Source organism: Pinus tabuliformis, chromosome 7 (genome assembly GCF_031772625.1).
Source record: "Pinus tabuliformis cultivar Carrire ecotype Pingquan chromosome 7, CPIR1, whole genome shotgun sequence".
Lineage (NCBI taxonomy): Eukaryota > Viridiplantae > Streptophyta > Pinopsida > Pinales > Pinaceae > Pinus > Pinus tabuliformis.
Window position 1 is genome coordinate 1,073,542,242 of NC_142293.1, and position 72,089 is coordinate 1,073,614,330.

Genomic DNA, 72,089 nt, shown 5'->3' on the forward strand with positions numbered 1-72,089 from the left:
TGGTATTCGTCAATTGGAATTTCTATAAGAAGAATTGTGTGAGTTTTCCTCTCCAAGAGGGAGAGGTTTTGGCCTTCGCAGAAAGCCAAATATCTTGTGTTCTTGTCTCTTTGTTTTTTTATAGTAGTTTGATGAAGCAAACACACATACCAATAATAATAAGAAGATCAAGCTAAGATAAAATTGCAAAAGAACTTCACAAATTGTTATCAAGTTAAGAAGAATATCACTAATTCTTCATGCCCTAGATCTTCAACATGGTATCAGAGTGAAGGTTCAAAAGTCAAAGAAAGGGCAGAAAAGAGAAATCAAGTTTCAAGCAAATCATCAAAGCAAGTCGAAAGGAATCAAGATCTACACTGGAGAATCAGTCTACAACAAAAATCTGCAACTACCCATAGTCTCGGTCTATGTCATACCGCAGTGATCTCAACATACCCAGTGATAGTCACAACCTCGGATTGAATCCTTTCTATAAACAGAACAGTCTTGACATCTTGGATTCCCAAAAGCTTGATGATTCATACTCAAGGGCATATAGAAGCAGATCATCTACAGCATAGCACTCAGTGATGGCACTCACTTCACCTCAGTCACAATTTGTATGGACAGTACTCGATGTAGAATGAAGGTGTTCGTTGACACAACCATAATAACTCTAACTGATGGGTCTCTATACATCATGGCAAGCAACCTCAAGTCGATGCTTCATACTACAAGGTTCCTTATGTAGCCCAATTATATCAGTAGTTTGTTGGATATATAAATCAAGATAGCTCGAAGGCAAAGAAGGCAATCTTCCTATCAAGGATCTCAGTGGGAGGAAGCATCAATACATCTACTCCAACTACTACCAACATGATCAAGGTGAAGATTTCATCTTCACATCTCAAGTAAGTATTTTCATTAATCATTTTTTTTGGTGAAATGACTTCATGACTGCAAGGAAATCTATAGATAGATGGGTCATCGAAGGTCCTTGCATATAATAAGAATGATTGACATAATCCTTATGGAAAAGAGAACTCAGTGAACAGGTCTCCTTTGAATTCATGAGAGGGAACTCTTAAAAGTCCTCTCATCTCTATGTAGCAAGAAAGGAGACAGAAAAGAAATATATGAAATGCTAGAAGACATACTCTCTGAAATGCAGTAAAGAAGGTCATCTTCATGAGATCTCAATCGAGAGATCTGAGCATTAGAGAAATTTTGATGTCTAAAATGGGCCTCCTAAGAAAAATGTACAACCAAAATAAACTTTATAAGAACCAATAAGATTCAATATGATGATGTCAACCATGGGGGGTGATTCACCACTTTTGGAGTAAAAAAATAAAATAATAAAACTACTTTTTCAACATGAATTTTCAACTTTACACAAATTTCGAGCGAGAGTACTCATTGGATTCAAATTTATTTCCTCATCCAAGGAGTACCCATGTTGCATATTTTTTATGAACCTTGATACATGAAAAATGATAAATACATGAAAAACATTATTACAATCACGTTTTTCATGTATTTCTCATTTTTCGTGTAGTAGGGTCCATCGAAAGTACGCAACATTGAGTACTCTTTGGATGAGGAATCAAATTTTGCATCCAACAAGTGTTGTCGCTCGAAATTTGAGTAAACCCGTAAGGAGATAAGTTGAAAATATGAGTTGAAAAAAAAATTCATTTTTTCCCTCTAAAAATTGATGATGTAATCTAATCTTATTTTATTATTTCCACTATTATTTTATAATTTCCTTGGGAGGCCCATTTTAGAACTCAAAATTCCCCTAATGAAAGATGATAAGAAGATAATCATCTATGTTCTTAATAAGCAAGATGACAAATGTCCTTGGGACAAGGAAGTCTCCTCATTTAACAACTTGCGGTATCTATGCAAGATAGAAAAAGGACAAGATGTGGACAAAAGTGTTGAAGGCTAAAGGACTTAAACATCTGCAGAAAGGAAAGGGAAGTTTGGTCCTCAAACAAGACATAATAGTATAGCTAAGATTCAATGTTATGAAAAGATTATGGAAGGAAGTTCATATCGCCGGAAGAATGGAGGAAGCTGAAGAAAAAGGCCTAGGAAAAAGAGAGTAGCAGACCTCTACTATGAGTGAGATGGTGTCCCTCACAAAAGGGTCCTATCACAAGCTCCAAATCTTCTGCATATATGATCATGATGATAAGATGCATCATGGCATCATGGAAACAATAGCTCGTAATATCACCATGGGAATCATGAAGGACAAAATCCATGGCAGTGGAACATGAAGGACATAGCTCTTGGGAATTGGATATCAAAGGAAAGGACAAGAAGTCACAAGGGAAAACATTTGCCAGATGGAGACATGCAATATCCTCAAGATTCTCCAATAGAAACCTTACCGGAGGATCCACTAATCTAGGAAGGCAGCGAGTGTTCCATCAGGAAATCCAACTTATGAGATGAAGGTCTGATGACATGAGAAATGAAGCATATCAAGGGATTGAAGATCTTTTCAATCAAGGAAGCTGTTGGAAGGAGCCTAGATGAACTAAAGGTAAAATGAGGTATGTTCTTGTGTTTAATATTGTAATGTCATGTCATATGGTTGCAGGGAACATGTATCAAGCATGATCAAGAGAAAAGGGATCTCCTCCTCTGAAAGGATGCAAAAAGACATAAGTCTCTCTAAATGAAATCAACATAATATGTCCTATGAGGTGGTTGACTACAATTAAAGAAACTCTAATTGAAAGCTCCTAGGAATGGAAGGTGTGAGGATGGAAGAGATCGTGAAATATGCAACCATGATGAAGGCAATCAACATCCAAAGGATCAGGAAGATTTGACTATGAAATCTCCCGAAAAGATATGAAGACTCTGATGGAAGTCTGAAAAGATGAAGACCCTTGACAACAAATATCTTTGGGAGATGTGTCAACATGAATGCAGGGTGTTGATACCTACAAGAAGATGTCACTGGAAAAGGTCATCACCAAAAAGGTAATATGTGATTTGTTTTTGGTTTCTGACCTCTTGGAGAAAGTTTGGGTATGTGTGCAGGGCCAAGGTAAGGAGAGTTGTGAAGGATGTCACAACTATGTACCTTGTGATCTAGAGCAATCATCGTTGAAGGAAAAGTGAAGATAGATGGCCCTATGAAGGAAGCCCCGGATGTAAAGCCAAGGAGGATACTTTCTGAGAAAGAAGGAATGACATGATGAAGGAAAGTGATGGATGGTTGAACCCTATATATGAAGAAATTGATGACATCGAGGTCTTGGATCATCAGTCAACTAAAGACCTTATAAAGCACTGTTGATAGAGTCCCTGTTTAAGAGGGAGCTCTAGGAGGTTCCCATGAGTAAAGGAAAGCAGTTGTTCACGGTTTCGGATGGAGAGATATTACTATGTTATTCAGATGGGCATAGGCTCTAAGGTCTGCATAAAAAGACGGCAGAACAATGGTGACTACAGTGAGTAATAACAATATCAAATCCTCGCAGATCCCTAAGATCTCTACTTTTTCGAATGGTATCACAGAAGTATAGTCTCAGCATGATTGTGATAAGAAAGATCTCAAGAAATCACAGTATTCTCCTCAGTGGTAGTTTGATGATATTGATCTCGGTGAAGGTTGAAATCACAGTCATAATTTTGGTGATGAAGATGAACCCAGGAATCCCATTGTAACACAAACAGTCTCAGCATTCTAGATACAGTCAAGATCTCGGTACAAGTATGAGAAGGAGTCCAGTATGCACTTTGTCAGATGAACACAGTCATGACCTCGGCATAATGAGGATGTAAGGTCATGATCCTAATCAATGTCTCGGTGATGATGCAACTATGATCTCAGTACAGCGAAGTGGATCTATAGAGAAACAGTCATGCCTTTCAGTGGATCTAAGTGCAGTTCTCAATCATGCATATGAAGATCTCATTGTCATGATGAAGACCTCGGTGAAAGGTACAACAATGATGTTGTAGCAATGATAAAGATCAGGATGGTGCAACAATGATGACCTCAGTGGTGCAGCGAAGATAATGATCTCAAGCAGTGACAAGGAAGGGGATTGGTGTCTTGGTCTTGGAGTGGCTGAAGAGGTCAAGGGTCATGGTCTTGGTATTCGTCAATTGGAATTTCTATAAGAAGAATTTTGTGCGGGTTTTCCTCTCCAAGAGGGAGAGGTTTTGGCCCTAGTAGAAAGCCAAATATCTTGTGTTCTTGTCTCTTTGTTTTTTATAGAAATTTTGATGAAGCAAACACACATACCAATAATAATAAGAAGATCAAGCTAAGATAAAATTGCAAAAGAACTTCACAATTTGTTATCAAGTCAAGAAGAATCTCACTATTTCTCCATGCTCTAGATTCTTCAACACTTCACCAGGTACAAGGAGGCTCTCTAAAATTTGGTTGAAAAGAAGACTAATTTAAATATCATACTTGGAGATAATGCCACCTATCCCGTGAAAGGAATAGGAACCGTCTGTCTTCACTTAAATCAAGGTCAAACCATTCATCTACAATAAGTATTGTATCTACCCGATTTGAAGAAAAAAATGGTGTCCTTTTCTACGATGGAAGATAAAGGCTTCAAGGTAGCATCCATTGATAGAAAGGTATGTATTTCGCAAAGAAACCCTAAAAATGCATTTACACTTGGATTTAGGGTTGAAAGTCTCTATCAAGTTGGAGGAAGTCCTTTAGGAGCCTTGACTTGTGATGCTTCACTTCAATCTGAGCTATGGCACCGAAGGTTCGCCCACTTATATTGCAAAGCCTTACCTGGGAAGGAAGATAGTCACGGGTATGTCTGATTTCAAACAAGAATCATGAAGGAGTTTATAAGGGTTGTACACTTGGGGAACTCACAAGGGGACCATTCCCTTCAAATGAAAGCCAAACTACCGATATTCTTCAATTGGTCCATACTAACCTATCTGGTATGTTGTCTGTAGCACCATTGGGAGGATACTTATACTATGCAATTTTTGTGGATAAATTCTCTCGTAAAACATGGATCTATTTCTTGAAGAAGAAGGATGAAGTGTTCAAATGGTTCTGTTCTTTCAAATCCTAGGGGGAGAATCAAACAGGGAAGAAGATCAAGATATTGAGAACCGACAATGGAACCGAATATGAAGCAAATGAATTCAATGACTTCCACAGAGAAGTTGGCATTAAGAGGGAGACAATCATTCCATTCACTCCCAACCAAAATGGAGTTGAAAGGAAGAATCAAACAATCATGGAAGCCACCCATGCCATGGTCCATGATCAAGGTCTACCAAAGTTCTTATGCGGAGAAGCTATCAACGTCGTCATGTATGTTCAAAATAGGAGCCCGCATCAAGCACTAGATTTCAAGAACTCCGAAGAAGTTTGCACTAGTACGAAACCGATGTTTCTCATTTTAGAATATTTGGTTGTCCCGTGTATTTTCATGTGCCTAAGCATCTAGAGAGCAAGGTATATTTGTGGGCTACAGTGAAAATTCAAAGGCATATAGAATCTATGTGTCTGGTCAAAGAGACGTGAAAATAAGCCATGATGTCACCTTCGATGAAAACACTGCACTTGGGAAGGCCAAAGATCTTCCCATTCCAAGAAAGGATAATGATGATGTTGTAGAAAAGTTGGATGAACCTCCTATTGATGAGCTTATGCCCGATGTTGAAGGCCCAATGGATCCCATTGATCCACCTCCTGGTGATCCCTCTACCTCAAGGAAAAGACCTTTGTGGCTCAAAAATACTCTCAAAGATGTTGAAAGACATATTGCTCCAGGAGGGACATTCCATAAAAGCAAGAAGTCGAACAGGTATCAAAGGTACTTAGTTGCTATGAGTACTATTGTTCAATCTAAGCTATGTACGTTCGAATCAGTAATGAAGCCCCAAGTCTGGAAGGATGCGATGAATGAGGAATATGAATCCATCATGAAATATGACATATGGGATGTGGTGACTAGACCGAAGGACAAGTTTGTCGTCGCCTCAAAATGGCTATACAAAATTAAACATGGAGCTGATGGGAGTGTTAAGGAATACAAGGCCAGGTTCGTTGCTCGAGGCTTCTCTAAAAAGGAAGGAGTGGACTATGAAGAGATATTTGCACCAATTTCCCGATATACCACTATCCGATCGATTATTGCTCTCACTGCCCCTCAAGGATGGAAACTACATCAAATGGGTGTTAAGACTGATTTCTTGCATGGCTCGCTTAAGGAGAAAGTCTACTTGGAACAACCTCAGGGGTTCAAAGTACAAGATCGAAAGACACACTTATGCAGGTTGAAGAAAGCCCTCTATGGGTTGAAGCAAGCCCCTAGGACTTGGTATGAGAGGATTGATAGTTATCTTAAGCTGGGATTTACGAGGAGCAATGTTGATCCTAATATATACTTCAAGGTTCAAAAGGAAATGCTTCTCATCTTGGTCCTTTATGTAGATGATCTCTTTATGACAGGTGTAGACCCTCTCATTTATCAATGCAAGAGGGAGTTGGCTTCTGAGTTCAAGATGAAGGACCTAGGACTGATGCACTACTCCCTAGGCTTGGAGGTTTGGCAAAATCCAGGGGAGATTTTCCTTTCTCAAGGAAAATACATTGTGAAGTTGCTCAAGAGATGTGGGATGGTGGATTGCAAGTCTGTGTCTACTCTAATGGAACTCAACTTCAAGAAGCTATGTGAAAGTGTTGTTGGGCCCGAATAGGAAAACCCTTCTGAATATAGATAACTTGTGGGGTCCCTGATGTTCTTGGTAAACTCTCATCCGGACATATGCTTCGTTGAGAATACATTGAGTCAATTTATGGTTGAGCCTCATCACACACAATGGATTGTTGCTATGAATCTCTTGAAATATCATTGTGGCACAATCAACTATGGACTGAGATACATTGTCGGGAATTTGAGGCTACATGGATATATTGATTTCACTGGGCTGGTAGTGTGGTGGATCGAAATAGCACATTAGGATGTTGTTTCACATTAGGGTTTGCTTCGATTTCATGGATGAGCAAGAAGCAAAAATCGGATGCTTTAAGCACCGTCAAGGCCGAATATATAGCAACTAGTATGGCATGTTGTAAAGTTGTTTGGTTGAGGAAGCTCTTCAATGAGCTATTTGAGCACGTGTTCGATACCACCGTGATATTCTGTGACAACCGGAGTGGGATTCGCCTTTCAGAGAATCTTGTGTTCCACGGCGCTCCAAGCACATTGATATCAGGTACCATTTTATCTAGGATATGGTACAGCAAGGAGCACTAAGGCTCCAACACATCAGGATTGATGAGCAAGTCGTAGAAATCCTCACGAATCCCTTAGGGAAGGTCGAATTCTTAACCTTTCGAGAAAGACTTGGAGTCATGGAAAGACACTCCCATGAGGTTCTCGCTTGAGTTGGACATTGAGCTCTGGGAGCTCCTAGGAATTGGGTTACTTCTTGCTATGAGCGACCATAGGGTGAGTGGTTCACCTTCCCTTATTGGTGCATTATGTACAATGTGAGTCGTTGACCTTCCCTTATGATGCCCCATGACAATTGACATGTGTGTAGGGTGAGTGGTTCACCTTCCCCTACGATTGACATATGCCTAGGATGAGTAGTTCACCTTCTCCTATGGCATATGAGCAAGATGAGTGTTTCACCTTCTCCTGTTGATGCCATAGTATACATCCTACCCATGTAGCTTAGGACTCATGGGAAGTACCTCTCATCTGGCTAATGAATTGGTAAAGTGACTAGTGACCATAGCACTATCGATGGACGCATCGTGTACTGTTGTACTCCCTATGACTAGGCTGCATGGTGTTCAACAACTTGATATGGGAAAGTCTGATTGAGGTTCTACCTATATACTGACTTTTGTCAATGGAGAGTGGTAAGGTCTTGTGACGATTCTTCTTCGTTATTCATATCAGTGTTCAGCAGAGCAGAGATGAGATAAGATTTAGCGATGGTACATGATGACAAGGTGGCATGATGATCGATGATGATGGATGGATTAGCAAGTGGAATTCTAAAAGAGAGTGTTAAAATTGGCAACTAGGGCCAAATTCCTTGGGACAATTCATTTGATAGAGGTGATGATTGCATTAAATTCCTCTTTTCAAGAGGACCAAAATGGATATAAAGATCATCTAATTTGGACAAGCACAAGTGTGTTTTTGAATTTATGCCTGAACATGTGCAAATTATTCAGTTCGGCCACATCATCAAGTAGGTTCATGAAGCCCAATGGACGTAACTCTTCACCCTCAACGACTTGTATAAATACAAGTGCCCTCTCAAATCATTTAGCATCATCATCGCACACATTTCTTCTCTCCTCCTCTCATTGGTTCGTACAGTTATTGTGCAGATATTCTCTCTCTCACACGTGTGGAAAAAGGACAAATTTGGGCAAATTGCAGGGTTGAATTTCAAGATTGTTGTAGGAGTTTGACCAACGTTAACCGAGCACTTTGACTTATCCTTTGACTGCAATTTTTTTGGGAAATTTTCATTTTTGGCAACCCATACAATCTAGAACAGGCAAGGTTGACCAAGTTTGACTACAGTTTTCAGAACTGTTTTGGGTTGAATTTGACCACCTTATCATGCCAAATTTGATTGGGTTTGACCGAGCTTCAAGAGCATTGTTTGATTGCTACATTAATCATATTTGACTTTCTGGTTAGGGTTGAGTTTGAGTACAGTTCACTACAAATTTGACAAGGTTGTTTTGACTTTGATTTGACAAGTCAATTTTGACTTTTGTACTCTCTTTACTAAACATTTGATATAATAATAAGAAGAACTGATCAAAGGGGTTTCCCGGCATTGGGGTTTTTCCTTAGCATCAACCAAATACGGTGTCCTCTCGTCTTGGCTTGAATTCTGCATTTTATTTTATGTTCTATCTACAATTATTCTCAATGTGATTTATGGTTAATGTGATTGCTATTGGAAAACTAAACTGAAATTGTCATTGCACTGCTAAAGGAACATTGAAGTAATTGTGCTAAGCATAGAACATATCATTGTTAACTAAAATTAATAATAAAGCTTTCTCAAAATAGACAAAGTGCTTTGTAATAGATTCAAATGCTCCAAGGATAATAAAAAACATAGCCACATCAAGCAAGCATGCTTTCCCTGTTGGGTTTCCTAAGAAAAAAGTGTCATTTTGTGCTTGTGTTTTTATCTCTAAGTTTTTATTCTGCTGTATATAAATTGTTAAGAGATTATGTATCTTGGTGAAAGTAAACTAGTTTCAATTTTCAGTTATTCATCTAAGTAGTTGCAAAGCTTCATGGAAATTTAACACAACTAGGTTCCTAACACAATAAACTTCAACGAAAACAAATATATTGATCTCAATCACAATGACACAAACCCAATCAAAGAAATTCATCATTAACAATGATGGATAACCTACTTGGGCTCTCGTCCTAGGATAATGGCCCAACTGAGAAAATACATAATTCAAAATAAACTTGGACCCGATCCAACAGATCAACCCTAGATCAATGCTTAATCTTCACTACAGATCTAGATCTCTAGCCTCTCTACTCCTTCAAACCTAGCACTCTAGAGTATCACACTCTTCTTCCTAAGGCTTAGTGTCATTGTATGGTGCGTCTTAACCCCCCCCCCCCTCTAGCCTTGCATTTATCAATTTACATTGAGCTAAATCCCTAACCCTAATCTCAAAGTGATTAACAACTTTGCCTCAATTGAGATCAACAACTAAGATTAAAACAAAATCACTAAAGTAAATTACATTATTTTTCCCAAGTTTCTTTTAGCTCAATAAGCCAACATACTAATATGTGTTTTTTCCTAAATTAGCCTAATAGTTACATAAGCAATTGGCTCATACTAGAGCAATAAGGAGAAATGTGGGCAACTTTTGCACACCTATACACGACCTAAGCGGAAGTACCTGCCCAAGCTACAAAAATAAATCAATAAAATCTAGAAAGCCCAAGGGTTTAGCTCAACCAATTGTTCCTCTCTGCCATAGGACCCCACTTTGAATACTCGTAGATCAAGCGCAATTGTCTATGCCCACAAGTTTACTAGAGATGCCAACCATGAATGGGGTGAAGCATCGCTTCAACTTCACAATAATGAAAGAAAAGAATCTAAAGACGATGGTTTAAAAACCAAAGAACCCTGGAAGACCATCATTCATTAGCTAAGAAATAGCTCCTATCATACCACTAATATGTTGAATTAAAGCTAACATGGCTTACATGAGAGAACATGTTTATTAAGTAATATAATCTATATATTTATTAAGTGAATATTGTATATTTAAATGAGTGCATTGTCCTAAAAATGATGCCTACATTGAGATCTAATCTATATATTTATTAAGTGAATATTGTATATTTAAATGAGTGCATTGTCCTAAAGATGATGCCTGCATTGAGATCAAAAAGTCGGGAGACAAAACAATCAGTAAGTAGTTTACCTATCATTGAATAATCTCGTGCTGCATGAATATGAACAGATTACCGTTCATCTCATAACTGCTGCTTAACCACAATAACAATCCTCAAACTAAAGAAGTCAATCTACGTTCCCTGTCACAATCTATCATAATATCTTCCTTTCACCTCTAATCGCTGAAGAACAACAATAACAGCCCCAAATATTTAATTAAAACATTAAAAAATTAACCCAAAAGAAATGCCAATCTGACTGCAAAGGGAAACCTTAAGCTCTAGAATTCCCAAGTTTGACAAGATAAAGAAACCACTAATATGAATGACATTACTTTCTTATAGAAGCAGACCAGTGGGGTTTCCTTTAAACCAATATTTGCAAACCTTATATTCTCTCTTAAGGCTCAAACAGTTAAGTTTGATTGGATATGCAAAAGATATAACTATCCATGGTTGGATACACTTCAGATTTAAAACAGTTAAATATGATTGAATATTCTTCGAAGTCAACTATGCATGATTGGATATACTTCCAATTTAATTTATCCAGATAAGCCATTTTAAAAATTACTTGAATTACAGAAATGAAACGGTAAGCTACATCAGAAGCAGCTTATTGTGAGTCCACAAGACAGACTGATCTCAGGTGTGTGCCAACAAGTTTGTAACGATGGTAATATGCCAGGCATGACTGACTATCAAATGAATGACAGTAAGAAGGAAATATCTCTTAAGATCCAACCATACAGAAATGGAGAATCTAGTACACTAGTCCTACATACAATATCTAATGAATTGCAGAGATCTAAGATGAGAAGTGTTACCCTCAAGAATCTCGGAATCTCTATGTATAGAATCAAGGTTGTGAGATTTCCCACCGCAGCTCTTGTCTAGCATAAGTTATTAAGGCGGACCTTGGGTGTTTCTACCTGTCAAAGAAATCATTTGAGCAGGCATTTATACATCTGTTCATGAACAGTGAAATTTCTCCCCTTGTATTCTTGATCTAACAATAAACTGGGAAACCAAAAGTGAAATACACAAATTTCTCTCTTATCTTACAATCCACTGGACAATAAAAATAATATGTTACACAATTACTATAACAGAACATACAGTTTGTAAATAAACTATTGAATAGGTATGGAATGACCTGCACTGGACCTAAGTTAATCTATGCAGCAATGGCAGGCAAAACCAAAACTGTGGACAAAATGCCATTCTTTTCGCAGAATCAATAGCAAAATCAGTTTGCTTTGCATTAAGGTATGTTTAATTCTATGTTCAAAGCACAACTGAGTGTGAATGGAATTGAAGGGTATTACTCAAATGTCCTTCCTGAAATCCAAAACCAATCCCAGCCAAGGAGTCATATAGCAGCCACGCTAGAATACCATGAACTGAAAGTGGGGTTTGTGGGTGCTGCTTCAATTTTGATGGATTTGAGTAAATATGACCTACAATGGCCATAGACAAAGCAGGAAGAGTTTCTGTACCTGTTGATGATATGATCACCGGATCATCCTTGTTGAGAAGCCACTGAATTGTTTGTTCATCTGACTTGTGACCCAACTCACGGGTTATGTTAAAGATCTTCACTGCATTGGCTATAAAGTATAAATATTCTGATCCTCCTGCCTTGGCCTGTCACCTTGGTGCGTCCATCTTTAGTAGAGGGTATCATGGCCACCAATGTCTTCTTTCTTGGATCACTGCTTCCAATAAAAGCCTCTGCTCATACTGGTTTTACACCTCTTTCAGAACCCATTTCCAATCAAAACATATACAATCTTAGTGCATCTGAAGATAGGTATCCCAGTATTGAGATAGAAAAGATTTCTCTAAAAAGTGCAAAACCAGCATCGATAATCTCTATTACACATGCAATCTTTAAGAAGAAAACAAACACCCACATGCTCAGAAAGTGCACCCATAAACTGCCAACTTCAATAACTCCAACTGAATTTGGAGCCCATAAAACCCTGTTTCAAAGCATTATAGGAAAAAAGCACTGCCATAAAACCTCATTCCAAGATTCCGAGGCAAACCTCTGCCCATAAAACATTGATTCTGAGAATTTTGGGAAGCAATGTTTTTAACCTGTGGTTACAGTGGTTTAGTCTAAAGTCCAAATAGAGCACAGCTCGGGAGAAAACAATGGAAATCCTGCAGTCTTTAAGAAGAAAACAAACACCCACTTGCTGAGAAAGTGTGCCTATAAGCACTTATTTTGAGAACTCCAACTGAATTCGGAGAAAGGATTGCAGGCAAAATCAAGCCCATAAGACCCTGTTTCTAACCATTCTAGGGCAAAAACATGCCCATACAAACCTCATTTCCAAGTATTTCAAGGTGAAATTGTGCCCATAAAACCTTGATTTTAAGAATTCCAAAGAAAAACCGTACCCATAAAACTCTGTTTCCAATAAATCCAAGGCAAAAAACATTCCCATAAAAACCTTAATCCAAGAATTCCAAGCAAATTTTGGGAGAGATTATATATATTTCTTGTGGGCTATCTTCAAAATCATATAGATTCACCTTTTAAAATTTGAAAATGTCATTATTTTTCCCATGGGCTAAATTTTGCCCCTAAAATTTTCATTGTACAAGAGCTGGTGACAATTGTAACAGTGTGGCTCGCTCTATTAACAAGTGACACTACTGCAAAATACAAAACACTAGAACCACAAGTGTTCTTGATTTTTTTGGAGAAAGAATCATAATCAAACCAAATGTGTATTTTTAAGGAAGAACATAATAGTTATGATCCCTGCAGACAGATAATCAAAAAGTGGCAAAAGGAAAAGAAAACTGGTTGTGAAGTAACACATTGATTTCACCACTACATGGCAATTAGGTCCACGGGCCCTCAACAATAAGATCTTAAGAATGTCTTAGAGTCGGAAAGACTTATGCCATTAGGGAAAGATAATCAAAGAATAGCAATAGAAAACAAAATTGGTTGGGAAAGTGAACAAACTGATTTCGCTGCTGCATAGCAATTAGTCCCAAGAACCCTCAATGATAAGAACTGAAGGATGCTGAATGAGGGGCTTATGCAAGACAATTCAACCAAAGCTAAATCAAAATTTTATTAACCTATCTACCAAAGAGTCATTCAGGGGCTTAAAAGTTGAGAACCACAAGAACAAACAAAATGCAAATTCTAGAATCTATGCACACATGTTAAAACAATGAAACCCTCTACATTCTATGTACAGTTCCTAAATTCCATTGCTGAACATTACTCTGATAACGTTCAAGACCTCAAACTATTCATCTCCTTGAGCCCATGCTTTCTCATGCTATTTGTTTCTCAAGTTAACTCTTAGTCATATCACTGTGGTTATAATATTATATAAAAGGGCTCTTCATACACTCAATATTCTTTGAGTGAAATCAAAATGTAACAGAAATAAGGAACATTGATCCTACACACGAGAAAAATGAAAGCTGAGTATATGGTTATGATCGAGGGCAATGGAGAGCAACACTATCGACACATCTTTCAATGAGAAATAACCGAAGACTAGTCAACACAGGGAAACGAGGAGCATAATGCCTTCACCACGAAAAGAAGAACATAAAAATAGAACACAAATTTGTTTAAAGCACAACACCTCAATTTACAAATGAAAAACAGAGACCACGAAAAGAAGAATATAAAAATAGAACACAAATTTGTTTAAAGCACAACACCTCAATTTACAAATGAAAACCAGAGACCCAAATGATCATACTCACTAACAAGTGAGAACAATGATATCAACAAGGTAAAAACATAAAGCATATAAGATGGATGTCATGCAACATGGACATCATGCATGTGGCAGAATGTAACACAGATATTATGATCTCATCTGGGCAATTCCTTGTGCTGTGATCTCACAGAATATATATGAAGGTGGTCAAATACTTAATAAAAGATAATCTCACCAGGCCAAACAATTCACATGTGTATATTCTTATATGCAATATAAGATTCAAGTCACATTCTAGGGGGGTAAAACCACTCGACAAATCATATGGCATGGACAACTGGCATTTCATTTGCTAAATAGGGTCAGGTGTTTTTGCATTGTTGTCAATGTTCAATTAAAAGGGTGTCCACACTTTTTTTGAAATTAATAAAACAGTCAAATTACAAATTATTTTTAGTTGTATTCAAAGTGCTAAAAGAAATGCCTTCCTTTTCACAAAACCTGTTCGATTCAGGTTTAAGAAACATGGACTAACAAAAATGTTTGCCTCTCTTGTATGCAAGCAAACATTGATTCCCCATATCGTGTTTCGTTAATCAATCTCAAAAAGGTAATCAATTTCAAAAAGGGTGCCAGCAATTAACACTTGACAACTGAAATAATTGGCATGAACCAAAATTTTTAAATAGAAGAAACAGATAATCATCTTCTGCTTGCCGCTAAAAAATAATATGCCTTATTCTTGATCTCCGCAATTTTTTTGTATCCTTCAAGAAAAAACTAATCAGGAGTCGGGCTTCCTTGATTGAGCTCAGCAAACCTCATACTCACACGCATGGAATGCTTTAAAAATTTCTCTGCGCAGCGTTGAACACACGTCTCTTCCTGCTTGTCCAGGGACTTGCGGCGAAAACTATCGACACAATGGTCAAAGCACCTTTCCACCAATGAATTATACATCCTCAGACTGCAGAGAAGAAGAAAGAGCTGAAAAAAGTTAGCAAGAAAAAAATCCAATATAGGACAAATTACAGGAACCTGACTGTTTGCTCACAGAGTTATAAACTGGATAACAGTAGCCAGCAATAAGCCAATGGTGCATGATAACATTTTCCTCCTACTACTGCAGGGGCAAGATACCCACAAAAAATCTTTCTGGACACTTTTTGGTGGAAAAAAAAAGTCCAAGCATAGATGCCAATCAATCGCAACAATATTTCTGGCTTGAACTTGCACCCTTTTATCTTTACCCATATCAACAGGAAGAAAGAATTTGCATTGCTTATTTTTATCATGGCTAGTTGGAACCAGAAATTATCTTTTATATGCATGTCAAATAGATAATAACTTATCTCAGGTTTTTTTAATTCAAACAGTCTGAACACTCAGTAAATAGTCAGGGAGAGAAGTGCATAAAAGAGAACAAACAACACCTTAAATGTAAGACATAGAGGTGATTTAAAGACCTTATCTTCTATCTTTGAATAGTCTCCGAATACAGAGTATGGCTTTCCAGTTTCTTTATTCTTACTTCCTTTGCCACAAACTCAACACCTTAAATGTAAGACATAGAGGTGATTTAAAGACCTTATCTTCTATCTTTGAATAGTCTCCGAATACAGAGTATGGCTTTCCAGTTTCTTTATTCTTACTTCCTTTGCCACAAACTCATATGATTCCACTAGGCAGAGAGATAAGAAACTCTCTAGGGACAAAACACTGTAAATGTACTGACTTGTATCCCAGTCACAAGGGAAAGGACAAAGAGCCCAAGTAAAGAATAGTGCTCCATAGCTGGCTCTATATCATGAACAAAGAAAGAGTGTTTGATATAATAATTACAAGCAGTCATTATGCAAATTAAATGGAACCATTTTATCTCAAATGGAAAACTAGTCAAGGAAACAGGGAATACAAACAGAAATAAGTCTATATCAAATAATTAATATTATGCCAAAAGAATGGCACCTAAAAGCAAGTCAACTTAATCATGGGGGCTCAACTTGAAAGAGAGGAAAAACTTAATTGAGAACAGATGCACGTAACCTATCAGAATATTTCACAGGAAGGAGCTGGTCTGAGCAAGGAAGAGATAATGCAACAGGTGATGTCGGCAACATATAAGCCAATACCACAGAAGAAAGTTCTGTAAAACAAGGAAGGAGCTGGTCTGAGCAAGGAAGAGATCATGCAACAAGTGATGTGGGCAACATATGAACCAATACCACAGGAGATAGTTGTGTGGAACAAGGAATATAACATTCCAGACAACTGGAATCTATTTCCATAACATGGAAGTAACTGTTAAGCCAGCCAAAAACACACAGGTTCGGGTAACCTAACACTATTTATGCTACTTGATATTTTTTCCACGTCATTCTAATCTTCAAGCCACCTTAGTATAAAGTATGTATTTTGACAATGAATTCCCATTATATGGTCATATCTTGCAAAACGTTCTGTTCACTATTTTCTTAATTCAGCCTCCAAAGTCCACATACTTTCTTCATGAGACTGGTTCTTCCATTTCACAAAATATCATTTCTTGTTAGAACTTAGAGGATATAACATTTACAATCTTAACATCCAATACTTCACCAGTTGATCCGGGCTGGATCATTATATTATTTTTCATCTATCTTGATGCTTTCAAAGTGGAAAAAGTGGAGGAATCAGCTCACATAACCAATTTTACTGGTGGGTGTAATGTTCCCGAGAAATTAATAGTCCAAGAGACGAAGTAGCCTATCGCTCCCCATAGGCTATAGTCTTGATAAAGGGAAAAACCCCAAAATACCCAACCTCTGGGCATGTTTTGGGGCAGCTGGGCAGAGAAACCCAAAGTTTGGGTTTGGAGTGTATTTTACTCTATCAATTAAGAGGAGAAACCCCTCTAGGAAATCTATAAATACAAGAGGGATGAACTCATTTGGAGCACCATTGGATTGGATCAATTATCTCTGATTTTCTTTGAGCCTGAGTCTCTGAGGGTTTAAGACCCATTTTCTGCTATCAATTTCGGTGGTGAAAGATTCCACCCTAGTTGATAAAATTATCTTTTTATCTTTTATCTTGTTCTGGCACAGGATTGTTGAGGGAATTGTCTGGTCTAAGAAGGTTCATCAAGACAGGCAGATTCGTTCTAAGGCAAATCCATCCATCCGAAGTCACTTCTGGGCCATGCAAGTCGAACTGGAGAATAACGGAATTCTAGACAAACTAACATTGAAGTAGATGCATTATTTATTCTGTGTTATATACCTAGGGGGGATAATATGGGGTACCAAGGGAGGTACCCAAGGTAATAATGTAATAATGGGATGGGCCATAGTAATAAATAAGGTGGTTAACCCATATCATATAAGAGACCACAAGTAGTTAATAATAATGTAATGGGCCCATGGTATTAGTTGATGGTATGAGGGAACCATGGTAATGACCCATGGTATTGTATGTATGAGGCCTATATAGAGGCTAGAGACTCCATGTCAAGGAATAGTCAAGGGATTATTGTATGAACATGCATATGGCTTGTGGAGTGCTCTCCTTAAGGAATGAATGTATGGTGTTGCCCTACCTTAAGGGTTTGATCAATAAACAATCATTTTATATTATTTCTGGGTTTATTTGCATTATCTTATATTTTCTTATCAGATCTATATTATTTTTGGGTCTGATCTATAACAAGTGGTATCAGAGCACTTTCTTGGGCACAAAAGTGGAGAAATTTTTTTATTTTTGCAGGATTTCAGGGGCGGCAAGTTTGCAGATCAAATCTGTACATTTTGGTGCAAGATCTGCTAAATCTAATTGCAGATCTGGATTATTTATGAAAAAATAGCCGATTTCAAAAAAAAATCAGTTGAATCGGAGTCCGGATGAAGGAGATATCGCTGATTTTAAAATCAGTGGGGTTGTAGACAATTTTTCGGGGCAGCGAATTTGCGGCACAGATCTGGACGTCTTGGTGCAAGATTTGCAAAATCTAATTGTAGATCTAGATTTTGTGTGAAAAAACACTCAATTTCAAAAAAAAATCAGTCGAATCGGAGTCCGAATGAGGGAGATATCGCTGATTTAAAATCAGCTCTTTTTGCAGAAATTTTGGTGACGGCGAGAGAGTTGCAGCGCAAATCTGAAATTCCAAGTGCATGGATCAAGATTTCTACCACATGGGCAGATGCAGAATGATTGTTCAATTTCCAAAAACAGGTTATAATAGGGATTCTGAGTAATATTGACGGAATTGTGACCATTTCAAATTTTCGCCTTTTTTTGTGATGGCGGCCCTAGGTCAGAATTTTCAGGACTTGTATAAATTTGATGGCTCTCATCCAGCCAAATGGCTAGCACAAATGGAGAAATATTTTAAATTGAATTATATCATGGATGATTAGACTCAGTTGAGTGTGGGAATACTGTACTTGGACAATGAAAGACGGCAATGGTGGCAATGGCATCGACGTTGCTATCGAAGGCCCTTGACTTGGGACACATTCACAAAAGATCTTATGGACCACTTTGACCGTAAAACCAATCTTGTGGATAAGCTCACACAGACAAACACACAACCTAGCAAAGATTTTATTTTTACAGAAAAGAAGGAAACCAAGGAACCTAAAGGGTTATTTTCTACTGGTATCTCTTTATTGCAGGTTCATGGATTGATTCAGAAGGAGAAATCATTGTGTCTATAAATCCGAGTTGCAAACAAAATCTCATAAATGTCAACTTACAAAAAAATTACAAATTCCAGCAAAACACATTCAAAACGCACAAGTGGATGATAAGGATGTTCAAGTGTACAAGGATTTGAAGATTTCTATGGATAAGTATGTGTTCCATGGTGATTTTTATGCTTCAGATATGGATAACATGGATGTTGTTTTGGGATACCCTTGGATGGAATCAGTGGGTACTATCAATATTAATGTACAGAAGAAATTCCTGAAGCTCTGGTATAAAAAGAAGAAAATTACATTACAGGATATTTCCATTAATAAACAGGTAGAGTCCAAGGAGGCGGAAGCAGAAGATGTTCCAGAGTCTGACATATTAGATGATGAGCTAGTGATGATAGATAATCAAACACAAACAGAAGCTGAAGCAGAAAAGGTTACAGGTGTTGATACATCAGAGGAGGGCTCAGTGGTTGAAGTCATATTGGAAAAGAAGACACGACAACAGACACCACAGCAGGGTGAATTAAAGAAAAAGACACCGTGGGTTAAAACTTCAACATATCATCACCCACATCACCCCGCAAGAAAACAACCAACAAGATGGCAACCAACTAGCCACAAGGACAACAACCCCTGTATGATGGATAGCAAGGAGCCTAGATCCACCTACTACACATCAACACAGAAGAGCTGCCACGGTCAACTTCCATCTCAAGCGAGCGAGGCACCAGCGAGATCGAGGGTTCACCTCTCTCTTGGATGGCTAGATGCACGTGCATGGTACCAGTGGACTACCCTTTTGAGTAGATCTTATTATTTGTGTTCTTCCCATGTTTCGGGGACGAAACATGCTAAGGGGGGTGGAGTGTTATATACCTAGGGGGGATAATACGGGGTACCAAGGGAGGTACCCAAGGTAATAATGTAATAATGGGATGGGCCATGGTAATAAATAAGGTGGTTAACCCATATCATGTAAGGGACCACAAGTAGTTAATAATAATGTAATGGGCCCATGGTATTAGTTGATGGTATGAGGAAACCATGGTAATGACCCATGGTATTGTATGTATGAGGCCTATATAGAGGCTAGAGACTCCATGTCAAGGAATAGTCAAGGGATTATTGTATGAACATGCATATGGCTTGTGGAGTGCTCTCCTTCCTTAAGGAGTGAATGTACGGTGTTGCCCTACCTTAAGGGTTTGATCAATAAACAATCATTTCATATTATTTCTAAGTTTATTTGCATTATCTTATATTTTCTTATCAGATCTATATTATTTCTGGGTCTGATCTATAACATTCTGGCACAGGGAGAAATTCATCACCGCGGGGTATCTCAAGTAAAGTCTAAAGGCTGAAAGAACTCCTTGGAAACTAATTTTTGGATAGATCACTGGTCGTCAAACCCCAGTGGAAATTCGTCCAAGACGATCGAAATCTCTGTGACTTAAAGAGCGAATAACTCTAAGCAAGGCGGATCCCATGAGGACAAATTGTAATACTGGACAATTACAGTGTGAAGTCCAGCCGAACCACTTGGAATCTGAAGCACCCAATGGTTTATTATCTGAGGTAGGGCTCAAATTATTTAAGCTGAAGCAGAGCGGAATCCTTGGAATATTCAAACGCATATCAATATCCAGAAATATACGTGTATAAACATCCAAACACGTAACATCCAAATGCATACGCATACCAGACGCATATCCAGGCGAGTTGACTGAATATCCAGACGCATATAAATATTCTTACACCTACGTTAATCCACAGATTCGAAGCCAGGAAATTAAGTGAGTTATGTACAAGAAGTGAGAGCCTATAATGAGATTGAAGAAGGCCCTAAGGAAGTACAAGGACCCTGATCTGAACAAAATTGAATTGTTGTAGTGATTTGGACAGAGAGAGGAGGCACGATACTGAGGTATTAGAATTTGGTACTAGCGTCTCCTTTGGTTAGAACAAAATAATATAACCCAGCTAGTTGATAGAAATCAGTATCGGGTTGTCGAATCTGGAACTAACTATTTGTAATTGCCCTAGAGCTGGCTCAGTTTTACCAAACAACTGGATTTTGATTGCTGTGCATTATTGATTTCAAGCATTGTTCTGTATGATTGTTGTACTGTCTACTGGGAGCTGGAATGATTAATAATTTGAACAGAGAGGAAATTTTAATGTAAACCATAGTTACCTTCAGGAAACCTAGGGCAAAATTCACTTGGTACTTTACAGTAGGTCACAGTTTTGCAAAATGGGGTCTGAAATCTTCCGAAACCAGTTTCACGCATCAAACAACGTTTTTTTGGAGTAAAACTTTCTCGCTTAGGCACCACACTCTCTAGCACTATTCTACACACACATATCTTTCCAACAGCACAAGAATAGCCTCAATTGCACAAGAATAACCTCAATTGAAGTCCACATGCAAAATCTATGCCACCTAGAACTTAACTACTAATATGCTATCCAGCTGTGTTATAACTGGGCCACTGGAAGGAAAAGGGGTTTCATTCTATTTGAGTGCCATTGGCTCCATAGATGTGCAGAGTGGCTGGGAGCGGATAGAGAGAGCAAATACAGAGAGTTTATATATTGTAGCAGCCCAGGGGCCACAGGTCTCACTCCTCTATACTTGCATCCATCTCCATTCAGAGAAAGAGAGAGCGGAGCAGCCTCACCTTCCAGCGGGGTTTTCTCCCAAAAGGGTTTCCCAGCTCATATCTTGTGTTATTGTGGTTGGTGCAAGGTTGTTCTAATTGTTCTCTATTTTCTGCATCATTAGAATTCGGATGCATATGCATTAAACAGTAATTAACAAATCAGAATAAGAAGAAATTAACCCTCATAGTGTAGATTTCGGATTTTCGTATATGTTTTAGTAGATCTGTTGTGATTAACTGTCTAGTGGAATATCTACACCAGTTTACGGATCACCTATCCCATCTACTGTTCTCCCTATAAATTTGTTTCCCTACTGGAACATTTCTTCTTCAACCTCAATTGTTGTCACCCTTCATGGTATTGATACGAATCTATAATATTGAAGATTGGAGACATGTCATGATTCATACTATGTCAGTAGCTCCACTTGACATGCATTGTCATTAATTTCCTTGGAAAATCTCTCTTTTCTGAAGCACACAATCACCAAATAACTTTCTTCAAATTCTTCTGTGGGGTTGACTTGTCACCAACATCCTTGTGCTTCTCGTTTCTTTTTCTTAATTACAGTTTGATTTATCATTTGCATATTTGTTGCATTCGCTCAGCAGAAGCATCAACATCACCACTACACCTCTCCCCTATTGGCCAATTTACTAAACCTGTAACATCTTTTAGGGTGCTACAATACAACATTCGGAATGGTGCATAACAAATAACCATTTGCTTTGTTTGTCAAGTTATTCCACTATTTGGGTTCGTTTCCAGCTTAGAGAAATCATAAATCAAAAGGATGCCCAACATTCAATTTAAAACCTTGGTCTGCCCCCATCAGTTTGCTTGTGATAGGATGGCATATACTACACTTTTGTGTTCAGATTCCTCCAAAGAGTCCTAACAATGACCTAAAATATAGGTGTCTCAACCAGAGGTCCAGATTCTTCCAGAGAATCCTAAAATGACTCAAAATATAGGTGTCACAATCAGAGGTAATGATCATAGCCTTTAGGCAATCCCTGTAATCTTAACACATCCTTGAAAAATAAACCAGCATAGATCCATCCTAACCCTAGATCTATTAAGTGCTGAGAGTGATCAAAAGTCAAGCAAAGCGCAAACTTCTCACTGCTTAAAAGATCGGAATTAAGACGGATCTATGCAAGCTTATTTTATTATTATATTATTTTCTATTATTGCAGCCAGCTTTTCTAATATTCCTTCTTAATTATTATGATCAGATTTTGGTTTTTCATTCATTTTAACCTCAACTCCTCTTCTTCATTGGCCTGTTCACAGTGCAAGCCACCATATTGCTTGCATCATTTGTTTTTAACTAGGCATGAAATACACCATATTAAAAAACTATCTTTGACTACGAATATGGAATCATATTCTTATTTTGTACAAAGTAAACCAAGTACAACATACAAGGTAGTTGTTAGTGGCTATTTCCAGCAAGGCTCATCTATCATTGGCAATCTACCGGTGCACTTGGGATAGCTTTCTCTTGGAATAATTCCTCTCCTTCTTCATTCTATTATACACAGGAAGAGGGCACCCTCAATATATTCTTATCTCCTGCACTCAATAATTCTAAGAGATGTTCTATGTGCACTCCCATACTCATTCTGTTAGATGGAAAGAGTATTAAGACTGGTCGGTGAATAATTCTAAAGTATTTGCATTCTTCATTTCCATCTCCATTCTTCTTACTGAGTCTTTTCATGACAGGTTATTGAAGCAAGTTTGTATCTAAGCATTGGAGGTCATTCTCATGGTGTTCATGTGACTTTGCCCCTGTAGCTTGTGTGAGTACAGCACATGAGAAGCAACAGTTCATCTTCTCAAATCCTTATGGTGTGAATCTGACTTCAGACTATATAGTTACGACTGTGGAATAAAGATAAAACACTTTTGGCAATCGACCTCTTTTTTAGTTTCTTTTATAATTTGACTTGTAATTTTCTAGATTGATTGGGGCCTTGGCTATCCATCAATTTTCTCTTTTTCTTCCACACCACACCCATAGGATTAAAGAAACCAGTCCACAAAACATGTAAAAAAGATCACAGCAACTGGCAAAACCGTAAGATTTGTTTTGAAATGTACATGGTGCAGATATCAAAGTGAGCCGCAATGGCAAAACAATATTTCCTAGTGATCCGAAATTGATCAATAGATGATCAAGGACCTTTGAAATGCTCAGAATTTTACAGTCTCAGATGCTCGCAAAACCAGCACCAAGTTGAAGAGCTTGTCGTGCTGATTCCAGTGGTATATTCGGTTTCGAAAATAGCCTCCGTATGAAGGAGAAAACAAATTCTGAAGTTTATGGCAAACAAGTAAAAAAATGGGCCTTTGCAGGCCAAGTGGCAACCTTACATCATGACACGTGGCAAGTCAAAGTCAACGTAGGTACAGGTCAAAGGTCGGATGGGCAGCATCGGGGTCAAACCGGCAACCTCTACCAACATATTACAAAACTTTACCACTCCACCACCGTATTGCCTTCGTATTACATAGGACGCATTATTATATTTAAGTTGATGAAATATGGCAAGTGGGGGTAGGGTTGGCGGAGCCCGCCACATCCAGCAGCCCCACCAACCCAAAACTATGGTTATCAGCGCTAACAACAGTTCACATATAGTGTAGGTCTCATTAAATACCATGGCACGGAGTATTGATAAAGGGAGTTATTAAATGCCATGTCATATGCCACGGGTTGTAGACTGATACCACCATCGATATGGTTACGACTTATACCATATTCATAAAGCGCCAACCCATAGTATTAATACCATCAGCCATAAATATATATGAAATGCGCCATATTTAAAGTCTCTTATAACGTATTGCAAAATTATCATATGGTTTTTAACCATAAAGAGCCAAGACTTATATCTGTTAAAACGATTTGCCAAGTAAAGCCCAGGAGCTCCACGGGTTTGACCTTGGGACCTGCCCGTGGCCCTATAAAAACTTGCCAATGCGCCCAGGCCATAGGAGTGGTATTTTTGGTGCAGCATAAAAGCTTTTGAGCAGGTACAGGCAGCGAGACTGAAAACTTTGAAGGCACTTTCTAGGAGATCCAAGAAGCCTCTTCCAAAACCGAGAGTTGCTACAGGATCCTGAGACAGAGCAGATTGCAGCAGGATTGTTCAGGATTGTATCTGAAGCAATTTTCTTTATGTATTTATGGTTTTGAAGATTTAATATAAAGGCCTCCCCACTGAAGACCAAGGCCCGGAGATGTAGGCTTGAAGATAGCCGAACTCCGTTAACAAACTTTTGGTGTCATTGTGTTAATGTGCTTGCTGTTATATTCTCTGAATTGCTGCAATTTCTATTTTCAAGTTCTTATTCTCAATTACAAGTTTTAAAGCAATTTAAATGCTGTTTTTCAAAATTCATGCTATAACACTCTCTAAAGGATAATAATCACATCTCAATAAAAGATCAGATCTGGGATCACCTAGGCAACTATGTTGCAGGAAACGCCAATCAACCCAAAGTGTGCTGGTACCAAAAATGCCCTGAAACACCGAAACATGGCCAAAACCTAAGTCACTGGTTCAGCGAACTTGAAGCTACAAGTTCAAAGCTTACCAAACTTTAAGTGGTGTTTCCTTCCATTAATCCAAAGATGTTACAATGTTCAGCCCAGCTCTAACATCAATATTTTGTGGTAGATGGTCTCAAACTGCCCAGGGAAACCAGGTATTCTGACCATCTGTTAGAAGAATAACAAGTCCAAAACTGTAATAATATCAAAAATTGCATCTTCACAAAGGAGTCTACAGTGACATCAAACCATAACAAAAATGCCACAACAGGAAACTAAGAGTCAGAAGAATTCAAAGGTGCCCAATCTCTTGCACTCGATCCCGGAGGGGCTAATGAAGTAACAATACAGGGAAGATGCTGCTCAATTTGAGCCAGCCAGTTGTCCATCTACTCCATGTAGAATCTCATATTCCGCTGCTCTCTTTTAACATCCACGAGATTGGCAAAGATGTTATATTGATATGCTTGCCTCTCCATAAGGTTTTTGCCCATCAACGCCTTCATTTTCCAGTAGAGGAAGAGAGCTTGGAGGTACTGCCTTTTCATCCCCTGGTGTGACCAAGGTCCGAGACCAATTACCCAAACTCTTCAAAGAATTCTGAGTCTGACATAGAGTGTCTATCTCTGACAGCCAGGTTCTCCATATTTTGCAGTTCACTGCACACATCTGCGGGGGTGGACTCATGAAAGGCTAAAGCAGCCTCTCGCGCTTCCATGTGGTCCCAATTACGCCCCTTTGGGCCTCGGCCTCCTCCCCCACCTCTTCAACTTCTCATCCAGAGCTAACCCGAATTGCACCAGAACACAGAAGACAGATAGCAGCGCCCTGTTTATCAAAATCCTGCAATGCCCTGAATATCAATAGCCCACAGACAAAAGCACAGTTTGTAGCAATCTAGGGTAATTTTTCCCTAGAATTTCTTATGAACACTAGGGTTTTACCAAAAATGTTGTTTTACAAAATGAAGGAAATGGACAATTCCATTCAATAGCACAATGCAACAATATCACTGGTTACTCACAAGCAATTCACTTTCCGTTCAACAACAACGCTAATGTTCATAACTCAACCAACTGTACTAAAATTGAATGATCTGATGTCTAGTCCAAATTCAACAAAATACTACTGAACTGTATACAGACTAAACATCACACATCTAGTATCCCTTGAATTCTCTGACCTGAACCTCTACAAACAGACTACAAAGGACTCTTACAGGAATAACATCTACTCTGTTCAGAACCGCATATTTCTTCAGAAGATGAGGAACAGTTCCATCATGGAAGATTTTTGCCCGAGTATAAGGATTTTGACCCTGTCTTCAACTCTACTGACTTCAGATGGTCAAAAACCCTCGCACTGGATCAGCCTCAAATGATTTGACCCCTTGTCACAGAATTGATCCTGTCTTAGCCTGAAAAATTCATCTACATCCAAAAACTCATCGCCTTTACCTCAGATCAGACTTCAATCAAGTGTGGACTACTTCAGGAGGATTTCACACCAGTTCCAACTTCAAATTGATCATGAATTGTCTCAGGAAATTCAACTGATTTACCTCAGTGGCCTCAAGAATTTGGTCCGCAACCTTCAGGAGACCTTTTGGCTGCCAAGAATATTGTTCTCTACTCAGAAGGACTTCGACCTACTTCAAAACATAACCTTCAGCTGCCTCCAGAGTAATACTTCTATTTGCTACAGAGCAGCTCGTATGACCTCAAACTAGGTCTACCCAGAACTTCGTTATTTTGTCCTTGAACAGACTCACTTGGCCACCAGAACTACAATCTGTCCATGTAATAAGGTCCCGAGGAATTCGACCAGCCTCACAGATTTGTTTTGAGATACCTCATTGTTCCTTGTATGAAGAAACCCTGTGCCAGAACAAGAAACCAATAGAAAAAATAAAAAAGAGACTGACTAGGTAGGGTGGGATCACCTCCACTGAAACTAGTCCAAGAGTGAAAGGGATCTTAAACTCTCAGAGCCTCAGGCTCAAAGGACAGAGATAAAATAATCCAATCCAATGATGCCTCAAATGCTCCTGCGCTTCTTGTATTTATAGATTTTCATGATGGGGTTTTCTCTTTAATTAATTGAGTGATGCTCACACCAAGCCCCAACTTTTCGCTTTTTACCCCTGCTGCCCCAAAACTCTATTGCCTACACCCATGTCTTCATTAGTTACTCAAATGGTGACCCTTGTATGCTTCAACTTCTATACTTGCATGAGGCACGAACTTCATAGGTTCCAATATATTGAGTTTATGCTGCCAATATACAATCCATTTAATTCCTCTATTAGAGCTTTTAGCAATGCTCAGGCTGCACCATTCTCCCTGTTTTGTAGCAGTCAATTAACCCATTAGACTTCCACCTTGCTCCCCAATTTTTCAAGAATGTCCTCCAACGGAATTTCCCTGAAATTTTCGCCTAATCATCCCCCAAAGTGGTTCAGGGACAACAAAAATTTGTTCAGAATATAGACAGCAGCCACTATTTTCAGCCTCCTGCAGTATATTCTACATGTGCCCTCAAGTCTGCTAATCATGCCTGATAAAGATGTTGCAGTCTTGTTTGACCTTACCTGTTCAACAGCAAGCCAGTCCACATATGCAACATTGGTGTCAGATGGATAATATGTCTTCATGCCAGCTTGACCTGTGTGCCTCTCTTCCCCTGCTACTGTACTTAATTTCTCAGCAACTTTAGTTGGTTTGCTATGTGTAGTTATGACAAGCTTTTTCTTGAGCTTAGATACAGGGACAAAATATATCTCATCTTTGTATAAGATGATTTCATCTTACACCTTATTCCTGTCATCATACATGAATCCATCCAATATTTCGCAAGAAAAATTATACTTAGAGTACTCTACTAAGATATGAGCTCTCCAATCTCTCAAGAATGTGTCGTGTTCCGCTTGCTGACATCATTGGATTGTAAGTTGCTACAAGCTGACATGCAAGTGACCTCTCCTTGTTTGGGTATAACCTCATTTGTTGAGTTGTGACAAAGTGGGGACCACCACTGGTCATGCCTATTAGAACTACCTTGCTGCCCTTTGGGTCTCGGAATTCCATTTCCATCGTTTGGTAGTTCATTACAATTCTTCCTAGCAAGTACAACCATTCAACTCCCAGTACCTTGTTTGTATTTTCCAATTCTATCACATAAAAATCATTGGAAAGCGTATACTTACCAAGAGTGACACCCAACTGTGGAACTACCTAGGTGCATGTCATATGATATTCATCGGCTCTCCTCACTTCGAAGCCCTCAAATTCTTGGACAAGGATGCCTCTCCTTACCACCACAGGCTACATCAATAAAGTTGTATGTTGTTCCACCATCTATCAATTCTATGACATCTTGCCCTTGTATTGTGCCCTTGATTTTGAATGTGTGATATTTTGGTATTCCTGAGAGAGTGGCGAAAGTACATCCTTCAATTCTCAGGAGTGGCTTCCTCACTACTTTTGGGGGTGGTGCTTCTTCATGGATGTTGAGCTGCTTGCTCGGTAGCTGCGATGTATCGCTCTCACTATCACTATCGAGCAGTACTTCAACGTAGTGAATCTTACCTTTTTTGGAACATCGATGACCTAGTTCCTATGGCTCTTTGCAAGTGAAACGGGGTCTCTTTCTTCTAAGCTCACTTCAAGTCTCTTCATCTAGCCGATCTTTCTCGGTTTCATTGTCCAAAGATATCTTCTTGCCCTTGTCCTTTGGAATGACTGGTGGCATGGGTGGAGCCTTCACTTTTGGTGTTGCATTTCCCATATCTCAAGTCTTCTTGATGGCATCCAAAAGGGTTGCAGGATTGAATGCCTTGACCCAGCCTTGTAGAGGTTCAGCTCATGCCTGCGTGAAAGCATGACTAAACATTCTTCAGATATGTTTGTCACCATGATTGCAATTTGTTCGAATTTTTGCAATAAACTCTATGTGATCCGGTTTGCACGAGTTGTGCCAGCTATCTAAAGTGTAAACCCAGATTCTTCCAATCAAATCTATCTATCAACCTTTGTGTAAAATCTACATAAGAGGTGATGTTTGCATGTCCCAACATAGCCAATCCATGATACCACCAATCATGTGCTTCTCCTTCTAAGTGTAGTATGGCAAATTGAATAGCATCTCTTTCCTGCATGGGATTGAGTTGGAGATAGGTGTCCAACTTTTGCACCCAAGCCTTGGCTGAGCATTTTAATGACCCATCAAATGAGGGGAAGGAAAGTATACTCACTTTGTGCATTAGGTCAGAATTTTGTTGTTCCATGGGTCTATTTTGGAATCTGATATTGTTGCTTTCTCAAAAATTTAGGGTTGCTAGAGTGTTTTCTTCCAGTGTTGCATACTCCTAGAAGTAGTCATCAGAGTTTGTTCAACTCTATTACTTTCTTGGGCTATCAATGCTTGATTATTTATAAACTGAGGAAGTAGCAATTTGTAACTAGCAGTGGATGCCATGGTGTTAGTATGTACAGTAGGACCAGGATTATGGTTACTGCTACCTTCAGTGGTGGCCCTGTTGTTGCCAGCAGCGTTTGGGTTTCATAGCAGTCGAGCCATTATCTAATTGAATTGTTGTTGTCCTTGAGCTAATATTCGGGCTATATCCTGTTGTCCTTGAATCAATTGTTGCCCTTGTTGTTGTCCCTGCAGGTATCTGTCGATAATTTGCTATTGTCCCTGGATCCTATTCTCCTCGCCCTGCTCTATCCCTCATGGCTGAACGATGGGTGTTTCTCTTTTTCCTTATTGTGACGTTGTCGGTATCTGTTGGAAGAATATAAGGCTCATGTACTCACAAGCTGGTAGGATGCTTGTGCTATGATACCCCTATAGTGATCTAGCGTAATTTTTCTCTAGAATTTCTTATGAACACTAGGGTTTTACCAACAATGTTCTTTTACAAAATGAAGGAAATGGACAATTCCATTCAATAGAAAAATGCAACAATATCTTTGTTTGCTCACTAGCATTTCACTTTCCATTCAACAATGATGCTAATGTTCATAGCTCAACCCACTATATTAAAATTCAATGATCTGAAGTCTAGTCCAAATTCAACAAAATACAATTATTGAACCGTATACAAATTAAGCATCACACGTCCAGTATCCCTTGAATTCTCTGGCCCGAAACTCTACAAGCAGACTACAAAGGAACATCTACTTTGTTTAGAACATCAAATTTCTTCAAAGAATGAGGAACGATTTCATCATGGAAGGTTCTTGCCCAAGAGTACAAGGAATTCTACCATATCTTCAACTCTACTGACTTTAGATGATGTTGAAACTACCTTAGGGACCATCGCACAAGATCAGCGTTATATGATTCGACCCCTTATCACAGAATTGATCCTATCTTAGCCTCAAAATTTCATCTACCACCGAAAACTCATCTCCTTTACCTCAAGTCAGACTTCAATCAATTGTGCACTGCTTCAGGAGGATTCCATACTAGTTCCGACTTCAAATTGATCACGAATTGTCTCAAGAAATTCGATTGATTTACCTCAGTGGCCTCAAGAATTCGATATGTAGGCCTTCAAAAAACCCCTTTCAATTGCCCAGTATTTCGTTCTTTGCTCAAAAAGACTTCGACCTACTTCAAAACGTAACCTTCAACTGCCTCCAGAGTAATACTTCTATTTGCTATAGCGCAGCTCGTATGACCTCAAAGTAGGTTCACCCATAACTTCGTTATTTTGTCCTTTGAACAAACTCGCTTGGCAACCAAAACTACAATTTGTTCCGGTAATAAGCTTCTAAGGAATTTGACCAGCCTCACAGATTTGTCTTGAGATACTTCGTTGTTCCTTATATGAAGAAACCTTGTGCCAAAACAAGAAACCAATAGATAAAATAAAAGAGAGTGACTAGGTAGGGTAGGATCACCTCCATTGAAACTAGTCTAAGAGTAAAAAGGGTCTTATACCCTCAAACAAGGACAAAGATAAAATGATCCAATCCAATGATGCCTCAAGTGCTTCTAGGCCTCTTGTCTCTTTAATTAATTGAGTGATTCACATCAAGCACCAATTTTGTGCTTTTCCGCCCCAACTACCCCAAAACTTGTCCAACATTGGGTATTTTGGGGTTTCCCCCTTTATTGAGCACTACAACCTACGAGGATCGATAGGCTACTTCATCCCTTGGGCCAATTAATCCCTCGGGGACATGACACAGTTGCTACTCCCCTTGAAAGAAAAGTTTGTAACCTTAATGAGTCAAAGAACCAAGACTCTGGACCCAACCACCTGGAGACCACGCATAGACCCAACTTGATACTCGGGTTGGCCAAGAATACCACCGTGGATGGAGAAACTCAAGGGAATAAATCCCTCCTGCAACACTATATTAAGACTTGGCTCCTTAAGTAAACCCACTCCCCAATTCCCCCAACATCACATAAAACAGTCAAGGTTACCACTCTAAGCATTCCCACAGAGGCTAGGATTACCCAGGTGTTACGAAAACAAGAAGCCCTCAAGAAATTAACTAGCCGAGATTTTCACCCTAAGGTACTTGTAACCACTTAGCATAAAATTTAAAGTCCACATAATTCAAGCCCTCCCACAGCGAAAAACCTTGTCCCAACGCCCCACACAACCCACCTAAGCAAGGGCTCCAGAAGAGACCAATACCAAAGACATAATAACCCCAATTCTCTCACACTTCAATAAATAAGGTCAGAACCCCCTTCCCAGATATAAACAATAGAACATGGAATTTCCATATACCACAACAACAATTAAATAACCATGCAATTAATCGGCCAAACTTATCCTCACAGGAGATTAGAAACCATAAGAGAACATTGACTTTAAAAAGGAAATTACCCAAGGAGATGTAGGCCACCAATGTTACATGCAGAAGAAGTGAGTTGTATTGCTAGACACCAACATGAAAATGGGGCTTAGCTCCAGAGCTCCACCTTGTATCCACAAACCAAGGTTCCTCATTCCACCGAGGTCGACGTCCCATGAGCCCACTGCACCGCCTAAAACAAAATTCCTCTACCCGCGAAAGGAGAATAGCTAACAGCAACTCACACTTCTCAAAAATGGCGGAGAGTAGTTGTCCCCCCCTCACAATAACAATGCCGACTTCTTTGAATTCCTTGTTGCCAAAACAAGTAGAAAAAAAATAAAAAGGGAATTGACTTTCGAATTTGCCCAAAAACTCCTCCAATTTAGCCATAGTGCCACTATAATGCTCCATACAGCATTGATCTGTCACAAGCTTTAATTTGCCTCTTCGTTGTCCTCATTAAGGGTTCAATCTGCTTGAATTAATGCTCAGGATTAGTGATGACCATATCGGCGATATATCGCCCAATATCGGAAATATCACGATATTTTCAGCGAGCCGAAATATCACTGAGAAAATATCGCGATATTTCTGAGATATCGTCGATATCTCACAAAAATATCACGCAACGATAGGAAATATCATCGCGCCTAGAAAAGGGAAAATTGGTTTTTTTTTTTGCTCATTTCGATTTTCTGAGCGTTGGAGAAGGATGGGGAGAGCGTTGTGGTAGTTGTCAAGGAGGAATTGAGGATCAAACAGCCATTATCACCACCAACTACAAAATTTTTGTGGATCAAAGATTGAAGAATAGTTAAACAAACTTCATTTCTTCCATTAACAAGTATGTTCTTAAAAACCCCTATGTTAATGATTTTTTCATAGATTTAGGGTTATTTTTGCTTGCCTTTTTGCCTACCAACATTTTGCTTCTTTTTCTTTTTTCTATTTGCTATGATTTTCCTGTCCATGAGCCAATGCAAGGGTTTTCTCCATATTCGGACAACAAACTCCATTTCTTTTTTTAACTCTCAAATGCACCCTCTTATTGCCATTTTTCATTGAATTCACATTGCAAAAAATGTAGCAAAAAGTTTATTTTGTAAAATGAGGTGGTTATTACTTATTATTTTTTGTGTATGGGTGGAGTAACTTTAATCATTAATTCCAATTTTTTGTTTTTTTGGTGCCCTAGGTTTGAATTAGCCCGCTACAAATATGCTAAAAGCCTTGGACCCATTTTGGGAGTATGAGGAGCCTGATGGTGGGACAAATCGGACATATCTATCATGCAAACTGTGTGGGACCAAGATGACAGGAGGGGTTACGCGATTGAAATACCATCTGGCTAGACTCCCTGAAAATGATGTTGGGCTTTTTACAGTTTCTAGTCCGAAGCTTATACAAAAAGCTCTTGAAGCAATTGATGAAAAAGATAGAAAGAAGGAAGAGACAGAAAGAAACAAGGTTGAACGTGCAGGTAGATCTTTCGAGATATCTTCTTCTGATTTTAAGGCTGAGGCTGGTGGGAGGGGCTCCACAGCATCACCTACTACTGCTAGCGTAAGGTCATCTTTTTTTGTTCCATGAACAAGACATGGAGCACAACCTTCCATAAAATCAATTGTTAAAAAAAAGTAGAAACAAGAAGCAGATAGAGTTATGGGGAGGTGTCTTTTCTGAAGCGACTTACCTCTCAACATCGCCAAAACCAATCCATTTTGGCATCCAATGTGTGATGCCATTGTTTTTGTGGGCCCAAGGTACAAAAGTGCTACATATAAGGAGTTGCAGGGGCCAATTCTTCAAGCAAAAAAGCAAGACATCAACTCTAGATTGGCGGAGTTGAAACAAACATGGGAAGTGTCTGGATCAGTGAAGCACCACCCGCTTAAGACCCGCAAGTACTCGCAGGTCTTGGAGGGTTCTATAGCAAGTCGGGTCACTCGCATAAAACCCACGCTTAAGATCGTTAATCCGCCAAACTCGCATTAAACTCGTGTACTCATATAAGACCCGCGGATTTGGCATAAGACCTGCATAGGACCCGTATAAGATCCATCGAACCTCATATTGCAATTTTTTTTCTCTTCTTTTTTTCTTTTCTTTTTTGGAAATGAAGAGGAAAAGGGAAATTGGAGGCAAGAAAATACTTTATAAGCACCTCTCGCCCTTCCATTTGTCATTCACTTGTCATTTGAGTGTTTGGCTCATTTCTATGAATGTTGAGTGACTCCATTGCACATTGAAGGAGAGCTCTTTGAGGATGCTAAAGGAGGTTTCATCAGATTAGACCCAGCTTCAGATAGCCTTCATGAACCTTGTTTGAATGTTTTCCATGTAATTTTTTTTTAATTTTTTGTATCCAATTTAATATTTTTTGGTTTTCAATTTTTTTTAATTTGCAAAATTTTTGGGCTCAAGAGGACTGCCTCCTCAGCCTGCAAGGCCCTGTGGCTGAGTTTGTTAGCCACACAAGGTCATTGTGTGACTGAGAAACTTAGCCACAGGGCCCTACGCGCTAAGGAAGGCTCACAAAACAAGTGCAACCAAAGGATACAGATCCAATTTTATTGGATACTATTGACTTAGAGTCTAATTGGGTTGTGAAGGAGTAGCACCCTGATTTGAGTTAGCTTGACGAGGAGACTGAGGATCTCTCTAGTTAGCCATCTCAAATGGAGACTCCAAATACACCTACCTCACAATTGCTTCAGCCTTCCTATGTTAGCATTAACTCCACGAGGACTTATTGTAGGCATGGTCGTCCATGAGTGATGAGACTCAAGATTGTTATGAGACAATCATTTATCATTTATGACATATGTATTTGAATTTTATTTTAATTATGAAATCATGATTCCTTTTCTTATTTAGTCTCTAAATGTTTTTCTTACAAAAATCAAATATGTTATGTTGTACTTTCATAGATATGAGATGATGTTATGAATTAATGCATATATTGTAGTTTTTATAATTTATAAGGATTGGAATTGTCATTAGTTTCTTTTTTGTGCTTAAAATTTACCATATTTTAAGTTTTTTTTGCATAAGTATACGAGTTTTATACGAGTCATCCCGGAGTCTTATACAAGTTTTATATGGGTCATTCCGGAGTCTTATATGAGTCAATGAGTCAATAGCCAGACGACTCTTATACGAGTACGAGTCGTGCAACATTCATCTAGATGCACAGTGATGTCTGATGTTTGGACAGATAGGAAGGGTAGGACCCTTCTAAATTTCTTGGTACATTGTCCTAAAGGTACCATGTTTATTAAATCAGTGAATGCATCAGCACATATAAAAGATGCAGCAATGATATACAATGTCACAAGGTTCGGGTTCGGTAATGAGTAGGTTCAGTTTGAGTTCGAATTTTTTTGATGAATTTCGCCATTAAGCTTGTCTATATATATATATATTATTTAAAATGAATTTTAGGATAAAATAGTAAGAAATCAACATTAGTAAACATCAAAAATTCTATCATGAACATGTAAATTGCAAGGATAAATTACAAGCTTGAGTCAACGGCTATGAGGTTCAATGAAGTTCGCCAAACCTCAAAAAAAATTTAAGGTTCACCAAAATTCGAACCTCAAGGTTGAAGTTCGACAAACCTTGTGACATAGATGATATGTGAGTTGTTAGATGGGTTCATCCAAGAGATTGGTGTGCAGAATGTGGTGCAAGTCATAACAGACAATGCAGCTAATTATGTGTCTGTCGGCAGCTTATGGAGAGGCACCGCACATTGTTCTGAACTCCGTGTGCAGCACATTGTATCGATTTGTTGCTTGAGGATATGCGGAAACTCTCCTTCATCAAGGAAGTGATTGATATGGCTAGGAGCATCCACAAGTTTATTTATAACCATGCTTTTGTTCTTAGCCTCATGAGGAGATACACTAGAAATGAGGAGATACACTAGAAACAAGGAGTTGTGGCGTCCTGCAATCACACGTTTTGCCACCAACTTTATTACTCTTCAGTCTTTGCTTCAATGCCAGTTCGATTTGAAGCAAATGTTTGTTTCTGATGAGTGTCGTGATTGTAGATACAACAGGAGACAGGACGAGAGATCCATTGCAAAAATAGTATACACTGACACGTTTTGGCAGGGAGTAGAAGAAGCGTGCTCAATTAGTGAACCTATAGTAAAGGTTCTAAGATTGGTAGATGTGGACAAGCCTACAATGGCTTATTTGTAGGGCCAAGGAGGCCATTCATTCTTATTATGTAGACAAGGGTTCTGCTGGGCTTCATAGGTATATGATGTTATGGGATGTGATTGATAGTCGGTGGGCAGGGATGCTTCATCGAACCATTCATGCAGTAGCCCTCTTCCTCAACCCCGCATTTTCATACAAATGCGCCTTTGATTTTGATGGTGAGGTGATGGAAGGGCTTCATTCCTGTATTTAGAGAATGGTACCTTATCCTGAGCTTCGTAGTAAAATCAATCGCGAGATACAGTTTTATCGAGATAGTCTTGGCCTAATTGGCTTTGATGATGTTATTAGGGAAAGGACCCTCTTCATGCCACGTAAGTGACAAGTCATCACTCATTAGAATTTTCAATTTAGAATTTCCTTATTTATAATTCTAGATTTTTAAAATTCAATTATATAACTTTTATTTGAAAGTTTAATTATGTTTTAAGTTTTTGACTTTTTTATTTCTTTATTTTGTTGTAGATATTTGGTGGCGAAACTATATGGTGCAAGGGCACCAAATTTGCAGAAATTGGCCATAAGAATCCTGAGTCAAACATGTAGTTTTTCAGGGTGTCAGCGCAATTGGAGTGTATTCGAGAAAATACACTCAAAAAAACGCAACAGGTATAACTTTGAGCTTCAGCCTTCAGTTGAGCAATTACATTCGTTGTAATTTTAAATTTTAAATTTATGACCCTTAAGTGTCAAGAGTCAAGACTCAAGATTCATTAGTTTTTTTGAAACTCTTACAGGTTGGAGTTCGCACACCTCAATGATTTAATGTATGTGCATTACAATATCCGACTTCGAGTGAAGCAAATAAAAGCACCAATGGATCCAGATGCCATTTCCTTAGACAATATTAATGTATTGTCTCAATGGAGGGTGGAGTCTGACGTGCCCATCTTCGAGGAGTCACCTTCATGGTTAGACCTAGATGATCCATTAGAAAAGGGGCAGCAAGAAGAAGAGGACTCGAGGGAGGAGTAGCACAGGAGGAGCAGGAGGAAGAGGAAAAGGAGGAGGAGACTATGGGAGCATTAGCATTAGCACCATCTACTATAGATATAGGAGAGCACAGCTCCATACCTAGAACTCATTATTTGACCTTGGGTGCAGGGGCAGGGCCTTCTACTGCTAGGGGCAGGCCTAGCAAACATCCCATCATGTTTCCCATAAAAGGGGGGAAGGGCACTGATTTCAAATAGATAACAGCTAGTTTTATTTGTTTTGCTACATATAACTCATGATGATGAGATACTTTTATATATTTTATGTTATTTTGTATTGGTTTTCCATATTTGAGTCCTTGATTGGACAATTATCAGGGATTAGCAGGATTTGGTATCGCGTTTGATGTATCATTTCTACTTGACATCATATATATCAGTGCCTTCTTCATATTTATGTGCCCATGTGTTTATTTCATGTTCTTATTGTTTTATATGTTTAAAAATCTAATTAAAAAAATGAATATATTATACATTTTTTATGCTTGCTGATATTTTCGTCGATATTGCCGATAAGATGTTTTCTAGACCCTCGTTGATATTTTGTCAATATCGATATTATCAACACTGCTCAGGAGACCCTTGTTTATGCTCAAGAAACCCTCGTCAGAATAGGCTCAAAAATCTCTCGCTAGCCTGCCACAAATTTACCTTGGTCTTAGGTTGTCGTTTACTTCAGAACTCGTCGCCTTTGCCTCAAGATGGTTTGATCTTTTGCCTCAGAACAGATCTGAATAGCCTCGGGAGAAAAATTGAATATCTTGCCTCAATTTTCCCAACACGATTTATTGTCCTTCAGATAAATATTTTTTCCCAGTGGCCAGAACAATATAGAAAAAGGTAGAAGGAGAGGTGACTAGGTAGGGTGGGATCACCTCCACCGAAACTAGTCTAAGGAGAAATGGGGTCTTAAAACCCTTAGAGCCTCAGGCTCAAAGAAAACAAAGACAAATAATCCAATCCAGTGATGCCTCAAGTGATTCTAATCCTCTTCTATTTATAGATTGTAAACCCCAACTTTGGGCTTTTTCACCCCAACTGCCCCAAAACTTGCCCCTTACTGACCGCCTATGGGGACCAATATGATACTTTGTAAGTTTGTCCCTTGTGCCAATTAATCTCTTAGGGACATTAGGGGTAATGTTAAATTCTTAAAATAAAAGGTTGAATCATTCTTTTACTTAAATTTTTAAAATTACCATGAATTGACTTAGGATGTTTGAGAGTGGTTCCGACCTCATTGGATTTCATATGGAGAAATTAAACTTTAAATTTCACTCAGAATTCAGCAAACTTAATAGTTTTCAGGATTTCAAGATTTGGGAGATTACAAAGTTTCCATTTGATTTTGTCATGTGTGAGGGTATGGGATCGACATTTGATCAAAAGCATGAAGCCCTTTAAGTACCTTGATGTTGGTGGTATTGATTGTCAAACTTCGTAAACGTTGGTGGTATTGATTGTTGAACTTCGTTGATGTTGGTGTTATTCATTGTTAAACCCCTCTACTATGGCCTTAACAAAAATGTACCCTCACTCAAAGCAAAATAATTGGTTGGGCATGCTAAGCTTTTTCTACCATATTATAATATTGAGGAGATGAACCCTTCACTCAAACCAAAATCATTGGTTAGGCATGTTAAACTTTTTCAATTTCTACCATATTATAAGGTTGAGCAATCCAAGTCTAAAGACTTTGAACTAGATGATGTTTATGTAGCTCTTGTTGATGATCCCATTTCTAGTAGTGGTGAATCAATGATGAGCTTGATGAGAGATCACGTTGATCAGTGATTTGTAATATGTTAGTGGCCCAATAATTTGTACCATTATTTTCAGACTCTAGAGACGACTTAGAGCCTTATTGGTTATGTATTTTGTTGTTGACATGTATTGCACACTACGCCATTTTAATATATTTACCCTTAAATGGTATATAAATGAGCAAACTTTGTCTCTAATGGGTTAAAATCTTAAAATAAAACTTTTCATTAAAAATTAATTATTTTATGTATTTTTTTCATATCCACTTTGATCCATTTCTAGTTTTGTTGAAATTGACAGCTAGGGTCAAATTCCACTTTAGACTGCTCATTTGATGAACATGATTATCGCATTGAATTCCTCTTTCGAGAGGACCAAAATCAACCTAAAGATCATCAAATTTGGTCAAGGAAAGATATGTTTTTGAATCAAGCCCTCACATGTGCCATTTATCAATGTCGGCTTGGAGTAAATTAATAAAGTGGAACCCCTCTCCATCTCTCCTATAAAAGGGAGTGTCCTCCAACAGCATTTGATCATCCACTACATATATTTCTTCACTCCAAAATAACCACAGAAGGAAGATGACCCCAAAGAAGGCAAAAAGGCTAGGTTGACATCAAGGCTGGGCTGTTTGATGGGCCGAGTACCTTAGGCAGGAGCGCGAGCCAGTTAAGGGAAGTCTGGGCTTATTTGAGGACTGTTCTGGGCATATCTATCTTCTATTGCAGGTCCGAGTTATCCCTGAGGCTGACCGCAGGCATAAGGGAAGAGTTGGAGTGTTTAGGTGTATTTTTTATGGTGTGAAATCTCTCTCCTAGGTGGGCTGCACCTACAGGAGCCTTTCTCAAGCAGGCCGCAGGCCTTATCTTGCTAAACTATGGGCCGAGAGGGTAAGCATCTACACAGGCGGGCCGCAGTCCTATTTTGGTGAAGGCTAGTTGACGTGGAGGCTTGTCTGGGGGCTGGACTAAGCCCAGATATGTAGCAGAAGGAGGACAGATTGTCTTGGAGGGAGGCCGCAACAGTAGAAGGTTGTTTTGGGTGTGTTTGTGAGGACTGTAGCTGTGCACCTCATGCCCTAACCAGGAGCAGTAAACTCTAGCACTTGTGATCATAAGATATGATGTATTCGTGTAGTCTTGAATGCTAGGTGGATGGTTGTCCAGATCAGACAGTTTATAGTAGCTCCTTGATGAACTGTAAGTAGCCCTAACCAGTCCAAGCTTCTTCAGCAGTATGTCACCAGCTTAAGAGAGCACAATTTGATTGCCCCAAAATTGCAACTATGATTGGGCCATCTATTTATCTAAGGAAAGTGATATTAGATCTTCAAATTGGCAAGTCAATCTTGACATTGAATTATTGTACTCTCTCTCTCTGCTGAACATTTGATACTAAGAATAAGAAGAATTGATCAAGGGTTTTCCCCATCTTGAGGTTTTTCCCTGGCTTGAGACATATTCTTGTGTTCTCTTGTCTTGGCTTGTCTTCAGCATTTATCGTGTGTGTTCTTTTTTCAGTAACTGTCAATATGATAATGATTTATGTGATTGCTAATGGAAAATAATAAGGATCAATAAATGGGCTAATATGAAACATTGAAGTAACTGTCCTAAGCAAAGAACATGTTAACCAAAAATTAACATGGAATCAGAGCTCAGGAGAGGACAAACCCAAGCCAGAGTGAAAGAGGAGGAATGTAATCACAAGAGAAGTTGTCAAGTTTCCATTGAGCAAGGGACTGTTAAAATGAAGAAGTATCTTGTTGCAAGCCCTAGCAATCATAAAAGATCTCTAAAAGAGCTAAGAATTCAAGTTTGGGTATATGTTAGAGCTGGGCTTAAGAGCTCATGAAGACCGCTAATCAAACCTAAAAATGCTAATCATAATTGCAAAGTCCTACTTCAGCAACTAATGGAAGCAGTCCTATCTTGAAGTGATACATATGCGAAGTATTTCTTCTGTCTGCAGTTAGAAGTAATGAGAAGTATATGCAGTTAAGTTTTTTATCTGTGATTTTTGAGTGAAAATCATCGCTAATCAAATATGATACTTACTTGCGGCTTAAGGGTTTCTGGAGATTTAACAAAGATGGAAGGATTTTAGGTTCTGCGTGGAGGAACTCGCTTAACCCGTAAATCAACCTAAGTTCCGATTGAAAATAATTTTTTTGGGTCTTTGGTGTTTCATTTGGGCAGCTCTATCTTGCATGTCTCACCACTGAATTCAAGACAACTGAAGCAGGACTAGCGAAAAAAATCTTTTCCCTGCAGTCTCAAACATTAGTTTGACCATGCAATGCTTGTTCTATTTATCACCAATCCTGTAATATTCAAGGAGCAGCAAAAGGTTTATTGGCTCCTTATGGTTTCGGTTGGGTAAACTTGACAGATATGAAGCAGCCTTGGCACTTCAGCCCTCCTTAGGGCATTCTTCTAAGCAGGACGCAACATTATAATTCATCCCTGATTCAATGGAGATGTTCTCTGTCACATCGGCAGTATTGTCTACACAGAACATCTAAGAATTTCCAGCAAAGAAGTGTAATAATTCAATTTACTGTCTACCTTCTGAATTTCTGAAACTAAAGTCGGATCCCAATCACAGTGAAGTGACACCAGTTTTTTACCGTAATATGCATCATTTTTAAGGCAAAAATTATCACTGTAATGAAGTATCGAAAAGGCACAAATCTCTGAAATTGACGCAGCTCAAGTCACTCAGTCTATTCTCAAGCAGCCACAGACCACCGTCATGACTTAAAGAGTGGAAGCCTATCTATGTCATCATCAAGCCTGAATCCTTCCTTGAACCAATTATAGTGCAAATTCAAGATGTAATTCAAATCAGATTCCTCCAAGCAACAGAGTTTCACATAGAGACTGTAGCCTAGTGGTGGTCACTGTAGCAGCCTATCAGTAAATTTATATGCAGCTCTTCGTTTATTGTTCATGAGTACAGAGAGATCAAATTTCTATTGTTGTTCAAATGATCCTGACTGTATTGACAACAATGGCGAAATGATGTACACTGCACAACATACTTTAAATTATAGTCATGGCATTTATGTCGTGCTACTGTAGTATTTGTTATGCAGAGATGTGTGAGCTCTTGGATTAATGCCTGAAAGGACAAAACTGTATCGTTGCCCTATCAATCATCTTGAGGAGGTTTTGTTGGTATCATCATGAAAATACCCAGTTATGATGACAGTTGAAGATATTCCAAGTTCTGAAGGGAATCTCGAGTTTGTCACTACAAATTGTTCAGGGCAGAATGATAGTTGTAAAATGCAAGGCATTTCCAGATGACAATAGTATCTATGACCTGAATTATGATGACAGTGGAAGATATTCCATGTTCTGAAGGGAATCTCCAGTTTGTCACTACAAATTAGTCAGGGCAGAATCATAGTTGTAAAATGCAAGGCATTTCCAGATAACAATAGTATCTATGACCTGAAAGGTATAATTGGAAGTGAACCAGCTTGACTCCTCAGTGACATTGTCAAGCATTCTCACAGTAACAACAGTAATATTGCTTGGCATCTCTATGTCTTACAATGACTGAATTCTGTGCATCAAACTCCATAATTCAATGTGTTCTAACAGTCAGTCATATTCCCTATAAGGCTATAACTCTATTGGCCGTAAGAATTGAATAGAGGATAGTAGTCAGTATGTTTGCACCTGTATACATAGTTCTTGAATGCACAAGCTATTGCAGCCCCTTTGACTTTAGCATCTTGGATAGGGGGTGAAGTACCTTTGAAGTCTCCAATCTTGAGTAACAGTTATAAGAACTTGGCATCCCTTTGCAGGCCTTTGAGCATGAAAACAGAGGTGCATTGAAGTGCATGACATATTCGATGTCTTGACAAACATGATAAACAGAAGACCCTGATTTTGGCATCTTGGTTGGGTCATTGGGCACTTTGATGCATTGAGCCAGGATCTTATGAAGTATGGTCTTATGGAAATGGATGCCTGAATGCAAAGGACCCCTCCTCATCATGGATTGGGTAATTTGATGCAGTGGTAACAGTTATCTAGCGATGAAGCATAATGCGGCTGTTTTGGGAAAATCTCATGGGAGGATTTCTTCACCCTGACTGAAGAAGGACCATGATGATTCTTCAGAATTTACCTCTCTGACCTGGAGCAAGCTTCCTAGAAGTTTGTTGTTGCAGTTGTCTCATGGAAAGTCTCATCTCTCGTATGAGAAGCTCATATGATCAACAGTCAACTAAAGCAATGCTTCAGAGGGAGCTATACAATCCCTGGCAACATGACCTGATGACTTAAAATGAGGATTTAAAATGAAGGCAAGTCATGACAGCTAAGTATGACGACTCTGATGATGCCTTGATATATATCTTTGTTACCTTAAAGGCTGCATGGAAGCTACATGATTATGATTGATGACTTTGGTACATGGACCTAAGGGTCAATAATAGGAAAGGGGCAGGTTGCAGATAGCTCGTTGATTATGTTTTGGCAAGGTCACTCTCCCTATATTCAGATGGAGCTATGTCAAGATATTGTAAATATGCAGCTATTGGTGATGTATGCCCTCTCATTTATCAATGTAAGAGGAAGTTGACTTTTAAAGTCAAGATGGAAGACCTAGCCTTGATGCACTCTTTACTACACTTAAAGGTCTGATGAGATGGAGAAGTTGTTGGTCTGGATATATATATCTTGTGGGATCCTTGGTGTTCTTGGTAAACACCTATCATATGCCTAGCTATATATAGACTTTGAATCGATCTATGGATGAGCCTCGTATGTTGATAGTTGCTTGTTGAGATATCTTTGTGATTCGATTATCTATGGTAGGAGATACACTGCAATTCCATGGATATTCTAATGCTGGCTCGGTTGGCAATGTGATGGGTGGAAAGAGCACATATTTCTTGATTATGTTGCTCTGGGAGCACCGTTGAGGCTGAACGTATAAAGCAGCAAGCATGACTTATTATGAAGACATTTGAGAAAGCACTTCAGTGAGCCATTTGGGCACGTAACCACCGTTATATATTGCAATATTCTGAGTGGGATTCGCTTTTCAGAGAATCCCTGTTCCACGACCACTGCAAGCATATTGGCATCAGGTACCATTTTATTTGGGATATGATACAACTGGAAGCAATCAAGCTCTATCATTTCAAGATGGATGTACAAGTTACCAACATCCTCACAAAGCCTCTTGGTAAAGTTAAGTTTATCTTCTTTCATTGAGAGGATAGGAGTCATGGAAAGACCCTACTATGAGGGTCTTGGTTGAACATTGAGCTCTGGGAGCTCCTGGGGGCCTATGGTACTTCTTGTGCGGCCACAGGGTGAGTGGGTCACCTTACCCTATAGGTATGTTGTGTACAAGGTGAGTTTCACCTTCCCCTGTGATACCCCTTGATGATATATGAGACATAGGGTGAGTGGTTCACCTTCCCCTATGGTGGTTGTCATGTGTGTAGGGTGAGTAGTTGTTAATTTTGGCAACTAGGGCCAAACTTCACATTGGACATCTCATATGAGGCAACTCATATTTTTCTTGGATTCCTCTCTCCGAGAGGTGTAGGATTGATCTAAAGATCATCCCATTCTGACATGTACAAATGGAATTATGAATTTATTTTGATTATGGACAAATTGTCAAGGTCGGCCAGCAAACTCATGTAGACTCAAAAGCCAAATAGTCACGTCTATTCATCCTCAACGTTTGCCTATAAATACATGATGCCTCCTCATTTTGGACACTTCACTCACTCACATCTCTCTCCTTCATTGATTGGGTACGAAAATTAGAAGCTGCTCAAAACACGTGTGAAGAGAAGGAAGGGTTTTCTGTTCTAGCAGTTGACCAAATTTGACCGAAATTGCAAACGTTGTTTTTGACTGCGTTGACCAAGCGTTGACCTGTTTTAGGTGTGGTTTTGAGTGGAGGAATTCTATTTGAGCAAGCCATGGTTCTAGGCACAAAATCCGAGGCAATCTGACCTCATGTTTGACCAGCGTTGACTATGCTATCACTGGCTGCAACATTCACCTTTGTTGACCAGGTTTGACTAGACTTTTTCATACTATTTTGGGTTGATTAGACTTGCTATTGGAGGCCGAAGTTGACAGGGTTTGACAGAGCGAGGAAGAAATTTGCCTTGTTGACCAGCGTTGACTTTCTAGTTAGGGCTTTTTGTTTTTGCCTATGTTACCAGGATTCAGATACGGATTCGCTAGTTTTTTGAAAATCCAAGATCCGTATACGGCAAGGATACGTCATGTACACAAAAAATATATATATATATATATATAATAATATTTTTAAAATTTTAAAAAAGACTTTAGAGCTAAAAAATCAAATACTCCATGAAACCATCAAACCCTTTTAGAAAACTGAATGATAAATATGAAGATTGAACATCATAAAAGATCATAATATCATACATGATAATAGTAAATACATTTACATATCCTCAAATGGATCTATATCTTCTGCATATTGCAACTCTACATCATGAATAGATGATGGGGGTCCTAGAATGTGGGAAGTTGCATCAGTAGGCTGGACTGGTGGTGGAACAATATCCTCAAGTAGGTTGAGGTGAGTCATGGCATTCAGTGTCAGGTTCAAGTCAGAGATCTCAAGCTCCACATCCCACATCTTGCTCAGACCTTTTTTATACTCTGGTTCAACATGTGATAGAAGACGGAGGTTGGAATGAACATAAACAAGATCCTCAGCCTTTGCCGCTCCCAGCCTGTTTCGCTTCACTGAATGGATGCAGCCATATGTATTCCTCTCAGCTGATGAGGAACTAACAACCTGTGATAACAACTTGGTGGCTAGAGTAAAGAGATGAATGCTATCCCCACCATGGAAGCCCCACCAAGTAATAGGATCAAGATGTCCTCGATCATCCATAGCTACTGGATCTAAAAAGCTACCAGTAGACTGTACAAACCCTCCAAATTCTTGGTGGACTTCCATTGCAACTCCCATATCTCTATATATTTTCCTCAAAGTTGTCTTATATCCTTGTACCACTTCAAAATCCTTGTTTGGTGTTGTTCTACAAGGTAAAGACAAAATTTTAGAATGATAGTATTTAAGGTGCAATGCATATGCCAAAAGGTGTAATGGTGTGGTCATTTTGTTCCACCTTTCTGTAACGATGTCCTTCACTAAATAATAGAATGTTCCATAAGGGTCATTTTCACTTGCCCTGATAATTTCCCTTATCCTCTCCAACATAGCATCAATGTTTTCATAAACTTCCCCCAAGCAAGGTGTATCTGTATCAAATGCCATGATCAAGGTCAAAATTAGTTCAGTGAACCATAGAAGGTATTGGACCTTGTCCCACCATGCATCATCAAGAATGATTGACTTGATTTTTTGCCCTCTATCAGAAGTGGAAGTCTTCCATGATTCCCAAAGAGGGTCAATGACCATTGCTTGTAATGCTTGTCTCACCTCCACAAGTCTCTTTATGACAAGAGTGTGGGAGGCAAAACGAGTTTCAGCAAACTACAAGTTTCAAGAAGTCAAATCTCAAATGAGAAATCATATATAAATTTGTAATTAAAAATAAGAATTTCCAATACAAATAATATTAATTAAAAAAAACTTAAAAGTACCTTCAGTAGCTCCAACTTTGCAAAACCCCGATAAATGGCTTGGGACATTGAATGATTTGTTGTGAAAATTTGGATTTCTTTTGATGCTACATATATTTCATTAATCCATTCAATCTCACCAATCTTGGCAAGCATAAGGTTCAATGAATGTACTGCACATGGAATCCAAGATATGTGATCATATCGACCCTCCACAATCAAACCTGCAGCTTTACAAACCTGTACGTTGTCCGTAATGACTTGGACAATATTATGTTGCCCCACACTTTCTATTGCATCAATAAGAATTGTGAATATGAAAGATGCATCTTTCTCTATTCCACTGCAATCAACAACCTTCAAAAACATTGCCCCTTGGGGGCATACTGCAACAACATTAATTAATGGACGGTTTATTTGGTATCTCCATCCATCAGAAATGATGGACACACCTGTTTCTACCCATGTATCCCGAATTGCCTGTAGTTGTCTATCCACGGATTGTCTCTCTGATGCTAACAAAGTAGTGCGTACCTTTCATATCTAGGGCTTTTGTACCCTTATGGCGCTTCATTAACAGCCTTAATCATTTGTTGCCAATAAGGGGAACGCACCAAATTGAATGCTAGCCCATTTGCATAGATGCAATGAGCTACATGTTCATCGGGTATGTCTCTACCTTGATTATTGAAAGCTGCTTCAAGAGGGCCTAGAGTGGGCCTTTTATTAGTTGTGGTAGCAGGCCTAGATGGCAATGGAGGCCTAGTTGTAGAGCTTTGCACAAGGTGTTTTCCCTTAGCAAGCTTCCTATCAACAGCTTCTTACAAAGATGCATAGAACTTCATTTTTCCAGAACTCAAACCTTTGCCAGGTTTGCCATTTGCATCGCTCAATGCATACTTGCACCCCTGTGTTAGTTTGACCAATGAGATGGGCTTTCACTCTAGTATATGAATCATTTTTGATATCTTGGTATTCACTACATTTCCATTTAAATGAATCACCTCCGGGATTTTTTCCAATAATCTCCACATATTGCCATAAAGGAGATTTTGGGTCCGTTTTGATGATTTCCCCTTCACTCTACTCATGTTGTGATGGTTCCATAATGGTAATGGTCTATAGACTATAGGTTGCCTAACTGCATATAAAATTCAAATTATAATATATTATCAATATAGTAAATTTGTAATATACAATTAAAAATTAAAATACATAATGATAAAAATAAAAAAATGAAATACATTAAAATTTAACAAATAATTTTGATGTTTACAATACACGATATAAATAAAAATACAAAATTAAAATACATCATAATAAAATATTAAAATCTGAATGGTTGAATATTAAAATTTAAATACTACCAATATAAATTAAAAAATGGCATTGATATTTATAATAATGATTATATAATATAAATATATTTATAATAATATATATTAAATTATATAAATAATATTACATACGCTGAGATTTGAGATTTCCATACGCTCACTGGAGATATAGGCTATTGTGTATATATAAATATTAAATATTAAATAGCATATATAATATATAGCATATATAATATATCGTTCATAACAAATGTCAAACCGTTAGCGTATATAGCGTATATAGCGTATGTAATCATTGTAATGTTTTCATTGTAACATATTAATAATTATATATAGCATATATGTAGCCATTTATTGACACAAATATCGTGAATTTTTTTTTACCTGGCTAGCAATCCGAGTTGGTGGTGCCAACGACAATAGTTGTCTGTCAACAAGCTTGAGCCCACCGACAAGAATAGTCAAAGCGTTGTCTGTCGTGGCTGTTTGGAAACTGTTCAGTGTTTTCGCTGTCTGCGTCTCTGTAACAGTCGTTGCTGGGTCACGGTGTATATAATCCCTACGGTTGGGTCGAAGAACAGTTATTAATCCCTGCACTGGGTCCCTGCAGCTAATTCAAATAACAATGCAACTGTTTTAACTTTTGCGGCTGCTCTGTTCGAGATTTATAAATAATGGTGCTACGGACAACTAAGAGGGCCTACTTTACACTATTTAACCTAAAAGTTAAAACCGCAACCACAAGTCAAACCTAAAGTGTTTTAACTTTTTCTGTTTCATTTTGGCGGTTCTAGCATACAATCTCAGGATCTGTTTCGGGAGAAGATATCCGTTTCCATAAAATATAGAACTGCCACAGTGTCATATTTCACACGTTTCCAAGCATATCCGTATCCGAATCCAAATCAGATCCATGGATCTATGGATCTTGGCCCTTTGCCTGCTGGATCCGGTAACATAGGTTTCTGTTGTTTGACTAATCAGATATTCATTGTAATTGGACAAGTGAACATTATACATTGTACTCTCTCTCTCTGCTGAACTTTTGAAGAATTATAAGAAGAATTGACCAAGGGTTCCCCCACATTGGGGTTTGTCCCTGTCTGGTGCCATATCTTATGTCCTCTTTGTCTTGGCTAGTCTTCTATTGTTATTGTTTATGTTCTATCTGCATTTTACTATCATGTTGATGTGATTGCTAAACTGGATATTGATATTGGGCTAATAAAGAAATTAAAGTAAAATTGCTCTAAGCATAGAACATACCATTGTTATCCTAAAATTAGTAGTGGTTCACCTTCCCCTACGATTGACGAGATATGCATAAGACGAGTGGTTCACCTTCTCCTATGGCATATGGGCAAGATTAGTGGTTCACCTTCTCCTGCGGATGCCCCAACATACATCCTACCCATGTTGTTCGGGACTCATGGGAAGTATCTCTCATCTGGCCAATGAGCAATACAAATGGGTGCATCATTTACTGTCGTACTCCCTATGTCTAAGATGCATGGTGTTAACAACTTGATCTGAGATCCAGTCTAATTGGGGTTCTACCCCTGGTTATGTGGACTGACTTTTGTCAGTGGAGAGTGTCAAGGTCTTGTGGATCACTATCAACCAATTCTTCTTCATTATCTATATCAGTGTTCAACAAAGTTGAGACAAGATGCATAGATAGTTAATGATAACAGTTTGGCATGATGATGGATGAATTGGCAAGTGGAATTCTCCCTAATTGAGAGGGAGTGTTGAAATTGGCAACTAGGGCAAAATTCCACTTTACACTGCTCATTTGATGAAGATGATTATTGCATTGAATTCCTCTTTTCAAGAGGGCCCAAATCGACCTAAATATCATCAAATTTAGTCATGGAAAAATATGTTTTTGAATCAAGCCCTCACATGTGCCATTTATTAAGGTCGGCTTGGGGTAAATTAATCAAGTGGAACCCCTCTCCATCTCCTATAAAAGGGAGTGTCCTCCAACATCATTTGATCATCCACTACACATATTTCTTCTCTCTGAAATAGCCGCAGAAGGAAGATGACCCCAACGAAGGAGGAAGGACTAGGTTGATGTCATGGTTGGGTTGTTTGATGGGCTGAGTTCCTTAGGCAGGAGGTCGAACTTGTTAAGGGCAAGTCTAGGCTTATTTGAGGATAGTTTTGGGCATATATATCTCCTATTGCAGGTTCGAGTAATCCCTCAGGCTGACCGAAGCCATAAGGGAAGAGCTGGAGTGTTTGGATGTAATTTTTGATGGTTCTCTCCTAGGTGGGCCGCACCTACAAGAGCCTTTCTCAAGCAGGTTGCAAGCCTTATCTTGCTAAATAGTGGGCCGAGAGGATAAGCATCTACCCAGGTGGGTTGCAATCCTATTTTGGTGAAGGTTGGTTGACATGGAGGCTTATCTGAGGGCTAGATTAAGCCTAGATTTTGTAGCAGAAGAAGGACAAATTGTCTTGGAGGGAGGTCATAGCAGTAGAAGGTTGTTTGGGGTGTGTTTGTGAGGACTGTAGCCATGTGCATCATGCCCTAACCAGGAGCAACAAGAAACAACGGTAAACTCCAGCACTTGTGATCATAATATATGATGTATTCGTGTATTCTTGAATGCTAGGTGGATGGTTGTCCAGATTGGGCAGTTTATAGTAGCTCTTGATGAACTACAAGTAACCCTAACCAGTCCAAGATTCTTCAGCAGTATGTCACCAGCTTAAGAGCGCACAATTTCACTGCTCCAAAATTGCAACTGTGAATGGGCCATCTATTTATCTAAGGGCTGTGATATTGGATCTTCAAATTGGCAAGTCAATCTTGACTTTGAATTATTGTACTCTCTCTACTGAACATTTGATACTAATAATAAGAAGAATTGATCAAGGGTTTCCCCATATTGGGGTTTTTCCCTTGCTTGAGCCATTTTCTTGTGCTCTCTTGTCTTGGCTTGTCTTCAGCGTTTATTGTTTATATTCTTTCTTCAGTTACTATCAATATGATAATGATTTATGTGATTGCTAATGGAAATAATATGGATCGATAAATGGGCTAATATGGAACATTGTCCTAAGCAAAGAACATGTTAACCAAAAATTAGCAAGTTTGAATCCCGATTAAATAGGTGGTTGATTCAAACCCTGGTTCTAGTTTTTAAAACTATGGTCATTATATATTATGCAAGCTCAAGACTGAATACATAGCTAAATTTGGAAACTAGGGCCAAACTCCACCTTGGAGAGCTCATCTGATGCAACTGATATTTTTATTGGATTCCTCTCTCCGAGAAGTGTAGGATTGATCTAAAGATCATCTCATTCTGACATTTACAAATGAATTATGAATTTATTTTGTTTATAGACTAATTGTCAAGGTTGGCCAGCAAACTAATGTAGGCTCAGAAACCCAACAGTCACGTCTATTCATCCTCAACGTTTGCATATAAATAGAAGGTGCCTTTGCCTCATTTGGATATCACTCATCTTCTCACACATCTCTCTCCTCATCTAATTGGGTACGGACTTTTGGGCAGCTTCTCTCTCCACATGTGCGAAGGAAAGGACAGCAATTTTCTGTTTTGGACATTGACCAGCGTTGACCGATTTTCGCAAAGGGTTTGGCCAATGTTGACTTGTTTGACTGCATTTTTGTTAGGGAAAATTCTGTCTGGAGAAGCCTCATTTCTGGCACAGAAATTGAGGCAATCCATACTATTTGACCAGCGTTGACTGCAGAAGGGTTTGACTGCAGCGTTGACCAAGTTTGACTGAGTTTTTCAGGACTGTTTTGGGCTGATTCGGATGACTCTTAGAGGCCATGTTGACTGGGTTTGACCGAACTGTTTTGGAAGTCAAATTCTGCCCTGTTGACCAACGTTGACTTTCTGGTTAGGGCTTCCGGTGGCTATTGTTTGACTGGACAGATTTCACTTTGATTGGGCAAGTGAATATTACATATTGTACTCTTTCTCTGCTGAACTTTTGAAGAATAATAAAAAGAATTGATCAAAGGGTTTCCCCACATTGGGGTTTGTCCCTAGTTGGCGCCATATCTTGTGTCTTCTTGTCTTGGCTTGTTTTCTACTGTTTTATTTATGTTCTATTAGCATTTCCTGTCATTTTAATGTTATTGTTAATCTTGAAATTGATATTGGGCTAATAATAAAATTGAAGTAAATTGCTCTTAAGCATAGAACATACCATTGTTATCTAAAAGTAACATACATTGAACATTGACTGGTAGGATGTCCATATGCAGGGGCAGTCTCAGCAGAATGGGCAGAGATGACTGGCTATAGGGATAGTTGGCAAGGGAATTTCATTTAGGAATGTTCACAGAACTGGTTTAAGAAGAAAAAAATGAGGCACTTAGATCATAACCTTTGGTGGCATCCTTGGGAATATGGCTAGGGAGGAACGCCAAAATCTTCGAAGATAATCCAGAGCCAGCATTTCAATGTGCCTCACAGAGAAGGAAAATTCCGGCAGCTTGAAATTCAATTGAAATGTACTGCATACTAGAGTACTGACTCATCCTTCTCTCTATAAGGAAACAGCATGAAGGTATTTTGATGAGGCTTGCCAAGGCCCGCAAGCTTTCTGTGAAGCTAGAGGCATACTCCACTTGAATGAGTCTCATTACATAACATTTAAAGCAGGCGCGGGGTCTGGCACGAATACCTTTACTGAATTGATAGCTTTGAAATTATTGATGAAGTTGGCAGCTGACAAGTAAGTGAAAAGTTACAAGTCTATGGGAATTCAACAGTCGTCGTAAACCAGACGGAAGTTCAATTTAGGATGGAAAACGTTTCTTGCATCCAATATTTTAAAATGCTAAAAATCTGAAAGTGATTTTTTTATAATATTGTTTATCAACATGTTTACATGGAACTAAATACAGTGGCAGACGAGATGTCAAAGGAATGCCTGTTATGGAATCTATGTTGGGCTCATGCAGGAATTCAAAGGAGTTGCCCAGCCAGATAGTTTGATGATACTGTTCTGATTTTCATAATCATAAGCAGTAAGGCTGTGCGAGATCTAGACTTAGCTTCACCTATTGAGCTCTGTCGATGAAAATATTGTGCAAAGATTGTTATTATGATTATTTTCTTAGATGTCACCTGGTGATAGTATGGATATATTTACTGTTTTGACGATGATAATGTTTTTCTTTTCATAACCATAAGTAGCGAGGCTGTGCGAGGTCTGGACTTACTTTCATCTGCAAGGACTGTTATTATGATCCTTCATCTGATGACAGTATGGACAAACGTATTATATTCATTAAATAGATTTTGCTAAAACAGATATATAGCTTAAGCATGAGGATCAGTACTTGCAGGCCTCTGATATTTTGGGAAGTTGGAAGGTTGACCTTAGGATTTTTTTCTGTCTTGATTATGTGAGCTTGTGATTTTAAAAATAGAAGGATATAAATTTTTCCAAGGAAGAAAAGCCCAGAAACATTGTATAAATTCCAATGAACTGTAACTCTCATGACAACTAAATCCTACGTACTGTGATTCAAAATGACTTATATTATGATTCAAACACAACCCCACTCTCCCCATCCTCAAAGTCGTTTCGATTAGGATACAAAAGTATCCAACGATGGTCCATTACTTGATTCCACAACCAGAAACATAACAGAAACTGTTATTGAAAAACTCAGAACATAATTTATCGGTGAAATATCTTAATATGACCCATTATTGCAAACAGCATCTCCGTACAAGACGGTATGGAAGATACTAACCTGTCTCTTATCTGAAATTGCTCGATCATCTTGGTCATTCGTTGCTGATCCTCCTCCGGAATGTTGGTCATATCCCCCGCGATTTTATCCATTGTGCTTTACCACACCGCAACGGCGGAAAAACTTCTCTGTCTGGCCGTCCTTCACCCAGAATGACCTTCCGTGTCTTGAAAACCCTCACGAGCTAGGGTTTATCAGTACGTTCCCCTGAACGACTTCTCAAACGAAGAAGATGTTATGACATAGGCATCACACGAGCTATGATCTATCGGTACATACCTTCCCTTGAACAATAAAACCTTTTCGAAGAAAGAACTATAACCTCTTGATAGGGGCATGAAACGAGGAAGACAAAGGCACACGGCGAGGGATTTCAAAATGATAGGTTATTAGTACCCACGTTCCCTTTGAACATTGATACCTTCTCAATCGGCACAACTATAAACTCTTGACAATGCGGCTTCCCAAGAGGAAGAGGGAAAGGGAAGGAGAGGGAGATGGAGATGAAGATGAATGCACATTCTTAAAAAAAATATTGGTTAGATCTATCTTATATATAGTTTGAGTGGGTTTAATGGTTAAGAGCATGTGTTTCTTTTTCAAAGATTACAGGGTCAAAACCAAAGGGGTGGAGTATCTATGTCTTCATAGACTTAGTAGTCAAATCGTTGCGCGGAAGTGGGTCTCTTATCCCACAAAACAAGGGGTCTCATACACTAATTTGGTGTCTAGCTTAGCCGTGACCTTAAAAATGGATAATAATAATCATCACCATCATCTTAATTAGTCTTTGTCTTGCAAAACTATATAATTCGTCTTGCAGTCAAAGTGTGCTAACTCTCTTATCCCACAAAACAAGGGGGTCTCATACACTAATTTGGTGTCTAGCTTAGCCGTGACCTTAAAAATGGATAATAATAATCATCACCATCATCTTAGTTAGTCTTTGTCTTGCAAAACTATATAATTCGTCTCGCAGTGAAAGTGTGCTAACTCTGTTTTTGCAATTTTAATCAAAGTTTCGGAAAAATGCTTAATATTTCTATTTTTCTATCAATTCAAAATTAATTTTCTAATTTTCATCAAATTTTATTCATACACTAATTTGGTGTCTAGCTTAGTCGTGACCTTAAAAATGGATAATAATAATCATCACCATCATCTTAGTTAGTCTTTTTCTTGCAAAACTATATAATTCGTCTTGCAGTCGAAGTGTGCTAACTCTGTTTTTGCAATTTTAACCAAAGTTTCGGAAAAATGCTTAATATTTCTATTTTTCTATCAATTCAAAATTAATTTTCTAATTTTCATCAAATTTTATTTTTAATTTTCAATTCGCTGAGGGAGTTTTGATGGGACATAATTCCCCTACTAGAGGGTGTTTTATTTTCGATATGTGTCAAACAATTCATTTATAATAAATAATAATAATAAACTAATTTTTGTGAGTGGTCATTCAATTGGTTAGTGTTTTGACATTGGTATGTTACTGCTTTGCCCAATGATGTCAGAATTGACGCAGTTGCAAGCCCTTTTGCATGCGCAGGGCAGGGGGAAGCGGGAGCAAACAAATCTCTAATTAATATTATTATGTTCCTTATGTGGAGCTAATAATTTTGCGGAGGACAAAGTATGTGCGAGAGAACGAGGGTGCAGAGAGAACTTTATTCCGCAACAACGAAATTAATTTTAAACTTCTTTGCATTTAAAACTTTTACAAATTTAGTTATGTAGGAGAGCAATTGCATAGTGTTGTGATTTTGTGAGTGGTCATTCCATTGGTGAGTGCTCTGACAGTGTGTTGCTACTATGTTCAATGATGTCAACATACCATGTGCTTGTAGGTCCTTTGCATAGGTGGGGGAGCGTTGAACAAATCTCTAATTAATATTATTATGTTTTCTTGTGCGGAGCTTTTACCATACGGAAGGTGGGGTATGTGCGAGAGAACAGTGGTGCAAAGAGAACTTTATTTCGTAGCGACAAAATTAATTTTAAACTTATTTAATTTTGAACTTATTTGCATTTAAAACTTTTATAGATTTAGTTGTGTTAGAGAGCAGTTGCATACAACTGTGAATCTTTATGGAATGAAGGATGTGCGGAAGATGGGGTATGTGCAGGAGAACGGAGGTGTTAAAGGAACTTTAATTCATTTAATTATGAACAAATATCAAAATAATAATAATAATAATAATATTATTATTATTATTATTATTATTGTGTTTCATTGTGCAAAGTTTTCACTGTGCGAAAGAACGAGGGTGCATAGGGCATTGTATTCCGGAGGGACGCAGTTAACGTTAACACTTAATATTTCACATTTGCCTATTACACATGTGCAAATTTGCTAAATATACAGATTAAAATTGGCAAGTGCTCTGACACTGACATTGTTATGTTATTGCTTTGCCTAATGATGTCACATTGTGAGGGAATATAACATTCGCTTTGCAATCAAAGTGCATTGACTCTAAATTATTTGGTTGTTCCGGTTTGTGTTTTGGATGGGTATGCATAATTAATTTAACTATGAACAAATTTCAAATTAATATTATTATGTTTTTCCTTGTGCAGAGCTTTTACTATGCGGAGAAAGGGGAATGTGCGGGAGAACGAAGTGCAGGTGGAACTTTATTCCACACGAACGAAATTAATTTTGAACTATTTTGCATATAAAACTTTTACATATTTAGTTGTGTGTTGGGTTGTGTTATATTCTTTCCACGACTAGCCCACGTAATTAACCGGGGGGTTAGAAAGGGGGCAGAGCCCCCCCCTTTTTGCGCCGATTGTGTAGCGGGGGGAGTCACAAGGGGTTTGAGGGATGCAGGTAACCCCACTCTATGGGGTTCAGGGCAGCGCCCTAGAAAATTTTGGTTTTGGACCCTGTTAGGTTGAGCGGACCTACCTATGGTTTTGTGCATGATTTTTGCACATGGTTTTAGATGCTTCGGCGTTTATAAATATGTATTGTAACATTGAAAGGAACATAATGAAAAATCAAGCTGGTAGTCCCGGTCTTGGGATCCAGGGGAAAATCTCTGTATATATGTGTTTTATGTGTTATGCTCTCGCATTGTTTATTTTCTGTGTTTTAGAATTCGTATGCAGGGAATTTCTATACGGAGTTAAAAACTACATTGTGCGAGAGAGCAGTTGCATAGAAGTATGAATTTTTGCAGAATGAAGTATGTTCGGAGGACGGGGTATGTGTAGGAGAACGGGATGGAGAGAGAAATGATTCCGTGTATGCATAGTTAATTTAACTATGAACAAAAACTTCAATTCATAATGTAATCATATTTTACCATTTCCTATTATATATATACAAATTTACATTGATATTAAAACGGCACTAATATGGGTCTGGAAACATATGCTGCAAAAGACCACATGCGTTGCCTTGTACACTAAACACCAGAGTTGCCCACCCACACCAACAAGATCTTCAACGATTCAATAGAATTAGTCATCGGAATTGCATCATGAAAACCGCACAAATCCATGTAGAACCTTGCCACGTAAAATTACTAATACCATATATAAAATACTTCCATAATGTTTCGTATTGATTAAAAATAATAATAAAACCATGGTCCATTGCTCTGCACAAAGTTCATTGTGTGGGAGTGTGGAGATCGAGTTGTGCGGTAAACCTTTCACATTCATGTAATAGCAAAGGCATGTGCGTGTGGAAAAGCGAAGTGCGAAAGAGTTCGAAGATGCGAAGGTCCGCACAATGAAAGATTTCACGCTCGTGTAAATTGTATTCTGCATTGTTTTGGTTTGTGTGTTTTGTGTATTGCATTTATTTTAATCATAACTATGATGATTGAAATTTGAAACTCAATACAATTTTTATTATTGTGATTGTATTGTTTACTGTTATAGACTTATGCTTTGAGCTCCTATATTATATTATGCATACATATGCCAATAATACATAAAAGGAATGTAGTTAAGAGTTTTTTAATTAAAATATTTTTGTTTGCATTTAAAACTTTTACAGATTTAGCTACATGGGAGAGAAATTACAGAGAGTTATGGATCTATGCGGAATGAAGGATGTGTGGAGTACGAAGTATGAATCTGTGTGCAATGAACGATGTGTGGAGGACGAGGTTTGTCCGAGAGAACTGGGATTTGTGCTAGTGACTGTAACATTTTCTTGGGTGTCAAAGTGCGTTGAATCTGTATTATTTAAATGTAACAAAAAGTTTCATCCGTAGTATTGTGGTTTTTTGGATAAATTTCACGTCGGCATATTTTGTTAGCTAGACACCCTTTGAAGTATTCACTATGTACAAAATCGAATTTATGACCTTTTTCAATAGGGAAACCCTATCCGCTATTTACAAAATCGATCTTGTTGATGAGCGTCTTGTTGCTTCAAAACTGAAGAAATAACAAAGGGACTTAAAGCTGCAATCATTTGCAGTTGAAACCCCTTGCTCTTTCTGATGTTTTCTCTGTTATCACTTTTCTCTTTCACAATAAACATCAGCATGTTGATATTGTCAAAATTCGATAGAAGTCGCTAACATAATTCATCTTGAAGTAAATAAAAGTTGATGGCATTCTCAGATTAAAAATAAAAATTAGTAACCCAAATAGTATTGCAATTGTGTAAGTTATGGCATCATTGGATATAGCGCGGGGCATTTCTTGGGTTAGTACTCTCACACTGAGAGCAAGAATCTATGAGGAATGAAGAATGTGCGAAGGATGGGGTATGTTTAGGAGAATGGGGGTGCAGAGGAAACTTTATTTTGCAAACACGAAATTAATTTAACTAGGAACAAAAACTTTAATAAACATTAAATAAGAAACATTAATTTGCACCAACAAGTTTACTAAAAACTATTAACCACTAATACAATATATATATATATATATATATATTCTTTAAAACTTTTGATTAACAAGCAAGTTTCAATTTCATAAAACTTACATTCATCCAATCAACATGATGGAATATTAAAAAGAAAACATGCCAAAGGGTTTTTTCCTTGAAATCAAAGTTTTTATAGAATCGAAAATTTCAAAAAATTATATCTTGCAAGAGGTTTTGAACACAAGAATTGTAGGAATTTACAGGGTAAGTTCCTCAGAAAGAACACCAAAAGGACACTGCTCACAACCAGATCACAGATCAATACACTAGTATTTTTGACGTGGTTAAAACCCTCAAAGAGGGAAACAGTCCACGGCCTGCGCCAACGTGGCTACTACAGGCAATTTATTAATCAAAGAATGAAAATTTACATAAGCTTCTCTCATGCACGGATTACCCGAACAATGACCCTCCATGCGCTTTAAATAGAACTCATGGATCAATCGGGTGTCAAGCCACGGATCAAGTGTCGGTAATACCAAGGAGAGAGTGAACCGTCGGATCACTACATATCGTGACCGTCGGATTGTAAGTTACAAAATGTACAACGGTAAAGAAACACACTTTACCTAACTCTATACTAAACCAAGTTGAACTTAACTATTTCCTATGTGTCGGAATATCCTAACATCCCCCCTTAAGAACAACTTGGGATAGGATTGAAGGATTTACAAATATGACACAATAGGAGAAGGAAGGAGGCACTAGAGCCTATCCCCCCTTAGTGACAACTTCCTGAACTCCAAGCATATATCGAAGTTTAGTGAACTTCGCCTCTGTGAGAGCCTTTGTGAAGATGTCTGCAACCTGATCATCTGTTGAACAATATTGCACTTCAAGAACATGGTCATGAATGAGCTTTCTGATGAAGTGCATGTGTAGTTCAATGTGTTTACTGCGCTGATGCTGGACTGGATCTTTGCATAGTTGAATGGCACTTTGATTATCACACCAAAGTGTGGTTGGATGCTGCTGCTCAAAGCCAAACTCTGATAGGATCTGACGAAGCCACAAGGCTTCCTTACTAGCTTCCACGGCACCACGATACTTTGCTTCTGCTGACGAAAGAGAAATGGTAGCCTGTTTCTTGCAAGCCCGTGTAATAGGTCCTGAACCAAGAGTGAAGACATAACCGGCAGTAGACTTCCGATCATCAGGGTCACCAGCCCAATCAGAATCAGTGAAACCAAATAATAGAGGAGCTACTTTGGCACTGTAATGAATCCCAAACTGTACTGTACCTCGAACATAACGAAGTATTCTCTTAGCTGCTTTCCAATGACTTTCACGGGGGTTTTGCATAAAACGAGCAACAAGGCCAACAGCAAAGGAAAGATCAGGACGAGTATGGGTTAAATACAAGAGTTTTCCTACAAGTTGACGGTATAAGGTAGCATCAACTTCAGGAGAAGTACAAGAGACTGAAAGTTTGACTCCAGACTGAAAGGGAGAAGGGGCTGGCTTATAGTCTTCCATGTGAAAATGACGAAGAATATCACAAGCATACTTGGACTGGGAAAGGGAAATACCCTCCTTGGATTGCAAGACTTGAAGACCGAGAAAATAGTGTAAGTGTCCTAAGTCTGTCATTTCAAATTTCTTTTTAAGGTTGGACTTCACATGGTTGATAAGGTTGGGATCACTACCAGTAAGAATAAGATCATCAACATAAAGAACAAGGATGATAAGAGAGTTGCCCACTTTCTTGGTGTAGACAGTATTGTCAGAATAACACCGAGAAAAGCCAGATTCTAAAAGAAAGCTATCCATTTTGGCATACCAAGCCCGAGGAGCTTGCTTGAGACCATAAAGGGATTTCTTAAGTCGACAAACAAGGCTGGAGTCTGTTTGTATGAAGCCAATGGGTTGTTCCATATAGATTTCTTCCTGCAAGTCCCCATGCAAGAAGGCAGATTTAACATCCATCTGATGGACTTCCCATTTTAAAGAGGCAGCAAGGGAAAGAACAAGGCGGATAGAGTTCATTTTGGCAACAGGGGAGAAGGTTTCAGTGTAGTCAATGCCTTCAACCTGTCAAAACCCCTTAGCAACAAGACGAGCTTTATGTTTATCAACTTTCCCATCTGGTCCATACTTGGTTCTGTAAACCCATTTACATCTAACAAGTTTGCGTCCCTTTGGTAGAGGAACAAGATCCCATGTATCATTTGTCAACAATGAATGATATTCTTCATTCATAGCTGCTTCCCAATGTGGATGGCCTGAAGCTTCTGCAAAAGTGTCAGGATCATGATTTACTGGAGCTTGAGCCAGTAAAGAAGAGGCTCTTTCAAACTGAGAACGTGTACGTCGCTGATCTGTAGGATCACCGGCAAGATCACCTGCTGCATCCCGAGTAGCACGGACCCATCTTGGAAGTTGAGGATCCTGAGAAGGTGGGGGAGGATTATCATCCTCACTTTCATCATCTGAAGAAGAAATGTTTTCAAAAGTAGAAGAGATAGGAAGAGGTGGCACATCCGCCGGACTAGGCTCGCAGGCCGATTTATTTTCATCAAATTTTACATCTCTTCTAATGATAACATTTTTGGACTTAAATGGAATAAGTCTATAACCTTTTACATCTTCAGAATATCCAACAAAAGTACATTTCTCACTCTTAGGTTCTAAAGCTTTATGCTTTTCATCTGGAATATGGGCCCATGCTTCACTTCCAAAAACACGAAAGTGACTTACATCTGGTTTAATGGAACTCCAAGCTTCTTCTGGAGTGATATTCTTTAGAACCTTAGTAGGAGTGCGATTGATTATATAATTTGCACAATTAATTGCTTCGGCCCAAAAACTAAGACTGAGTCCTTTAGATTGCAGCATACAATTAGCCATTTCCTTTAAGGTGCGATTTTTCCTTTCAGCTACACCATTTTGTTGTGGAGTGTATGGAACAGTATGTTGCATTTGAATTCCATTTTCGGTGCAAAAGTTGATGAATGTGTTTTTAACATATTCTCCACCATTATCAGTTCTTAGCTTAAGAATTTGATGTCCAGATTGTTTTTCAACAAAGGCTTTGAAGGCCAAAAATGTGTTAAATACTTCGCTCTTGAGTTTTAAGAAGTATACCCAAGTGCGTCTGGAGAAATCATCAATGAAAGTTAAGAAATACTTGCAGCCAGAGAATGAAGCAACAGGAAGTGGACCACATAAATCACTGTGCACAAGCTGTAAAGGGGCTGAGGCGTGCCAAGAGGCACGTTTGTCAAAACTGTCCCGATGATGTTTTCCGAGTACACATCCGGAACAAACACCATCTCTGCAAGATACCATAGGAAGACCTGTCACCATATTTTCTTTACATAGATGCTGAAGGGAGCGATAGTTTAAGTGACCAAATCGCTCATGCCAAAGTTTGCTCACTTCATCATTATGAGCAACAAATACTGAGGGAAGATTTGATGACCCAAAGTTGTGAAACTTATACAACCTTGTGGAATCATCAACAATACCAGTAGCTAGAATCTGTTTAGGATCTCTTAGATCCTTGATTACAACATCATGAGGTGAAAATTCAACAATTTTACCTTCACCTGAATGAGTTATCTGATATACAGATAGAAGGTTGCAGGATAAGGTTGGAACACATAATACATCATTAAACTGACCATTTTCTAGATGAACAGTTCCAGTCCCTACAACATTAAGAGATCTATCATCACCAACATATATATTTTTGGTGTTACAATCATTTAAAGAAGAAAACATGGCTTGGTTTTTGGCCATGTGATAAGAGGCTCCAGAATCAATGAGCCACTCATGAGAAGGAGAAGAAGAAGATACATTTAATGCATAACCAGACTGAGATGATTGACAACGACATGCAGAAAGTGTCATTCCGGAAGTTGAAGTTGAAGTATGCTCCACATGGATGTTATGTTTCTTCATTGCGGCTTCCAAGGCTTCCATCTTCTTAAAGTATTTAGATTCTAAGTGGCCATCTCGATTACAAAAGTTACAATGTCTATCAGTCTTCTTCCATTTGTTTTTATTGGTCTTATCATTTTGCTGAAATGATCTTTCATTGTGAGGCTGAGTTTGCTTAGGACCCTTGTTTGGTTTAGGACCATTCTTTTTAGGATATGACTTCTTAGGATTCTTTGAATTTGGTTGCTGCTGGGCGGCTAACGCTTTCTTGGAAGAGTTTCCAAGATTAATAAGACCAAGGTGTAAGAGTTTTTCTTGTTCTCTTATTAAGGAATCACAAAAGGAGTCAAAGGAAGGGGCCTTGTAGTCTTTTCCTTGACAAATGAAAGCTTCCCTTGTAGAATGGAAAGTGGAAACAAATACAGAGTAGGCTGGTCCCAACTTAGTAAGGATGGAATAAATAAGGTTACCGTCTTCTTTCTTAACCTTAACACCTTCCAAGAGATATCTAAGGGTCTTGAATTTGGACAATAAATCTTCAATGCAAAAAAAATTATTAGGATCCAAAGTAAGCAACTCATTTTCAAGTTGATGGGCTCTAATTTCATTTTTAATCCCAAAAACTTTAGCGATTTTTTCCAATTCTTCATGAGGAGTCTCAAGTTCTGCAATATGGAATCTAAGATCAGGAGAAATAGACATCCCTATCAAACCACGTGCTTGATCTTGTCTATTTTCCCATTTTGCAGCCTTGTCTTCATCTTTTGGTTTCTTCTCTTGGTCTGTGGCTATTCTGTAGAGACCTTTACTTCTAAGTAAATCTTCCATGTAGGCTATCCATTGGAAGTAGTTAGTGTTGTCAAGAATGACTTGGCATGGAATTTCCATTTTTTTTTAAAAACTGAAGCTAAAGATGCTGAAAGTAAGTGTTCCAATGGATAGATCTCGAAAAATTAGGCTGTTTTAAAAAAAACGGCTCTGAAAAAGGCTTCCGGATGAAGAAGTTATGGCTTTTTGAAAAAAATTTGTTGAAGTTGCCGGCAAAGTGCGCGAATGTGCGGGAATGAAAAAATCCGCCCCCACAAAATGGAGACTTGAACCCAAGACCTCTACTCTCTTAAAATAGCTTTGAACCAATTGATCTATACAAAAAATTTGAGAGAGAGAGAGAGAGAGAGAGAGAGGGGGGGGGGGGGGGCCTTGGTTTGCGTGCTTGCCTTGAGAAAGCTCTTTTTCCCTACAAAATAGAAAACACAAAACCCAACACGAATATGCAAAAAAAAACGAACCTTGCGGCTCGAAGTTAGCTTTAGCCGAAAAACTAAATATTTTTCTCAATGTTTCTGATTTTCCGAGATCACACTAAGGTGCAGGGAAAAGAGCATACGCATGAGAAAAATCCTTCCTTTCTGTTTCTGATTTGCCCAGATCGCACAGAGTCGCAGGGAAAAGAGCATACGCAGAAATGAAAGGTATAGATCCGGTTAAAAAAAAAAAGGGCTAAATAAACCGAGACTAAAATAAGCAGAGAGAAAATAACAGTAAACTGCAAAAACACTGTATACCTCCCGATCTGAAAAATTACGCAGCTAGGGCTACCGGAAACCTTTTCGCGTGAAACGAAAGGGGTTCCTCACTGGAACAGATGCTCCGAACGCAACAGAGCAGTCCTCTCGGCCCGAAAGCAGTCAGAAACAATAGATCTAGGAAACGACAGCCGCATGCAGTTCTACCGGCTTCAGATTTGGATCACCAACGGACGCGGCCCTCAAATAGCTCTGATACCATGTAGGAATTTACAGGGTAAGTTCCTCAGAAAGAACACCAAAAGGACACCGCTCACAACCAGATCACAGATCAATACACCAGTATTTTTGACGTGGTTAAAACCCTCAAAGAGGGAAACAGTCCACGGCCTGCGCCAACGTGGCTACTACAGGCAATTTATTAATCAAAGAATGAAAATTTACATAAGCTTCTCTCATGCACGGATTACCCAAACAATGACCCTCCATGCGCTTTAAATAGAACTCATGGACCAATCAGGTGTCAAGCCACGGATCAAGTGTCGGTAATACCGAGGAGAGAGTGAACCGTCGGATCACTACATATCGTGACCGTCAGATTGTAAGTTACAAAATGTACAACGGTAAAGAAACACACTTTACCTAACTCTATACCTAACTCTATACTAGACCAAGTTGAACTTAACTATTTCCTATGTGTCGGAATATCCTAACAAGAATGTGGCTCATTCCGAGCCACTCAATCCTTTTGTTATAACTATTAACAACAAGCATACAGAGTTTTGAATCATTGACCAAAGTGTCTGTTTTCTCATCCAATAAGATCTTTGATGTTTTCACAATGTACCATATGCCCATATTCTCAACACATAATATTATAATTGAATTGACTGAGTCCTATGTCCATTTCTAATACTTGCCTTCTCATTTCTTTGGAAGGAATTGGCATGACCTTGACCTCTTTATCTCCTTCATCATACCCAAATGGTTGGTGTAAAGAGTGGTCTTGTCTACCAACAAATGCAGGGGTTCTTGATAGGCATTCTTCATGCCACCCTTGTATGCATGAGGATCAAATCTTGATCTAATGCTACAGCCCATGTTGTATGGATTGCCCGAGATTGCAGAGCCTTCCCATAATCACAAGGCGTTCGCATAATTGTTGTCGGGTTAATTTAACTAGTGCGGTTGTGACTTGTCATGTAAACCATCCTCCTGAGCGAAAGGAGCCCTTTCTTTTCCAGGCCACTTGGTGCGATTGGATCATACTAGATCGATAAACAATATAAGCTCTTCCTCGTTCCATGCTCTTCATTGTTGTCATTCCTTTAACTCCTCTTTGTATTAATAACGCAACTTTATCTATTCCTTGTGCCGTTGTTGTGCTACTTTTCTTGTCGCAATTACGCATTGTTCTACTCTGTTGAGCTCTCATAGACTTTAAAATTTCCTCTATCAGTCTTATGCTAGTTTCGCTCCCTTAGTTAGTGTTTTACAACTCTAGTAGACTCGCAACATTCTCTCTTTCCCATAGATGATCATTACATTCACTTAATCATCAATACTTGCAAATCCAGATCGGTACACTTATGTGTGGAACATGTGTGAAATCTTATTCAATTCAGTTCAAAAAGTATGCCGTACACGTGGCATCTCTCAAATTGATACAAATTCCTCTTAGCACAATGTTCCTTCAATCATATCATCATGATACCTAATGAGTCGAAATGCCCATCTGCGTGCTCTTTCTGGCTGTCAAATGTGATTCAAGGATAATATATATTGCTTTCTTTCAATTCAATTGTCATTACCATAACAATTATGGTAATTCCTTTATGTTTGGACGTGTTTTCCATTACATCGTTTACTATCACCCTGACTCATGCCTAAGCTTTTAGCTTAAGGAAACTGTTGTACGATGTCAATATTGCATCCAAGACATTGGAATGATAAAAAATCTAGATGACAGTTTGTTTGTTTGTGATAGACGATCTATCTAGTGACGTGTCATAAATTCGTCATTGTGTTGCCTTATTAATGTATTGACTACAAAGCATTTATAATTATAGTGAGAAAAAGAGTGGCAACTATAGCTACAATCATGTGAAGCAAATCAACGCTACATGGTCTAAAAGAATCAAAAGACTGGTGAACATTATTTATGAGTGTGAAACCACAGGGAAGTGAAGAGGTGACCTACTCCACATAGCTTTTTATGTTGATACATTGCGCAAAGTAATTAATATTAAGTGGCTTCGACAATTTAAATCAGTATTGTGTGGAAGGAAGGTGTGTTGGAGAACTATGTGGAGGGATAATGCATGCAGAGGTGTGAAACTTTGCAACAAAAAGAATGTGTTTGTTATTGTGTATACTTGGTCTCTGACGCAAATCACAAATCAAAAGGTCTTATTTTATGGAGATTTTTGTATCATAATTTTAACAAGTAACATGTCCATAGTTGCATTGCCTAGATGTTCATCATGCATTTTTTTTGACATGAATGTTGCCAACGCATATTTGACTAGTTCTCGGGGGGTTGGGGGGGGGGGGGGGGGGGCTCGTTATGAATAGTTTTGTTTTGGTTTTTTGTTTTTCTTTTTTGTTTTTGTTTTTGTTTTTGTTTTGTTTTGTTTTGTTTTTTTTTTTTTTTTTTTAATAGATAGTCGAGAGTGTTGTTCTGAGTATTATGTGTTTTGTTCGTTAGCGTAAGAATCATGCACATAAGTTGTTTTTTAAAACAAGTACAATTTTTATGATATTTGTATCAAGTACGTTGTGGTTCATTTGTTTTGTGATTCTATACCTCGTTCGCACATAAGAGTTTTACGTGAAATGATGTGGATACTTAGACGCTTTTAATATGTGTATTTTTTGTTATCTTATGGCTTTATATTGTGTAGCTATATCGTGTTGTTCGCTTTCCTATACATTGTTTATGTTGTGGTTATAGTCGAGCAATAGCTGATAGTGAATTTAGAAAAAGATTGAAGTGTGATTGCTAAAGCATCAACGGACAAACATGTTTGGTGAGTGATTACTAAAGCATCAATGGAAAAGTGTTTTTTTACTATAAAGAGAGCTCGTACATATGCAATTCTAAGGCAGCATAATCTATTTCATTTAAACAATTTTGCATCTGTTGTAGGAGATTGTATGTTCGATGTTATGCGAACTCTATTGCATTTTAAATACACGTCAAAATAGTTGTGAAGGAACAATAAAACATTTCAGGAATTGTTTACATGAATGAAACGTTGAAGTGATATTATCTTATGAATGTGAATTGAATATAGATGCATTGATACAAATGCATGGTATAAATAGCTTAGGTGTTTACCTAAAAATGTTGACAAAATCAACTTCAAATTTTATCGTTGCGAAAGAACGAGGACTTTGGGGGGACATATTTTGTATACATTGGTTATCAAATTGGCTAAAAATTCTGATAAGACTTTGGTCAAAGACAACAATGAAAAGTTATTTGCATTTTAATTCAAATTTATGCAAATAAAGTTACGACATATTGTTCCATGACGAAAATCCAATTGTTAAACATTTCGAATCACTTATGTGCAAGAAAAAATGTTCAATAAGAACTGATCATGAACATATAATAAATATAAAAACGTACGAACAAACAGAACATAGATGGATGCAGATAGAAGAAACCATGAGTAGACATATGTTTAAGATATTTTTCGGGTTCAAGAGTATTTATGGTGAAAGTTATTTTGAAACAATATGCCAATTGACAGAGAATGAATATGATGTTCCTTGTTTACGACGCATAATTGCACAAACTTTTTTCAATGCAATCATGCATAATGATTTGTTTGCATTAAATTGTATAGAAAATACATGAACGAATATGCAATTTTATGGAATAATAGATTGGCAGAGATACATTATACAATTAACAATGCCATATGAAAAAGGGAAGATAGATGGTGACCTTTTTGTTTATGATTGGATATAGTATATCTTGAATATAACTATATACATATGGTTTGTTGATATTGTAGTTGTTGTAGCTGAATTTCGTTGGTTCAAGAAAGACTCAACATTATTCCATGTTATGCAATTTGGAATGAGTGTATGTCATTTGCATTATGAACCGATGAATGAGATAGTATAAGAGAAAAATAGTTCACATTGTATTGAAGCAATTAACGAAGAATAATATATAGAAGAATCCAATAACAACCATAATGAGGTTAATGTGAGTGACTTTGAAACATAAACATAGATGAAACTATCATAGAACTTGACACCGAGTTTATCAATGCAAACAAGGGATCGCGACTATCATTGCATCAACTAAAAAAACATATAAGAAACAAAGACATTTTCGAAACAAATGTTCTTAGAAAACTATGCAAGCCATTAAATTCTATCTTTAAGAACATCAAAATGGATGAAGATACTATGGAACTTAAGAAAAAGTATGTCAATGCAAGTAAGCGACCACGTTGTTCTTTGCGTGAACTCAAAAAATACATAAGAAACAATAATATTATCAAAATGAGTCTAGTTACAAGACAATGCGGCGAAAATCAATACATAATACCATAATTCCTAATAAACGTAAACAATCGTTATAGAGGTTCGATTATACATTTGAAACAGTGGTCGAACAACAATATTTTAAGAAAATACAAGATGTTTATGTTTATGATTGTGCAATATGCAATCAAACTTGGTTTAAAAGAGATGTCATAGAAAAACAATCCAACAATCTGTCCAATGTTAAGTGTATATGCCAAAAATGAAGAAAAGCATTAGACAATGACAAAGTTATCAAATTTGCAGTTCCAGAGTGAATTAGGTGTAATAGACAAATTTTCATAGTGAAAGAACTTTATGAATTGGAGGAAATACTAATGTAATTAAGATGACCATTTTTGCAAATATGGGAACTTGGACAGTGTTTTAGAAAACCAGAATTGGCATTGACTAGTGGACTAATCAATGTACCTACTGACACATATTGCATTCAAATTGGACTTCCTTGTGACATAAATGAATCTAGTACAGTGGTTGTGGAAATTAAAAGATGTTTAGTGTTTAAAAACATATTTGTTGTTGGGAAAATATGTGTTCATAAAGTCATGAAGGCATTGAGACGATTGTGTAAAACTCCACTTTATAGACTAGATAATGTCAAGATAAACGAAATTTGAAAACAAGTCTTTGATCAAAACAAGGATGCATATGCATGTGAAACCAATACATAAAGCAATCATGATAATGATTACTATGATCATGAGTCAGTAACAAAAACACTATTACATATATTTAGCAATTCGTATAGTATTTATAATCTTTGTAATAATTAAATAAGCAATGCTCTGGGTGAAGGCTATAGGCCTTTTGGCATATTCAGAGATAGGTATTCAAAAGAGATGATCTTTCCCACATTGTTTTCCAGGAAAAATGATCAGACAATGTTATGAGAAACTTTACATATCACGATATTGCTTGATGGGAAGTTTTGCATCAAGATCATGATTTTGTGTATCATATAACAAATTTGTTTTACAAAATAGTGTGAATTATCCTTAGTCAAGTATTCAATTGTATTTGGATTTGTATGATAAAAAGACAGTTAAAAGGAAAAAAACCTAACATCCAAAGGTGTTAAAATAAAGGCAAATTTGAAACACATTTTGGCATCGAACATTGCATATATGGATCTTAGACGAATATGGACATCGACAAACTATTTTTCACATTTACACAAGAACTTATATGCGCTGATATGATAGTTGGGTCCATCTTCTTTCTTTGTTTCATTTAGTAGTGTTGAACATATATGGGAGCCTTTAGTAAAAACTTTGCAACAAATACATCGAGAGAAAAAACCGTTGACTGAAAGCAAAGTAGAGGAAGATGATATTGTTACATTGATAAGAAATAACCTTGTTACTTGTGTACGATATTACAAAAGCAAAATGAATGCTCTACACTAGTTAATTTTACACGAGTCCAAGCACTTTAATGACGACGTTGATTATTTCTTTGTAACAAAATTCCAAAACCGAGGAAGCCAACGTGAACATGGATTGCTATGGATAAAAAATGCTCCTATCTATGGAACAAATATAAATATTGAAATTGAAAATTATGTTGACAAGTACTTGTGTTGTGATTCAAACAAACTACCTACAGATCTGAAAACTATTCAACGTCATATAACCACTTGTAGGAAAGAAAAATAGATGCATTATAGGTTCAATTTTCCAATTCCACCAATGCCAAAGACATAAATACTTGAGCCTATGGAATTCGACAAAGCGAATGCAAAAACGATATTTGATTCATTAGATGATATGGAACATGATGAGACATATACATTTGATATCTTTCTTGAAAAAATAGGTATAAGCGAATCTGATTATATCCATGCAATTCAATGTCCTTTGAAACAAAAAACAAATCTTTTGAAAAGAGTACCAGTAGACATATGGACTAATAGATTTGCAAAGAATATTTTGTTTATCTGCAGTGCAAATACTAATGCACAATTTGTACTTGACTCATATGCTACAACTATTTGTTTTACTTCATATATGACAAAGCTAGATAAAACAATAGCATCAATGTTAAATGTGTACGAAGTGAATGTCAAAAAATCGATGATGATATCATAGAAACATTTGTAAGACTTGGAAAAGCTTTATTGAACTCGTAACAAATGTTTGCACAACAAGTTGTATATATAATGTTGTAAGTGTTGTTGAATACTAGTTCAAAAAAATATATATTTATTAATACATAATCAGTAGATTATCAAACATTTTTATAAAGAAACCAAAGGACCTCAAACGTGAACGAGATGATTTAGAAAACATAACATGCTTGTAACCACTTCCTCTCATATCTACCCACTTTCACCGGCTTGCCTAGGGTAACCATGTGTTGAGGGTCACTATGATAAGACTCAGCCTCCTATATGACCTTAAGGAAATGGAGTCGACAAAACAAGACCTTACAGACCTCCCTTGGGTGCTACAGGACCCCCAAGATGTAACAGCCCTGGTTAAAAATTCATGTAAAAACATATAAGACCACGATCATGGGACACATATTCCAATATTAATGGTGGGTAAAACATCCTAGTGGGGTGTCAGTTCGGTTTATTATGGCTGAAGGAAATTGGAAAATGCAATGGAAAAGGCTTTGGAAAGGCAAAATGGCATTTTGGCATATTTATCTATGAAAATAATGGAAATTAGGAGAAAAGGGAGGTGAAAGGTCACAGGTTGCATGTGAGGAGGAAATTGAAGGAAAATAATGGAAATTGAAGAAAATAAAGGCCTCATTAATAAAAATTATTCCGAGGATCAGTGGGCAAGGCTTGGTTAGTGTAAGTTTGGTCAGTTCAGTTTTAGATCCCTCTCATTATTCTCTCTCTCTCTCTTACACACTCTTGGACACTTAGAGTTTTCTTGGAGCACTCCTGGAGGGTCTGGCATACTTGGAGTTTTGGAGCAAGAAGGCAAAGGAAGAGCAAGCAAACACAAGAGGACATCGAGATTAGCAGCTACAACGGGTGTTGATTGCATATACTGAGTTGCATGTATGTTTTCCTCACTAGTTTTAGTATGCATGTTGCATGCATGTGGTTTATTGGTCATGATGTATCATTTTCATGGAGGATTGTCTGGATCGATAGTGGATTTGCCTAGCCCTTCCATTTCTTGGATAACCATGGTGTTGTGGGTTCATTTCTTTGTTTTTCTGGTTGGTTCTCATGTTTCCTTAGCTTGGGTTGAGTTACTAGTTCCTGGAGCCTTTGTTGGACAAACACTCTAGAGCCCTGTAACAGCTTGGGTTGATTTACTAGTCCTGGAGCCTTGGTTGGACAAACGCTCTGAAGCCCTGTAATATATTGGGTTGAGTTACTAGTCCTGGAGCCTTTGTTGGAACAAACTCTTTGGAGCCCTGGAAGGCTTGGGTAGAGCAATTTGTTGATGGTTCTTGTGATGTTCGACTATGAGGTGGAATCATTTTTTATGGGTTGAGGTGGTTGGCCTCTGGAAGCCATGGATGGTTTCGGTTGACATGTTTATGAGATCCCACATCCATGCTTGGAATATGGCACTGTGGTGACTGGCTGAAAGAAGGATTTGGTTTAGCCATGTCTACGGTCGGGTGGTACGTGGAAGTCCTGAACCTGGTCAGATTTTCCTATG

General features: G+C 38.1%; 1 protein-coding gene across 1 annotated transcript; it reads right to left on the minus strand.

Moving 5' to 3' along the window:
- Window positions 1-14,526: 14,526 nt before the first annotated feature.
- TIM9 (Tim10/DDP family zinc finger protein) lies at window positions 14,527-53,986 on the minus strand. The gene is made up of 2 exons (XM_089459348.1): window positions 53,587-53,986; window positions 14,527-15,104 (listed from the first exon to the last, which is right to left on the minus strand). The coding sequence occupies exons 1-2, from the start codon at window positions 53,676-53,678 to the stop codon at window positions 14,918-14,920; spliced, it is 279 nt and encodes a 92-aa protein (XP_089315474.1). The 5' UTR covers window positions 53,679-53,986; the 3' UTR covers window positions 14,527-14,917.
- Between the last annotated feature and the right edge of the window lie 18,103 nt (window positions 53,987-72,089).

Excerpts from the sequence above, each read along its gene's own strand:
- TIM9 (XM_089459348.1), bottom strand. The coding sequence starts at position 53,678 with ATGGATAAAATCGCGGGGGATATGACCAACATTCCGGAGGAGGATCAG. Across the intron at positions 15,105-53,586 it reads CAATTTCAGATAAGAGACAG|TCTGAGGATGTATAATTCAT; the intron begins GTTAGTATCTTC and ends TCTTCTCTGCAG.